This window comes from Ruditapes philippinarum, unplaced genomic scaffold, assembly GCF_026571515.1.
Source record: "Ruditapes philippinarum isolate M1 unplaced genomic scaffold, ASM2657151v2 ctg366_1_1_1_1, whole genome shotgun sequence".
NCBI lineage: Eukaryota > Metazoa > Mollusca > Bivalvia > Venerida > Veneridae > Ruditapes > Ruditapes philippinarum.
Window position 1 is genome coordinate 309,352 of NW_026862893.1, and position 72,089 is coordinate 381,440.

Sequence of the window (72,089 nt, forward strand, 5' to 3'; positions counted from 1 at the left end):
TACTGTACTAAATACTTCATGTACTGACATGCTTACAGTGTTTGTTTTTTCCCTGTATTAATTTAAGGCTGTTTCCCCTAGCCCAAAATAGGTATATTTTCCCCTAAAAATGCTAATATTGTCTCCTACAATGCTCTGTGCACATCTTCACCAAAACCACTGAACAACAGCTGAAATATCAGCTAGAAGACAGAAAGCTGTCCCTTTTATAAAATGTGCCAGTAAAGTCCATTCTCAGTTATTGAATTTAATTTCCCCGATTCTGTTTATTGTGTTCATTTTCCCAAAGTGACAAGTAGTTTTGAAAATTAAATAAAAATCACTGACTAAAAAGTTTCAAAATAATAGAAATACACTTTGCTTAAATAAAAACTTACCAATTACAGAAATGAGTGGCGGCATGGCCGAGCGGTTAACGTGCCGGACTAAAATCTAATGATCACTCAAACCCCATCAGGGGCAAGTCATTGTTTCCTTGAGCAAGAAACTTTACACACATTGGTCAGCACTGGTTGGTTACAGGAACGGATTCGAAAGTGTGTTTATAAGCTTATAGACTCATACACAATCAAACTAAAATAAATTTTGTATAAACCAATAACATAAAATTTCATCTAAGAATTATACATTTGTAGGGAATTAATACATGTCATATTAGGATAAACCCCAAGTAAAGCATTAGCATTTTTATGCTTTTGTAATTTTAAGCCGTTGCAGCATTTTATTTTGTAAACACATCATGTGTATTGATTTAAGTTATTTACACACTCATTTATTGCGAAAAGTAAACGTAAACAACCTACATGAATTTAGCAATCATATTACCTCATGCCTTTCTGTCTGGTCAATCAATCAAGTATATAATATATATATATTCTTCTAATTAATAAATTTATGTTACTTTCAGTTTGTATATTTCTTCTAAGCTCTGCACAATGTTTGATTATGAAATCATAATGACTTTGCTGGTTGAAAGAAAATGCCAAACTTCTTATAAAATAGTATGAGATGAAAACAATCATAGACATGGTTAATATTTTAACGTTCTTAAATGCATTCGGAACTGCCTCGGCTATTATCTATAATAACCTCGGAAACAATACGGACTGAAAGAAGTTCTACCACGTGGTTTCAGATGTAAACTGAAACAGAGATAATGTAAAGCGAATGTATATATTTGACATCTAATGTCTGTTCCGGTACTCTTATGCTTGAAAATATGTCTGACAACAATTTGTAATTTAAATATGCCCTCTGATGTTCAATTTTAAACAAATCCGACTAAATGTCAACAGGTTGGTTTCTTGTTCTTTCGGTTTCTACAGCCATAATTATAAATATATAAATAATGTATTGTTTGCTTTTGTACCTATGAATTCACTTATTTTAGGTGGACTTTTACTACATATTCTGGAAAAAAAACTTGTCAAGAACTCCGAGCATTAAATTACTATTTGTTTACATGTTTAGTTTCTTAGCGTAGGTTAGACCGAAATACCGCATCCGTTCTGTGTATTCATACTATTGTGTTCGAGATCCTTATCCGAAGACTGACGGAAAAAGCCGAGTAGTTGCGATTGTCTTAAATGTTTGCCTCACCCACAATTTTCCAGAAGGTTCAAGATCATGAAAATAAAATGTATCCTGAATTTCTCTCTGTTAAGTACATATTTTTAAAATCCATTTATATGAATTATGCAAAGTGTGTAGTAACTGCGAAGTCTGCAATATTCTTCACTTAGTAATTAAATTGGCTGGATGAAATTATTCAAGACACAATGAAAAAAAAATGCAGGTGTAAATTTTAGGGGTGAACATCACTAACCGCAACATTATCTGATTATGTGGCTAAATATAGATCTGTACGTGGCAACATAAATAAATAAAACAAGTACAAATGTTGCTGCAATGCAGCAATTGAGAAGGTTCGCGCAAAAAAAAATGCGCTCAATACAGATACCTTACCAAATTATTCCTACGCACAGGTCATGTTATATTCAGATTAAGTACTATTGTAGATTTTTTCCGAATGTTTTGTAAACAATTTTTTGCATAATTATACTTATCTTATGCACTGTCCATAATTAAAAAGAGGGGAAAGATATTTAATACAAAAATGCTTTCACTGATGCCTACCTGGTAAGGAAAGTAATTCAATTGAATACAAACAAGACTTACAAGACTTGTAAATGTTATGTGACATGACTCTACTGTGTTCTGTTTGTGTCACTACTCAATTATGCAAATAAAACAATTTTCAAACATCGGAAAATATATAAATTGTGTACTGCAAATATTTGTGCACATTATATTTAATCAATAAATTACATGCATTCATTTCTTATTGGTAAATTTATAGAAACTAAATTTCTAATTACCTCCCTTTATTTACATGAAATGTTAAATTGGGTAATATTTTTATAAATATTACTTATTTGAACTTACAATATTGACAAATCTTAGTTTGAGCATCATACTTATGAAATAAAACCATGAAAAAATTGTGTTACGGGATCTTTCATGGTGTACTTACAGGACTTACAAAAGTATACTGGTGCCTCATATTTCCGAGGTACTGGACTGTTTTACACAGACAACACAAGTTAGAAAAATAATGTTGAATATGTTGAATAAATAGAGGATATTCAAGTTTTGTCGATAAATACATGATTTATTTTCATCGAGTGGTATGAAAATAAATATTTCACGAGTGGCGGTAGCCACGAGTGAAATATGGTAATTTTCATGCCACAAGATGAAAATAAATCATGTACTTATAGAAAAAGCTTGAATTTTCTGTTTATTATATACATTTTCCTCTTTTTTGACATTAAAATTTGAAAGACTTTCCCTTAAATTTTGTGCACTGGCAGAATTTAAAAGAAAGTAGTCCGGCAAGACACCAGTGAAAATACGGAAAATATGTTTCACTGCAGTGAAAAATACATTTTTACAGTGAAAATACGGAAAATGAAAATACGCATTTTATTTCATCAATATTTTTCAATATTTCATTTCTAAGTATATAATAATATCAGTTACATCATAGTTTATTCTTTTTAATGTTTGCATGTAAGAAATTATGTACACAGCATGGCAATTGACACCCATCTGCTACCTAGTGAGTGAAGTTCAGTTCTCATATTTCCAAGGCAATTACATTTTAACAGTTTCAAAAGCAAAACCAATAGTAATCTTTATTTTTTAGTACATCTATACCTAGCCTTGTCTGAATGTGGTGATATTCTCTTTGGCATTTATTACTGTAGTCAGTAACATAAGATGATAAAAATATCAAAGTCTGTTTTTTTATTATAATTGTAACAAATATACATTTTATTCTAAGCCACGGAATGAGGTATATATTCGAAAATCGGGAGGTATTGGTTTTCTAGTTAAAAAACTCAGTTACTGACTATATCGAAATTGAGAAGTCTGAATGCGAATATATTTTTTGACTAAAAATTTGTAAATCTCTGTTTACTGATGTAGACGAAGATTTGTTTATCGGTGCTATATATATCCCTCCCCAACAGTCGCGTTTTTACAATGATGACGAATTTTTTCAAATTCGAAAACGAGGTTTCTACTACATGTAGTAACAACAAATATTGTATTATCCTTGGCAATGCAAACGCACACACTGCCGATTTACCTGATTACGTGATTTGTGATGAATTTCTTCAAACACATTTTGATTTTAGTGAGGACTTTTTAGGCGAATTTAGCTCTATAGAGATCCTAACCAATAATGATATCCCATTGAATAGGACATCTAAAGATAAAAAACAAATGCTTTAGGGTTTAAATTCTTAGAGCTATGCAAATGCAGTAACATTTTTATTTTAAATGGGCGTATAGGCAATGATTATAGAGTTGGTGAATTTACTTTAGAGATACTTCTACCATAGACTACGTAGTGTCAACAATTACCTGTTTTAAATTTGTTTGCAAATTTTGAAATAATAAGCACTCATCCCCTATTTTCTGACGGCCATTCCCTCCTTTCAGTCACTGTTAATTGTTCTTTAAATTTTCCAAACAATTTTCCCCAACCGCAAGTTACTATTAACCAAATGGCGACATCGAAACCACCAAAATGGCAGAATAAGTTAACAAATAAATTCGTAGAAAACTTACGTGACGAAAAAATCAACGATGTTAAAAATATGGTTAAAAATATATCACCTAATGCCTCTAAACACGAAATAAATTTGGTCTCGGAGCATATTGCAGAACTTTTCCATGATTCGGCTTCATCGACATGTCCTAACAATGACTCATCTTTTTCAATAAACTAAAATAATTCTAAACCGTGGTTCGGGCCTCTCTGCGCTAAATATAGGCGGCGATACCACGCGGCGAGAAAGAGATTTACACACCTCCTCTATTGTTTGTGACAGGTCTATATTTTTCGGATAGACCTGTTTAAACAAAAGAAAGTCCGTTATGAGGTCTATCTTTTGCACGTGCACAGGTCTGTTCTAGTCAGACAGACCCGGTCATGAAATACACGTGAAAAAATAGACCTGCCTATGCGCAGACAAAGAAAACATGAAAAGCAATCAAAAATTAAAACCCTTTTAACTAAGCAATTATTCCAGCATCCCTATATTAAATCTTTCAGTAAAAATAATGGATAGCATGTCAAAGTTAGGATACATTTAACATTTATTTAATCGCGTCATTTTTTAAAGTAATAGTAATTCTGTAGTTCATAATATAACAAAATGGACGCTTTAAGTTCATATCTATGAAACTATATAGCAGAAATCACAGCATACTCATTACGATTTTAAAATGTAAATAAAGTTATTAGTGATTTAGTTTAAAACATTTTATGATGAACGATCATATTTTATTCTAGAACACTTTATAATCTGCTATATAAAATATAGTTTCGGTTCATATATTTCACACTTGCCAACAATATGCTTGGTCTTCTTGGTATCCACACATTGCCCTTCGGACAGTTGCCCCCTCGGAAGTTTGCCCCTTTCTTGTAATGGCGGTCATTTGCCCCCTCATATCTTTGGTAGGACATTTGTCCCCCCCCCCCGCTCCCTGTTTTAAAAAATATTTTATTGTTGAATTGTTTGCTACCATAATTCATCGCCTATTGTCGAAATTCCATTGTACTTAAATACACAAAAACTCTCGCGCAAATTTGTGAAAGTCAAAATAGCATCCATAAATAAATAAACCTAAAATGTTTCCATTGGCATACATAAAATCTATACACGAGATGACAAGTCACAAGTCACAACGGCAAAAAGGGGACATATGTCCGGGGTAAAATGTCCGGGGGTAAAATGTCCGGGGGCAAATGTCCTAGAATCTGCATTGTCTGATACGACATACTATGAACATAATTATTCATTCTTTAACATACCTTCTATGACAGATCTATTCACTTTATTATTGACAAATTGCACATTTAGCTTTTTTGATTTTTTATTTTAAAGGGGAAAGCAAAAGATATATTGTATTTAAGCAGAACGTTGATAAAAGCTTACCTGTATATGCGTTGTGTTAAAAATAATATTTGTGCAATTCATCGAATGCTTCGGATCAGCCAATATAGTTTTAACGGTGTGTAAGTTGGATATCGGCCTCGTACATCGATCTTTCTGTTAAGGAAAAACCTGGTCACGAATTTCATGAAACACCTCGAGCGCTACGCGCTCTCGGTGTCACATGAAATTCGTGACCAGGTCTTTCCTAAACAGAAAGACCTCTTACTCGGTCGATATCCTATACATAATTTGCATAAGTCTGACCTATATAGGCGCGAATTAAATAGGACGAGTAAAGTTTATAAACAAACGATGAATACCTTTATACAAAAACACAGATCGAAAAACGAACGAAAACTCCGTCATATGCATTCAAACCGGCCTAAGGATTTCTGGAAAATTTTGAATAGTTTTAATACTGAATCTAAACAAAATAAAATGCCAGACATCCAGAATTTTTACGAATACTATAAAAATACTAATGTCGATACGGAATATGATGACAACTTTAATTTTGACTTTGACATTAATTCACAAGAAAACAATAATATTCTTAATGGTAAAATCTCTTGTGCAGAAATAAGTAAAGCGATTCGGAAATGTATTAACTCAAAAGCTGCATCGCCACAAGACTATATATATAACGAATATTTAAAGAGTACTGAACATATAATGACACCAATTTACTGCGACTTTTTTAACAAAATATTTGATTCCGGTATTCTACCTGACAGCTGGTTAATAGGAAATATAACCCCAATTTTTAAAAAGAAAGGGTCCCCACTCGCAGTGGAAAATTATAGACCAATAACAATATTAAGCTGTTTAGGAAAATTGTTTACTGCAATTTTAAATGAAAGAATAAATAAGTTTCTTTTAATCAATAACGCATTGAACGAAAATCAAGCAGGTTTTAGATCTTACTATTCAACGTCAGACCACGTTTTTACGTTAAAATTTCTTATAGATAAGTTAAGAGCCAAAAAGAAAAAACTTTTTTGTTCGTTCATTGATTTTTCTGCAGCTTTCGACAAAATTTGGAGGGTGGGTTTATGGAGCAAGTTGCTACAAACCGGTATCAATGGGAAACTCTTCAGGTCATTTTTAACATGTATGCAGATATTAAGTCATGTGTCACATTAAATTATAATATTTCTCCGTTTTTTAAAAGCCAGTGTGGCGTCAGGCAAGGTGAAAATATGTCTCCGATCCTGTTTTCTATCTATCTTAACGATCTAGAATCAAATCTTGCAATAAACAACAACGGAATTTTAATTGAACGTCCAAATACTGATATTGACCTATATTTAAAATTGTTTATCCTGCTCTATGCAGACGACACTGTTATCATCAGCGAAAATTCAGATACATTTCAAAACTTATTAAACGATTTTCATAAATATTGTCAAGTTTTACGTGGAAATTAACTATAAACATGAATAAAACAAAAATAATCGTATTTGGAACTAACAAACCGGAAAGATTTAACTTTTTTCTTAATGGAGAACAAATTGAAATCGTTAAAGAATATAAATACCTAGGAGTTTTATTTTCATCTTCAGGAAACTTTCTCAGTGCTAGAAAATTAATTTCCAGTCAAGCAAACAAAGCAATGCATGTATTATATACAAAAATATTTAACCTTGATCTTCCTATAGATATTCAACTTAAATTATTCGATCAGACTATACTACCAATACTCACGTATAATTGCGAGGTCTGGGGGTTTTGAGAATATTGATATTATTGAAAAAGTACATAACGACTTCCTCAGAAAAATTACGAAAAGTACGCCCCTCTATATGCTTTACGGAGAATTAGGCAGATATCCTTTAGAAATTATAATTAAATCAAGAATAATTAAATTCTGGAGTAAATTAGTCTCCGGAAATCAAAATAAAATATCTAAAATATGTTACGATAATATGTAAAACTCTAATATTAATAACAAATGGTTGAATTTTGTCAGAGATATTCTTAAATCCACGGGAACACCTTTTTTGGATACACCAAAATACCAATAACCTTAAAAATGTTGATAAAATTATTAAACGTACTCTTATTGATAAGTTTTTACAGAAATGGGATAGCCAGCTGACCAATTCGTCAAAAGGCACCAACTATAGAATTTATAAAACTGACGTAAAACTTGAACCATATCTAAAAATCTTACCAAGCCATTTGAGACTGACTTTATTTCATTTTAGAACGGGTAATCATAAACTACCTGTTGAAACGGGGCGATGGTACAACTCCCACGTCCAATATGAAAAGAGAAAATGCGTTTTGTGCCCACTTAACGAAATCGGTGATGAATTCCACTATTTATTTAAATGTCCCTTTTTTAGACAAGCGAGAATAAAATTTATCCCGAAAACTTATTATAATAGACCGAACATCCCGAAGTTCGCGGAACTGTTTTCCTCCGATTCACCAAGCCTATTAATAAACATAACGCACATGTCGCGACAAATAATGAACCATTTTCGTAATTAAATAACAAAGGTTAACCGTGAAAATATAACGCGTGTAAATATTGAACATAATTATTAACACTTATGTCTTGCTTACCTTTCGTTAATCCAAAGAGCCCGAATTGATATTAATATTCATATGAACAATAAATCCATTTATTATTTTTCACACTGACTAGTACGCGAGCACTTTTGATTTGTACTTCGATTTTCGGCCGGTTACGCCGAAAGATCTTCAGTCTTGGCCACGCCTTCTTTAGACAATCTATGAATGAAAAATCATGCTTCCCGTGCGCCAAGCACATTGATAGTAAAAGTTGTAATAATTATTTCTCAACGGTGTATTGATTTCAGTTTGTCCCGTTAGATTTGAATTTACCTATTTAATTTGTTTTTATATACGAAGATACTTTATTTATCTAAAAAAAAAAAACAACCTTACTACTACCTTACACATTGTATCTTGTTAAATTGTTACATACGAAAACTACTGTCCCCACCTGTTCCATATATTACTTTCATTATAGCTATAGTCATTCTATGTTATTGGATATAGTTTGAAAATATAATTAAAATGCCCACAATTAGAAAAAAATCTTTTTGATCATGTTGTTGCATTTATGTGACCTGATTCTAAATAAAAGTATTTGTTGTTGTTGTTGTACTAAAAGGGACTAATATTATAATACAGTAATATTACTTCTTTCAATACTGAAAGTATTATTATTATCTTTATTACCTCCATCACTGAAGAGCATTTACATTATACATATTACAGATAGTACAAAAGATCATATATACAGTAGATATAAATACAAGATTGTTCTAGAATTATATAAATTAGTAAAGAAAAGGCATAATTATAATATGTACAAACATACTAAAAGAAAAATAATGCAATTAATCTGTGATATCTATCAACAAATGTTAATTGAATGAATATATATATATATAGGGAATAAGCTACTTAGTTGCATAGATATCAGGTTCATATGTATATATCAAGAGCATCAGACCTGAGCTTGTTTAGTGTAACAAAATTACTTAGGTGAAGGCAGAGGTAAAATTCAATTCAATTAAGTAAAGTTTAAAGTTACAATAATTTTAATTTTGAGGAAAGACGATGAATAATTATTGGAAAACAAAAAACAAAAAACAAATTTTATACTATTTAAATGATTGCCAAAAACACATTAAGTAATTAGCCTTAACCGAAACGAAATTATCAAGGCGATTAAGATGTGTTTAAGCTAGGCCAGTTGTTGTTTTATATATGAATAAGGACACTTACGCAAACTATCAATTATTGACTATCTAAAATCTACATCGTCTATGATTTAAATTGAGCAATAGTGGAAAAAAAAGATAAAAATGGATTCTTAATGAAAACAACACTTGTACGTTAACCTTAAACCGAAAACGAAACATTAAGGCGTGTAAGTTGTGTTGTGAACAAAGAGTAATGATATCACAAAAATGTACATTTATAATAAGAAAATTCATAAATCAAACATAAATAATTGAAAATATATAACATTCAGTATTAAATCTTTATGTACACGTTCATAACTCAATATAACTTAATGCAATGAAGTTATTCGCCATCTGCTTATATCACAGTTTATACATTGCTTAGGTAGTCATGTTATAGACACTTGCTAGAAACACCTTAAAACATGATACTCTCAGGCTATCGTTCATGTCAAAAGAATCAAAACCACTGAACATTTCTAAAAGTTGTGATTCTGGTGAAAAGGAACAAAAGATTTCGAATTGTTGTATGCCTAACATATGTGACAGGTTAGACCATAATGTAGATCTGATACTCTCCATTTTCTCACAGAAGAAAATAAGATGTAACACAATATAGTCAGTGGGTAATTCACATTTATCACACGTTACTTCATAGCTTCTTGAGAAAAATTTAGAAAGAAGTCTGAATGCATAGACACATTGAATCTGATATGTTTTATACTGGCGACTGAATCTCCATAACATACAATGTTCATACTTTGAGTGCAAGCGGGAGAAACTAGATAGACTGGCATCGCATAATATTCTATTGCGCCATTCGAATTCAACAGTTTTGTGAATGGCTGATTTGATCGTGTTTTTCCATGCGTATGAGGATTGTATAGTTCCAGTGCTCATGTAAATTCGTAAGAACGAAGTTAGTCCATACCGACCTAATATTTTGTATAAATCTGGGATAAATCCAGACACTTTTCTCGGTTCCAGCATGTACGACGTAAGTCTATTTGAAAATACTTGTTTAATTTTAAATTTTGTATTCAAACGACACAGTAAACCGAAGAAGATGAGTTTCCTTTTGTCAATGATGACGCCTATCGGATACATGCCTAGGCTGCTTAACACGAAGTCTGTTCTTGAATTTGTCGGAACGCTTTGTATATGTTTTATGCATTGACGGTGAGCTCGTTCAAGGGGAGCTAACTGTGCGTCCGTAATGTCATTCCACAGTTCACTCCCATAAAGCGCTCGCGGTAAAACTACTGATTCATATATTTTCTTAGACGTGAGCGGGTTAAACCCATATTTTTTTATTCCACAATCTGCACAGCTATAAAATGTTTTGCGGAGTTTAGTACAGCTTTCCTCTATATTTTGTGATAAGGATAAAGACTTATTACAAGGAACCCCTAGGTGCAAATAACTGTCCGTTTCTTCGATTTCTCTGCTTCCAAGTTTCCATTTACGAGGAACATTAGATTTGTCATTGAAAACAACTACTTTACACTTATCTGGATTGTACAAAATTCGTTCGTTTGAGCATTTGCATAACATATGTCAAGAAGGTTGTCAAGACCGTGTTTAACATGTGATATAAGCACCATATCATCCGCCGACGTTGGACAACCACATCGTATATCATGAAGTTTGAAGCAATATTCATTATTTTCTATTTCATTCATCAGCTGATTAATGAATACGATATATAGGTAAGGACTTAGGCACTGCCCTTGTCTGGTACCTTGCAGAATCGGGAACCAGTCCGATGTATAGCCTTGTGATTTAACACAGCTAAGGCATTCTGTGAAGAATGATAATATTGCCTTGAATATTGTAATGTCAATTCCGGTATTGTATAATTTGATTAATAGAAGAGATGTCCATGTTCTGTCGAACGCTTGCTTGGCGTCTAGGAAACACGTATATACCGGGGAATTATTTTCTTTTTGCGTAGTTGATACATGCACGTAACATATACGTTGTCATCAGGCAGTTCACATTTTTTTGAAAACCTCCCTGTGATGAGTTAAACTCTAATTTCCCGTCATCTTCAATTAACTGCATGAGGACTTTTTCATAAAGTTTAAGCACACAAGAACACAAAGATATTGCTCGGTAACTGTTAGGATCAGTTTTCTTTTTATTGCCTCCCTTGAAAAGTGTTGAAATAATCCCCTTTTTTTAAATCGGTCGGGGTGTGGGATAAGGTTAACATTCCATTGAATAACTTTATTAATACACATTGAAGTAAGGACCCACCGTGAATAATGTTTTCATAATAAATTTTGTCATTTCCACACGCCTTACCATTTTTACATGATTTAAGTGCTTTCAAAAGCATTTCTTCGTCAATTATATGGTGTTTTCCTTTCCGCTGTGGTAATGCCTCTTTTAATGCTTGAAAGTCATTCTCAATTTTAATCCTATAGTCCGGGTTGAATGATGCTTCTTCATTTGGTGAGTAAAGCTCACTAAAATAATGCTTCCAAGCGGAATTAATTTCTTTCGGGTCATTCAAGACACAACCATTAAAGTTCATTTCAGACCCGGCAGTGAATGGTTTCTTATTTCGACGCTTATTAATTAATTTCCAAAATTCATTGTTATCGTATTCAGCAGCGGAGTCTATATCCTCCTCTTCATTCTGTAGATAACGAAAAACCGTATCTCTGTGAAAACTCCTAAATGCTCGTTTCGCAGCTTTGTAGTTTTCGTGGGTGGGCGTGCCTTTCAATTGATTTTCACTTGACCATGATTGTCTTTTTTTCTTCATTTCATTATGTAGTGTTGTCAGCGTTTCGTTCCAATATGGTTTAATGTAAGGCTTAAAGCGAACTTTTGGGATGTATAAGTCTGTCGCTAGGTTGACAATAAGAACGATAGCCGAGTATAATTCGTCAATAACTGAAGTTTCACTAATCTCGAGACTTAAAGCGCATTTTAGAACGTCACTATTGTCTAAGAATGATCTATAAGCACATAAATCTTCCTGTTTAACATTTCGCCAGTTAATTATATTTTGTGTACTTTTTCTGAAAATTTCTTTCGCTACATGTACATGATAACAACATACAATAGGCCGGTGTGTAGAAACACTAAGAGCATCGTCATCTAAAATTTGACAATTAATTACATTTTGTACACAAGTATCCTGTACAATTATATGATCAATGAGTGTCTGTCTATCACTATTGTACGGTACATTGCTGAACTTTGATCCTTTACATATAGGAAGAGTGTTTAATGATTTCAGATCAAATTTTGCCATGAGATTTGATAACAGTTTGCTTCGAGAATCAATATGGATAGGAGTTGAAATGCGACTGGATTCAAGTTCAGCATTGTAGTCGCCAATTATAAATAATGTACCTTTATTTTACGGAATGCCGTTAGGGCCATTGCCTATGAATGTGTTGATCTGAAACGCGATAGTCGATAGTACGATGATGAAAACGCGAAATCACGAAACTACGATGGTGAAAATGCGAAAGCACGATGATGAAAACGCGAAAGTACGATGATGAAAACGCGACAGTACGATACTACGATGATGAAAGCGCGATAAACTATCGTGTTTTCACCATCGTACTGTCGCGTTTTCACCATCGTAGTTTCGTGATTTCGCGTTTTCATCATCGTACTGTCGTGTTTTCATCATCGTACTATCGCGTTTTCACCATCGTACTATCGCGTTTTCACCATCGTACTATCGCGTTTTCATCATCGTACTGTCGTGTTTTCATCATCGTACTATCGCGTTTTCACCATCGTACTGTCGTGATTTCATCATCGTACTATCGCGTTTTCACCATCGTAGTTTCGTGATTTCGTGTTTTCACCATCGTACTATCGACTTTCGCGTTTCAAATTAACACATTCATAGGTGATGGCCCTTACGGCATTCCGGAATGCCGTTAGGGCCATCGCCTATGAATGGTTTGATCTGAAACGCGATACTCGACAGTACGATGATGAAAACGCGAAATCACGAAACTACGATGGTGAAAACGCGACAGTACGATGGTGAAAACACGATAGTTTATCGCGCTTTCATCATCGTAGTATCGTACTGTCGCGATTTCATCATCGTACTATCGCGTTTTCATCATCGTGCTTTCGCGTTTTCACCATCGTAGTTTCGTGATTTCGCGTTTTCACCATCGTACTATCGACTATCGCGTTTTAGATCAACACATTCATAGGCGATGGCCCTAACGGCATTCCGTATTATTTTGATATGCACATATGATATTTTCTAAATCTTCAATGTATTGCTTATACAAGCGTATTGTGTGATTTTTACATGGAAAGTACACTTGCACTATAAATATATAACATCCAGGAGACGTCATAACTTGAACACCAATGAAGTTTTCACAGTTCAGTTCAAGTTTCGTTTTGTTTGTTATACACGCGTTACATGGTGATACAGTATTCATCAATATAATAGAAGACTGTTACCTGAATTTTAGGAAGGTATGAGGAAATTCACTAACATCATGTTCGTGCGAGTCAAAGATATAAAAGCTATTTGACATTGGTGATATATAAAAAAACCTATTGTCAATTGATTTATTGGGAGATCTATATACACTTAGCAAAATCTTATAAGTGTGCACCTTTTATGTCCTTATAACTTTTTCGTTTGTCAATATATTTTTACAAAATTTTGTGTTCTGACTATTGGCTGCATTTCCACACATTTCATGTGCTCAAGCATGTCAATTTTAATTATGAGGTGCGTTCAACCATGAACGAACGAAATCCACACAATGCACGAAAAAAATGTGAGAATGGGTGAAATAAAATTGCACATGATATTCTCGGATACGACAGAGATCGACATATCAGAAAAACACCACATGGGTATAGATAGATGTGTGAAGTTGGCGGCCTAACGGCCTGGCGGCCTGGCGGCGTGAAGTTGGCGGCCTGGCGGCCTAGCGGCCTGGCGGCGTGAAGTTGGCGGCCCAGCGGCCTGGCGGCCTAGCGGCGTGAAGTTGGCGGCCCAGCGGCCTGACGGCCTAGCGGCCAAAATTTTAATGTTGTAAAAATGTTTTTTTAACAATAAAACGGCATTTAATGAAGTTTTAAAGATAATTATTGTTATTTAAACGATATATCTAAAGAAAAAATCACTTTCAGAGATTTTTTTAATTTTGTCATTTTTGTGAAGTTGGCGGCCCAGCGGCCTGGCGGCCTAGCAGCCAAAAATTTTAATATTGTAAAAATGTTTTTTTAACAATAAAACGGCATTTAATGAAGTTTTAAAGATAATTATTGTTATTTAAACGATATATCTAAAGAAAAAATCACTTTCAGAGATTTTTTTAATTTTGTCATTTTTGTGAAGTTGGCGGCCCAGCGGCCTGGCGGCCTAGCAGCCAAAAATTTTAATGTTGTAAAAATGTTTTTTTAACAATAAAACGGCATTTAATGAAGTTTTAAAGATAATTATTGTTATTTAAACGATATATCTAAAGAAAAAATCACTTTCAGAGATTTTTTTAATTTTGTCATTTTTGTGAAGTTGGCGGCCCAGCGGCCTGGCGGCCTAGCAGCCAAAAATTTTAATGTTGTAAAAATGTTTTTTTTTTTACAATAAAACGGCATTTAATGAAGTTTTAAAGATAATTATTGTTATTTAAACGATATATCTAAAGAAAAAAATCACTTTCAGAGATTTTTTAATTTTGTCATTTTTGTGAAGTTGGCGGCCCAGCGGCCTGGCGGCCTAGCAGCCAAAAATTTTAATGTTGAAAAAATGTTTTTTTAACAATAAAACGGCATTTAATGAAGTTTTAAAGATAATTATTGTTATTTAAACGATATATCTAAAGAAAAAATCACTTTCAGAGATTTTTTTAATTTTGTCATTTTTGTGAAGTTGGCGGCCCAGCGGCCTGGCGGCCTAGCAGCCAAAAATTTTAATGTTGTAAAAATGTTTTTTTTACAATAAAACGGCATTTAATGAAGTTTTAAAGATAATTATTGTTATTTAAACGATATATCTAAAGAAAAAATCACTTTCAGAGATTTTTTTAATTTTGTCATTTTTGTGAAGTTGGCGGCCCAGCGGCCTGGCGGCCTAGCAGCCAAAAATTTTAATGTTGTAAAAATGTTTTTTTAACAATAAAACGGCATTTAATGAAGTTTTAAAGATAATTATTGTTATTTAAACGATATATCTAAAGAAAAAATCACTTTCAGAGATTTTTTTAATTTTGTCATTTTTGTGAAGTTGGCGGCCCAGCGGCCTGGCGGCCTACCAGCCAAAAATTTTAATGTTGTAAAAATGTTTTTTTAACAATAAAACGGCATTTAATGAAGTTTTAAAGATAATTAAATAATTCAATATGTGGAACCAAAGTTACAACGTATGGAACAAGGTGTTCTTATATGAAACCAAATTATCAATATATTTATTCATTTTTACAATATATGAAACCATTTTATCAATGTATGGAACCAAAGTATCAATGTATGAGTTGGTTATTACAATATATGATACAAATTATTCAATATATGGAACCAAAGTAACAATATATGGAACGAGGTGTCCTTATATGAAACCGAATTATCAATATATTAATTCATTTTTACAATATATGAAACCATTTTATCAATGTATGGAGCCGAAGTATCAATATATAAGTTGATTGTCACATTATATGATACCAGATATTCAATATGCCCTTATATGAAACCGAATTATCATTATATTAAGTCATTTTTACAACATATGGAACCATTTTATTAATGTATCGAACCAAAGTAGCAGCTAGTATATAAGTTGATGTTACATTCTATGATAGCAATTGTCATTATATGGAACCAAAATAGCCTATTTTCAAGTCAACAAGTCAAAGACCGAGGTCACTGGGTTCTGTTATTACAATGCATAAACTTTTTCATGAAATCAATTATTATTTGACAAGTTATTTTTTAACTTTGTCAGTAGATTAACCTTGATGTGTCCTTCTGGCACTGCCTATTTTTGATCAAAGGTAAAGGTCGAGATGAACTTATTTTTTAAATATGTTTTTGTTAATGGTCAGTACGACTCAATAGCTTAAATTATGACATACAACTCCTACATATATAACGATAAGTTTTGCCTGCCCAGCCCATTTTAAGTGAATGTGACGTTAATTTCAAATATTTTTTCTTGTAGTATGCAGTCAGTATGCAGTCAGTGAAGCACGATGTTCTTTAAACAAGGACTGTAATACCGGTGCAAGGATAGAATACAGCCTGTAAAAAAGTCCCGTCAATATAATGACATTTTGGTTCAATATATTGCTACTTTGGTATCATATATTGAAGAACTGGTATCATATAATGTGAAAATCAACTTTTATATTGCTACTTCGGTTACATATATTGATAAACTGGTTTCATTTATTGTAAAATTGATTTAATATATTGATAATTCGGTTTCATATAATAGCATCTGGTTCCATACATGACTTACTTGGATCCATATATTGAAGATCTGGTATTATATAAAATTACTACTTAAATGGTAAACGATTTATGTTGAAATATTCATAAAAGATGTACAGTATTTGTATGATACATGTATTACTAGTAATATCGACTTATAACAAATAAACCGGTTATTATATGAAACTACCGAATTCCCTCATTGATGCCTCAATGTTGTTGTTTTTTTGGACACGGCTTGATATGCACTTGTGTACAGTTAGACATCATCATAAATGTAAAAATATAATGAAGTTAAGTATGTTATATATTGATCCATATATTCAAGTTATAAATATTTCGTAATCGTAGTGCGTTTAAAATAGTTTTTAAATTGCTAAATTTAATTAATTAATTAATCACTTGACATGTAGCAGTTTCCTTTAAAACGAGGGGAACAAGAAACAAATAACAAAAAAAAATAGAAAAAGAAATTGGGAAGAACAAAGTATTTTCAAACGATCATACAAAAGACAGACAAAAGAAAAAGAAAAAAAACAAAACAAAATAACATCATCACTATGTCATGTATGAGCGTCGGTTTCGAACCTGTGAGTGCATTTCATAAGAAGTTACAGTGACCCTGATTTACCAATTTAACCACTACGATGGTACACATTTCTATTAGAAATTATACTATAATAGTCGTTGACACTTTCAATCTCCGATGATATGCAGACTTACCCTTTAATGCACTATATTATACCTCATTTGCATACGCCCTTCTATATTAAATATGACGTCATCCGGTCCATAAACCGCATACAGACCGGGTGCGGTCCATAATTCATACCGGTATATGGACTCGATGACGTCATATTAAATGTTAAAGTTCGGGAGTTATTTTTGCTTGACAAAAATTGAATAACAAAAGAAGAGCATGATTTGTTTCCTGTATCGCTTGAAAATAATAATAAACCCGGCTAAGGTTTGAGATATTTCACACACTGAACACATAAATTATTATTTGAAAGCAAATTATAGTAAAAATGTCAGCAACAAAAGGGATGAAAGGATTTTGATTCGGTATAATATAACAAATAAAACATGGCCTTTCGGGCAAAATGCAAGTTTACGGACTGGTTGGTCAGACCTCGGAAGGTATATGTCCCTCAGCTGCGCTTCGGGCCATATACCTTTCTCAGTCTGACCAATCAGTCCGTAAACTTGCATATTGCCCTCTAGGCCATGTATTATTTATTAAATATTTTTTCTTGTATACATTGAAAACAAAAGAAAAAGTGAAATGAGAAGTAAATAAAAAAAATAACACAACACAATAAAAATATTCTTCATACAGAAATAATTTTTGCGAATCGAACATGCCTTGCATTGATATTCAAATAAAAATTTAACTGATAGTCTTACCTACTGCGTTAAGTTGACAGTTGGCAAATTAGTAGTTTTTTTATTTATATACTTGAAAGATGATAAATACAATATGATATCTGTTTTACACCGTTATAGTAGACTTGACCATTATGTTACTAAATAATTATAATTAAAAAATGTTGTTTGAAAATTTTCGTAATATTTGCTGGAAATCACTGACCAGCGAATTGCTTAGCTCATCTACACAAACGTTATCACAGATAGATATCTGACTTTTATTAAATTTGCCATATTTTCAGACTATTTGTTGCCATAGCAACCAGAATTTTCAACATAGGAAGAAAAGAAAAAGACGTGCATAATCTCCATACTGCCATCTATCCATATATCAAGTTTTATAAAAATATTTTCAGTACTTTTTGCGTTATCGCGGGATCCAGTTTTGTGGACGGTACAACCGGTTTCAAACATATTAGAACAGAAAAGGCCCTATATCGGAAATGATAAATGGGGTTTATTTAAGAAATAAAAAATGGCCTTTCGGGGAAAATGCAAGCTTACGGACTGGTTGGTCTGGTCCGAAGCGCAGCTGAGGTCCATATACCTTCCGAAGTCTGACCAACTAGTCCCTAAACTTGCATTTTCCACGAAAGGCCATGTTTTATTTGTTCTATTATACCGAATCTAAATCCTTTCATCCCTTTGTTTTGTGCTGTCATTTTTACTATTATTTGCTTTCAAACAATAATTTTACTTGTTCAGTGTGTGAAATATCTCAAACCCTAAACGGATTTTGTGTATGCTCTTCTTTTAATATTCCGATTACCGATGATTTAAGAGTTGTGATTCCATTTTTGTTAATGAAATTCAATATTAATTTAATGTTACTAGGCAAAATAACCCGGACTTTAAGAATTTCAGAAACAGTATAAATAAAATTTATAACTAAATTAAAGAAAAATCATGACTTTTGATCAACATGTAGTCTGATAAGGAGACAAATCGCCTATCCATTTTGACAGTTATCGTCTGTTTGTGTCGTCGTAAAATTCGCACGTCGTGAAAGCTACGTTTAACCTGAGGTCTGGAGACCGCAGGGTATTGGTACGCGTTTAACTTTTGAGGCATGGAGGAGCACGTGACCTGTTTTCGGTACATGGAGGAGCACGGGATATGTAAACCTTACATGATTGGTTAATTGAACTTTCGAAAACCTGGCTGAATACCGTTTGCCGGTTCGTGACGGATTTACCTCTGGGGAATTAGGCAGAATTACATCTAATTAGAACAAAATAACTGTTACGTGATATTTGTAATTTTTGTTTAAATATTTTACCGTTTAAGGTTGAAAAACTTGAATGATGTGTTTGAAAATTATCAATGTTTCTTTAATATAAACAATTTATTGTCTGTAAAATTTGAGATACATACTAATTGAAATATTCGATCGTAGTGGCATATGCCATAATAAATAGAGATATTTTCTGCATAAACTTGTGTGTTTACTTATTTTTTTGTTCGGAATTATTCATAAAATGGTAGGCCTATTGAATCATTTTCTTAAAAAGAAATAATTGTTTTATGTTCGACCTTCTCCGGTCATCAACGGTCACCAGTTTCCAATGACCTTCTTCTATATTGATCGACTATATGTTGTCCCCCAAACAATGTTGAAAATAGTTAAATGAAATATCTTATATCATTTAAAATGTTCCCCGCAGGAAACCATTTTACTTGTAAGAATTATGGACCGCCCCCGGTCTGTATGCGGTTTTTGGACCGGATGACGTCATATTGAATATAGAAAACCGTATGCAAATGAGGTTTAATATAATTTATTATCTCTCAATAATAGACTCCAAAGAAAATAGAGACTGCAAGTGTCAACTATATATATTTGCTTTGGAATATTGCTCTTGAGGGATCTCCACGATGTCCCATTACAGCCATCACGACACACATATAACGCGAAACAGCGTTAAAACGAATTTATGATGGTTAAAAGTCGAAAAAATAAAGAAGAAAAAAAGAGAAAAAAAAAACAACAACAAAAACAAATGAAACCACGATGTTGAAAACTCGGCATAATATCGTATCATCGTCATCGTACTTTCGACCTCTCGCCATAGTAGTTCCGTTGTTTCGTGACCTGGTAGCCTTTGTTCATTAAGTGTTTAGTTTCTTGCTCAAGAAATAACGGCTTGCCCCTGTCTTGGTTTGTGCCCACACGGTGATCGATACATAGTTGACTATTTCGACGCGCTAACCACTCGCCATAACAATACTTTATTTATTATATACATGCATAATTTAGTATTATAACATAATGATATGGTTATAAAGATATTTATTTCGTGTACAAGTTATGTTTTTATTTTTATTTTCAAAAGATTTTAAAGAATAATATGACCGTTATAAAATAAGATTCTATTCCAAATATTGGCACCATTGTAACAAAATGTATTTTTTTACCATAATTTATGCGGTGTTGAGGTATAACAATTATGCGATGCAGATGGAAAATGGGAGCAAAACCTTACAAAGCAAAGGTACTGTACATTTATTCTGGGAATATCCATATATACAACACCATAAGAATGAAGTGTTAAAGTACAGCAATAGCAAAACGATATATTGACAAACATGTGATTCATGATAATAATGTAAACAACTACATACTTTTACAAGCAACATACAACATATACAAATGTTAAAACAAATCAATGTTTAAAAATTACAAGTTAACGTTTTGAACTTAAACAAAAAATAGCGTTAAAATGACAACATGGAAACATTCAATACATTTTTCACCCGAATAACTTGTGCTAGCAATCAGAATCCCAACCGTTCAACTTTTCAGTTTCATCCAATAACAAGGAGGTAATCATTTAGGGTATGACCATAGCCCTATCTGTAATCATGAGTTATTGTTAATAAATGTGTAAGCAAAAGTCATTTTGTAAAGTCAGTAAAGGATGACTTATACTCATGGATTGAACGGGGATAATAAATTGGATGGGACCAGAAAAAATGTTTTAAAACTTCATAAAGGACAATTCATATTTGTTACAGAAATTGTACACCATATATTAGCCTGCGATCCAGTCTGTCACTCTTATGTCCTGTTCGGCTGATCGATATTATCAAAAACACGAACAAGTATGAAATAAAGCGTATGTGTTTTATTGTTAAAAAATCATTTCTACAACATTAAAATTTTTGGCCGCCAGGCCGCTGGGCCGCTGGGCCGCCAACTTTACAAAAATGACAAAATTAAAAAAATCTCTGCAAGTGATTTTTCTTTAGATATATCATTTAAATAACAATAATTATCTTTAAAACTTCATTAAATGCCGTTTTATTGTTAAAAAAACATTTTTAAAACATCAAAATTTTTGGCCGCTAGGCCGCCAGGCCGCTGGGCCGCCAACTTCACAAAAATGACAAAATTAAAAAAAATCTCTGAAAGTGATTTTTTCTTTAGATATATCGTTTAAATAACAATAATTATCTTTAAAACTTCATTAAATGCCGTTTTATTGTTAAAAAAAAACATTTTTACAACATTAAAATTTTTGGCCGCTAGGCCGCCAGGCCGCTGGGCCGCCAACTTCACAAAAATGACAAAATTAAAATAATCTCTGAAAGTGATTTTTTCTTAAGATATATCGTTTAAATAACAATAATTATCTTTAAAACTTCATTAAATGCCGTTTTATTGTTAAAAAAACATTTTTACAACATTAAAATTTTTGGCCGCTGGGCCGCCAACTTCACAAAAATAACAAAATTAAAAAAAATCTCTTAAAGTGATTTTTTCTTTAGATATATCGTTTAAATAACAATAATTATCTTTAAAACTTCATTAAATGCCGTTTTATTGTTAAAAAAACATTTTTACAACATTAAAATTTTTGGCCGCTAGGCCGCCAGGCCGCTGGGCCGCCAACTTCACGCTGCTAGGCCGCCAGGCCGCTGGGCCGCCCAACTTCACGCCGCCAGGCCGCTAGGCCGCCAGGCCGCCAACTTCACACATCTTTTGCCACTATAAAGCTAAAAGTTTACTGAAATCAAAAAGTCCTTCTAAATATTTTAATTCCTTCAGAACTATTGCATAAAAACGTCTCACTATAATTGTGCCACACAACTTTTTGTTCAATTATCTACATCTTGATTGCCCAAGACTGAAAGATCAATTTTTTGTAAATGAATAGGTGAAAATAGCATACTCAGTGATCTTCAAATGTTTTTTTTTTGGATGAAAAGAGACATGGTACCTATGCCTTCCATAGTAAACTTTATAGTGGCAAATTTATATATTTGATATGATAAACGGAGGTTAGCAAGTCTTCATTTAGGCTTACAATTACAGTTTTAAGAAGAAAGGGAACTATTATACTTGTAATTTTTATTATAATTATTATTACTCGTAACTTTTTAACTCACTCACTTACTTACTCTCTCACATATCTTGTTTTCCCTGGCTTTAGCCATTCTTTTTTCTTTGGCACAAAAATGTACAAATTTATTGGAATCACGATTCCACAGGACGAGAAAGATATAAACACAATCATATGTGGAACACGGTCACTTTTTCAGCTGCCACAAAGCACTTAACACTTGTTAGTGAGAGTATAAAAATTCCGAAAAAAAGGAAGCTCCTTCGAGTAAACATGTCGGACACTCAACTAATACGCTGCTCTGGAGTTAACCTATCACAAGTGTAACAATAAGTTAAAACAATGCTTGAACAAAGCTTTTAACTTTATAACTGGAATTGTTTCCCATAATTTGACATTTTTACCGTTGGTCAAATAGGGTTTCAATGATTATATAGCCTACAAAATCGTCGCACATTGGCGAAAAAACAACTGTTTACTTCTTGGATTAGTCAGTTTGGTGGTTACTGTATTTATCTTATAAGCAAAAGTACCATTGATACCCGGACTAATTACATGATTAAACTTATCTCAGTGAGATAACTGATATCAATTTATTGGTTGTGTCAAATTAAAAATCAATGCTTTCTTTATTAACATAAAACATTTATAGCAATGGGTATAAATCTGCGTATTTGATAAATATTGGAAACTTTCCTATTGTCAGGCGAGCTGGATTATTTCTTCACAGATAGCAAGATTTTCCGAGGAAGACATTCATACATAACGTATCGGACGCAGTGAAAGTCATTTGGATAGCAGCATTATATCTTTATGGTGAATTTAATAATGGACTCTCAGATATGTTTGGAGTATATATGACAGGTGAGTTTATATATTTATTTCACGAGTCAGTGTAACTTTATCACGGACGCACATAGATTTTATATGTTTTTCAGATACAGTCGATACGATAAGCGAAAGCTTTCAAGTTGTAATTTAGGCTTACAATTATAAAGATATGATGAATAACAATAAAAAAGTTGGAAGAAAAAAAGGAAAAATATAACTTTCATTATTATTATCATTATTTTTATGATTGTCACCTACCCAACCCAACCCAAACCACCCATCCACCCAGCCACTCACTCACTCATTTTTTAAATTTTATTTATTCAAATTATTGTGAACATCAATCACTTCAGCGGCAAATATCGTTTTCAAATTAAAGTTCCGTAAAATATGTTGATGAATTCCCGATGCTCGACTGTAAGTCATTCGTATATACATGCGTTTTACTTTTTTTTTTAAAGCTTCTTATTCTTTAAAATTTTCTTTTATTTATCTGTATCGAAAATTTGAATTTTATTACACATGGACTATCAAATTATGATGCGTTGCCCTAGAATTGTATAAACTTTCTAATTACACAATACGGGGTCATTCAATTGATTGAAGACTGATCTTTCTCTAAAATAATTATTTCCTTGTTGTGTTATGGCAAGAAAACATATTTGACCACATATTTGTGTCATTTATCTGTTCGCTACTTCCGATCTTTGTTGTACAGAAACACATGTTTTTATTTGTGTTTTCTAATCAATTCTAAACTATAATCAGTTTAATGAGATAACCACCGGGCAGACGACTACTAGATACTTTGATCATGTTTTTACCCCAAATATTTGGTATGTGAGAAGTTAGCAGTGAACAGTGAGCTAGGCAAAAAGGCATTTCAATTTATATAGGGAAGGTAATGATCTGCTGTAATGCTCAGCTGTTTTTGGCATCTAGCAGGGCATTCCTAAATATAGTGTAAAAATGCTCTGCTGCAATACTCAGCTGTCTTGGCAATCTAGCAGAGCATTCCTAGCTTTAGTGAAAAATGCTCTGCTGGAACGCTCAGCTGGCTAGGCAATCTAGCAGGGCATTACTAAATATAGTGTTAAAATGCTCTGCTGGAATGCTCAGCTGGCTAGCTAAGATAGTAGGCAATCTAGCAGGGCATTCCTAAATATGGTGAGAAAATGTTCTGCTGGAATGCTCAGCTGGCTAGGCAATCTAGCAGGGCATTACTAAATATAGTGTAAAATGCTCTGCTGGAATGCTAAGCTGTCTAGGCAATCTAGCAGGACATTACTAAATATAGTGAGAAAATGCTCTGCTGGAATGCTAAGCTGGCTAAGCAATCAAGCAGGGCATTACTAAATATAGTGTAAAATGCTCTGCTGGAATGCTAAGCTGGTTAGGCAATCTAGCAGGACATTACTAAATATAGTGTACAAATGCTATTCTGGAATGCTAAGCTGGCTAGGCAACCCAGCAGGGCATTACTAAATAAAGCGTAAAAATGCTCTGCTGGAATGCTAAGCTGGCTAGGCAATCTAGCAGGGCATTCCTGAATATAGTGAAAAAATGCTCTGCTGGAATGCTAAGCTGGCTAGGCAATCTAGCAGAGCATTACTAAATATAGTGTAAAAATGCTCTGCTGGAATGCTAAGCTGGCTAGGCAATCTAGCAGGGCATTCCTAAATATAGTGTAAAAATGCTCTGGTGGAATGCTAAGCTGCTAGGCAATCTAGCAGAGCATTACGAAATATAGTGTAAAAATGCTCTGCTGGAATGCTAAGCTGGCTAGGCAATCTAGCAGGGCATTACTAAATATAGTGTAAAATGCTCTGCTGGAATGCTAAGCTGGTTAGGCAATCTAGCAGGACATTACTAAATATAGTGTACAAATGCTATTCTGGAATGCTAAGCTGGCTAGGCAATCTAGCAGGGCATTACTAAATAAAGCGTAAAAATGCTCTGCTGGAATGCTAAGCTGGCTAGCCAATCTAGCAGGGCATTCCTAAATATAGTGAAAAAATGCTCTGCTGGAATGCTAAGCTGGCTAGGCAATCTAGCAGAGCATTACTAAATATAGTGTAAAAATGCTCTGCTGGAATGCTAAGCTGGCTAGGCAATCTAGCAGGGCATTCCTAAATATAGTGTAAAAATGCTCTGGTGGAATGCTAAGCTGCTAGGCAATCTAGCAGAGCATTACGAAATATAGTGTAAAAATGCTCTGCTGGAATGCTAAGCTGGCTAGGCAATCTAGCAGGGCATTACTAAATAAAGTGTTAAAATGCTCTGCAGAAATGCTCAGCTGGCTAGGCACTATAGCAGAGCATTCCTTAATATAGTGAAAAAATGCTCTGGTGGAATGCTCAGCTCGCTAGGCAATCTAGCAGAGCATTACTAGATATAGTGTAAAAAATGCTCTGCTGGAATGCTCAGCTGGCTAGGCACTATAGCAGAGCATTCCGTAATATAGTGAAAAAATGCTCTGGTGGAATGCTCAGCTGGCTAGGCAATCTAGCAGGGCATTACTAAATATGGTGTAGAAATGCTCTGGTGGAATGCTAAGCTGGCTAGGCAATCTAGCAGGGCATTCCGAAATATAGTTAAAAAATGCTCTGGTGGAATGCTCAGTTGGCAGACTGATTCTGAGTTCTAGGATTTATTGTTGCCAATGTTTTATTGACATTTTCGACTTCTAGGCAATTCTGAGGCACTCGCAGACTTTCAGGAATTTTCGGTGCCAATAGCAATAATGATATTTTTTACTTCAAAGGACCTTTGAGAGACTATTTCATTGTCCTGCGACTTTTTAAAGGACACTCGCAACTTTCAGGAATTTTGGTGCCAATGCTGATATTGACAATTAAGACTTCTAGGGACCCACAAGAGTCCATTTTGGTCATCTGCGACTGATTCTTGGACACTCGCAGACTTTCAGGAATGTTTGGTGCCAATGGAAATAATCACATTTTTGACTTCTAGGGACCTTTAAGAGTCCATTTCATTGGCCTGCAGCGTATTGTTGGATACTCGCAGACTTTCAGGACAGTTTTGATGCCAATAGAGATGATGGCAATTTTTACTTCTAGGGACCCGCCAGAGTCCATTTTTATGGTCTGCGACTGATTCTGGGACATTCGCAGACTTTCAGGAATCTCTGGTGCCAATGGAGATAATGACATTTTTGACTTCTAGCGACCCACCAGAGTTCATTTCGCTGGTCTGCGACTGATTTTGAGACACTTGCAGACTTTCAGGAATATTGATGCCAATGGAGATAATAACATTTCTGACTTTAAGGGAACCGCCAGAGTATATTTCTTGGGTCTGCGACTGATTCCTTGATACTCGCAGACTTTCAGGATGTTTAGTGCCATTGCAGATCATGACTTTTTTACTTTTAAGGACCCCTTAGTCATAAGCAGAGCATTTTTACCCTAAAATGTCATTATCTGGCTTAGCACCAAACATTCCTGAAAGTCTGCAAGTGCCCAATAATCAGTCGCAGACCAACGAAATAGACTCTGGATGGTCAAAAATGTCATAAATTGTAATTATCTCTATTGGCACCAACAATTCCTGAAAGTCCGTGACTGTCCAAGATTAAGTCGCAGGCCAAAAAAATGGACAGTGAATGGTCCCTAGAAGTAAAAAATGTCATTATCTGCCTTGACATCAAAAATTCCTGAAAGTCTGTGAGTGCCTCAGAATCAGTCGCAGACCAAAAAAATGGATTCAGAAAGGTCCCAATAAGTCAGAAATATCATTTTCTGCATTGACACCAAAATTCCTGAAAGTCTGCGAGTGACTCAGAATCAGTCGCAGACCAATGAAATAGACTCAAGAGGGTCCTTTTGAAGTAAAATTGTAATTATCTCTATTGGCACCAACAATTCCTGAAAGTCTGTGACTGTCCAAGATTAAGTCGCAGACCAAAAAAATGGACCCTGGATGGTCCCTAGAGTAAAAAATGTCATTATCTGCCTTGACATAAAAAATTCCTGAAAGTCTGTGAGTGCCTCAGAATCAGTCGCAGACCAAAAAAATGGATTCAGAAAGGTCCCAATAAGTCAGAAATATCATTTTCTGCATTGACACCAAAATTCCTGAAAGTGTGCGAGTGACTCAGAATCAGTCGCAGACCAACGAAATAGACTCAGGAGGGTCCTTTTGAAGTAAAAATGTCACTATCTCCATTGGAACCGAAAATTTCTGAAAGTCTGCAAGTGTTCCAGAAACATTCGCAGACCAACGAAATGGACTCTGGATGGTCCTAAAATTTCACAAATGTCATTAACACCAAAAATTCCTGAAAGTCTGCGATCGTCCCAGAATCAGTCGGAGACCAAAGAAATAGACACTTGAGGGTCCTGTAGAAGTCAAAAATGTCATTATCTGCATTGGCACTAAATATTTCAGAAAGTCTACGAGTGCCAAATAATCAGTTGCAGACCAACGAAATTTATACTTTATTTAAGAATGCCCTGCTAGTTTGTCTAGACAGCTCAGCATTCCGGCAGAACATTTTTACACTAATTTTTAGAATGCTTTGCTAGATTGCCTAGCCAGCTGAGCATTTTTAATACTATATTTAGGAATGCCCTGCTAGATTGCTTAGCTAGCTGAGCATACCAGCAGAGCATTTTTCGCACTATATTTTGGAACGCTCTGCTAGATTGCTTACCCAGCTGAGCTTGCCAACAGAGCATTTTTACACTATATTTAGGAATGCTCTGCTGGATTGCCTAGACAGCTGAGCATTTTTAACACTATATTTAGGAATGCCCTTCTAGATTGCCTAGCCAGCTGAGCAATTCAGCAGAGCATTTTTACACACTATTCTGGAATGCCCCGCTAGATTGCTTAGCCAGCTGAGCATAACAGCTAAGCATTTTTACACTATATTTAGGAATGCCCTGCTAGATTGCCTAGCCAGCTGAGCATACCAGCAGATCATGATTACACTATATTTTGGAATGCCCCGCTAGATTGCTTAGCCAGCTGAGAATACCAGTAGAGTATTTTTACACTATATTTGGAGTGCGCCGCTAGATTGCTTAACCAGCTGAGCATACCAGCAGAACATTTTTACACTATATTTTGGAATGCCTCGCTAGATGCTTAGCCAGCTGAGCATAACAGCAGAGCTTTTTACACTATATTTTGGAATGCCCCGCTAGATTGCTTAGCCAGCTGAGTATAACAGTAGAGCATTTTTACACTATATTTTGGAATGTCCCGCTAGATTGCTTAGCCAGCTGAGCATAACAGCAGAGCTTTTTACACTATAATTTGGAATGCCCCGCTAGATTGCTTAGCCAGCTGAGTATAACAGCAGAGTATTTTTAGCACTATATTTAGGAATGCCCTGCTAGATTGCCTAGCCAGCTGAGCATACCAGCAGAGCATTTTTACACTTTATTTAGTAATGGCCTGCTACATTGCTTACCCAGCTGAGCATACGAGTAAAGCATTTCTACACTTTATTTTGGAATGCTCTGCTAGATTGCTTACCCAGCTGAGCATAACAGCAGATCACTGATTTCCCTATATAAATCGTAATGCCTTTTTGCTTAGCTCACTGTTAACTGCTAACATCTCACATACAAATATTTGAACAACATTTAAACAAAAGAGCACATGTTTAAATCTATTCTTGTTCAAATGAAAGGTCAGAGTAGGGACCTATCAATTGCCAGACATATTTTTTTAAAGATACTTTTTTGTTAAAAGTTTGATTGATGAATTATGTGAGATGAAAATATAAGCAGTGTTTTTTATTTTGCTAATGTAAAATGTATTATTGTGCTGAAACTTTGTAGGAGTGTCCTTACGGGTTTTGTAGTTAAATAGTGTTTTTTTTCCGGCGAAAATGGTTCAAGAATATAATGTTTTCATATGTTCATCACCATCAGCGAATTCTTAGTTAAATGTATGCAAAATATTTACTAACAGCTATATGATATAGCGGTTTTGTGAGCGTTTTCCGTGTACAGCCTCCTATGGTGTACTTATAAGTCAGTTTTCATTAGTTATCACGCAGGCATGATCCATGTCTCTGATGATCTTAAAAAGTAATAATTTAAGGACTATTTATGGTTTATAACAACAAAAGAACATTCAATCACATCAGCGGCAAATATCGTTTTCAAATGAAAGTTCCGTAAAATATGTTGATGAATTCCCGATGCTCGACTGTAAGTGATCTTACAATAATCAAAACGGCAACGTTCTAGTTAATGACCCGTCATGCACAGTTGGTCGTTGCGTAGTAATTGGAAAATTGTTTTCAAAATAAAAACAATATTTTGCCAAATAATTTAAACATTTATTCAGTACTTACAATAATGCGTTTTGTTTTTGTATACATTGCTTGCAATGTATACAGAGTTATAAGCTATATCTCAGAAATCGTTACAGGTTAAGGCATTACCGAACAACATCCACTCCCGGATAAAAACCGCTATAGAAACTAGTTCTTCATTCTGCAGTAGCGTTACATTCCGACTACACATCATAAAAATAGTGTTTGCAAAGTTGTTTAAATGCTTTGAAAGTTCCAAATCGTTCATTTTCATGAAATAATAGACTCTACATTCCTTTAAAGAAAACAAAAAATAACATTTCATTGATAAAATCGTAGTTTATACCTACGCGTTAAACTTCGCATATACGCATGCGCTTGCTAGCATGAATGAATACATCGTAAATATAGTAAAGTCGTCAGAATTATATAAATGGGACGAAACATCTCAGATAGATATTTAATCAAATAAAATTCCTGATTTACATTTATGCAATAAAATTGCCCTAAAATGTTTTACAAAATGAGTATGGAGCTCCGTAACATGTTGTTTTTTTTTTAAACCTGGCAATTATCGTGGCTTCGAAAAATAGAAATTTCGTAAGCTATTCTTTTGAATACCTTTTTTACACATGATTTTCCTTTCACTTTTGTATGCCTTAGATTTTTGAAAAGAAATATGTTTCGAAATTCAGCGAAGATTGTCTGATTCAGTACGGGTAAAAATAAAGATTCGGCCGCTCGACCGTTCGACCCATAACAATTCGTCGAACTTGGGATATTGACGATTAAGCCAGAGCATGGAGCTAAATATAGGCATATGTGGCCAGATTCGACGATAAGAAATAATCATTTGAAACTAACTGTAAATCAGTGTAAGCATTAAGAAATAAATACATTAAATTTATGTTCAGAAAATAGGAATTATTTTAATCTGCTTATATTAATGGGTGCATGGAATTGCCGAAAAACACCGAAAAAACGAAAAACACCAAAAAATACCGAAAAAACTTTAAATACAAAAAAATATTTAGGCTGTGATTAAATTCAGCAATATAAACAATTTTTGATGGTTATTTGATGAAATGGGTTCAATAATATCAGTTTTAAATCGATGATATATCATAAAATACGCTGATGAATGTATTCGCTGAGCCTGCGTCGCACATAGAAAAGCCGAAAAACACATGTCACAGGCAAAAAAAAAAATGCTAATTTCCATTTTAATCACTAGAGAAATTGTTTTTCACAATTCCGATCAATAAATTTATCAATTGTCAGCATTATATCGAAAAGAACACACTATAAAAATGTTTTTGGAAACTCAACGGGTAAGCTTAAAAAATATGGATAAGCCGAAAAACACTTTTTACGGCGATACAATTGGTATAATTCCAACAAAATTAGTTTTATCTACTTTTTTCTATCCTTTAAATGATTAAAATTTACTTTCTTTTTGCAACCAGTGTAAATTAGAGAATGATTCTATTCTGTATTTAATGCGATATGAAAGTGTTTTTCGGCAAAGTAACAGTCTAGCTTCAAAAAACATGGAAAAGCAAAAAAAAAACAACATTTTTACGGGCGTTAAAATAGTCGTAGTTAAAACAAGAGCCGCTATTTTTTTTTCAACCTTTTAAATGAATAACTATTTCTTTCTTTTGTTACCAATGGAAAATGTCAGTGATATTATTTTTAAAAATACAGTATGAAAGTGTTTTTCGTTTACGTAACGGTCTAGCGTCAAAAACATGGAAAAGCAAAAAAAAAAAAAAAAAAAAAAAACAACACATTTTACTGGCTATGAAATGGACATATTTAAAATAAGAACTATTAAATAAATTTTTCAACCGTCTAAATGAATGATTATAACATTATATTTGTAAGCAATATCAGTAATATTTTTGTAATAAACATGAAAGTGTTTTTCGGCTATGTTACTGCCTAGCGTCAAAAACGTAGAAAAGCAAAAAAAAAAAATAAAAAAATAAATAAACAAACACATTTTACTTGCGATAAAATAGATATATTTAAAAAAGTGCTGCTAAATACATTTTTCAACCGTTTAAATGAATAACTATTACATAAAATTTATTACCTTTGTAAAATGTCAGTTATTTTTTGTAATAAGTACAGTATGAAAAACTTGTGTTTTTTCGGCTATGTAACAGTCAGCGTTTAAAACATGGGAAAGCCGAAAACCACATTGGACTCGCGATAAGAAAGGTATATGAATAAAAACACCCATAAAATTAGACTTTTCAATCGTTTAAATAATTAACTTTTACTTTTTATTTGTCTATAGTAAAAACTAATCGAGCAGTCGTTTTATATTTATATGCTATATGAGCTTGCGTAGTTACAATAGAGTAAAGAACATATATAGAAAATCATTTCGCAGTATCTTATTATTTATTTCAGTGTTGAAACTTAGATTTTAGAGTGTTGAATGTCGGCCATCCATCTTATGTCAACTGTGGTCTGTCCACATTTAGCATCGTCGGATACCCACGGTCGAACCATTTACATTTATCAGTTATGTCATGTTAAATGTTAATCAACCATGTGTATCCGACGATGACATTACAGTTGTTAACAATCTGCTGGTCATTTAGTTTGTTAACACTTTACTGGTCACACTTTTGCCCCAATTGTCACACAACATCGTACGAATGTGGGTGACAGGTTTTGCTCGAGTTGAAAATCAGAAGTAAGTCACAGTAGACAAAAAATAGAAAAAATGTTTAGCTCAATGGTTCATCTAAAGTTAAGAAGTTGGTAACACAGCCTGATTATGGAAAAAACCCTTCTTAACGCTGTCCAATATAAATGAATTTCTTGGAAAGGTTGTATATGAAGACTATATGTAACAATTATTGAATAATGAAAATATTACAGTACATTTGAATTGTTTTGATTATAGATTTCATTTTTATTAATAAACGATAAAGTAATGCATTTGAAAATTAATGTGTAGAGATGAATACAATACACCAGAATATATGTATTAATGCATCAAAGTACAGTACATAGATGTACTATAATTTGGTAATTAAGTCTTGTAGGATGATTCAATTTATTGACTTTGTATAGAGTTCAAGCCAGATCATGTATTTTATTAGATAGCATCACTGGAAACTCAATATGACTGTTTCAATATTCTATACTGCAGTCCATTTAACGGGTGTTTCAAAAAATGATTTCTTTATTGCTCATCTATCAGCTTGCCCAGCAATACACATATGGAACATCACATCTTCCTTGTCTCATAAATAACTTTGGAAGAAAAAAGCCTTGGTGCATGTGAGTCACTTGTTAGGGACATTGACCTTGGTCAGAAGATGACCCCTATTGTTTTCGAGGTCAGTAGGTTAAAATCAACATGGCCTTGATGACATTAATGGATTATATTATCAAGCAATGTATACTTCAGTACTTTCAGTGCTTTGATTAATTTTCCCGTTATAGTAGTTAAAAGTATTAGGGTTAAAATATCAGAACTATTTATGACCGATGCATGAGCGATTTACCGCCGCAGTAAACGTGAATAGTTTAAACCAAGCATTACTCTGAGAATTATAAAATTTGCAAATAGCGAGTATGATGGTTAAGAACAAAACATGTTTTAACTTGTAAAGGGAAGTAACCGCTTCGATGAGTTTGGACTACTTTCGTTATTTGCAAATTATCACACCAGAGTCTGAAATTTCGCTACCATTATTTGTTTGGTCTGACGACTTAAACAAATGAAAACGGCTAGAATTTCTACTTGCGTTCAATAAACAAACAAACAAACAAACTCTTTTCCTATCGATCTGCGAAGTCTCAACTGAACGAAAACGCTCTACATACGTAATTCTTTTTGAAAAAATACACAAGGATCTAGCTTGTGATAGTATTTAAACGCCATGTATAGCGCATGTATACTGTTCCGCACTGAATATTACGGTATACAACGAGTTGATTGGTTAAGATAATAATCGGAATACTATTGACCAATCGTATAACACTATTCCTTCTCACTTGAAAATCAAGATGGCGAACTTTATTTGACCTCCGCTTCCACTACCGATATTTTCAAAATAATCACATACATAGGGGGCTTTTGCTCAGTTGAGACATCGCAGATCGTTTGTTTATGGAACGTATGTGGAAATTTTAGCTGTTTTCTGTTTATTTCGTAAGAATCGACCAGAAATCGTGTTTGTTTACATTAATAGAATGGACGGATTGAAAATATTGGCATTTTATGAAACTTTTACTCATTTCTTTGTTTTTTGAGGGATTTTAATGAAATAACGTTAACGTTTGGATTGATCCTTCCAAATGGCGACCAAAAAGATATAACCGTGATCTGGCCGTTTTTTTCAGCGATGTTCTTCTTTGTTCAGCATGATGTTCTGTTGGAGACCTTATATCTAATTATAGTACATAGCCCATATAGAAAATAAAAAAGTTTGTTTCAAGCACCTCTGGCTAGAACTATCACCAAATAGACATTTACAATGAGACATATCTTGAGAAATAAATTTGCTTATCGTGAAATAAATGTTGACCCACTTAAATGTGCATGTTTCATTATCCCAACTTCACATTCGGCTAAAAACACAACAAATTCCGTAAAGTGCAAAAATACTCCAGTTAGATCGCCGGCGACAATATAAAAAACCCATGATTCAATTAACAGTGTTCAGAAAGTGAAACGGTGATTTTTGTGTTTCATGAAACCGAAACCTTAACAAAGTTGTATTTTAGTCTGAGTGTAAATTGAAAAAAAGAGTTGCAATTTTTATATCTGGGTACAATCGCAATCTGCAATATCTGAAATTCGCTTTACTGTTTCGCGAGAAATAATTTACACGTGTTTTTGTTGCAATGAATCTAATTATAAAAATGTTTCCGACTTGACTCTCTCAAGTGAGTTCTGATTTTGACAGTTTCAACATTTCTGCAAAATAATCAGATTCATTAAACTAGCAAAGAATAAAAAAGTGTAATAGAAGCAACATAATCTGACAGCAACCTCTTGCTATTAACTTCCGAAAGAAATAACACCGTTGAAAGTGCTTTTAGAATAGCGGGGTATCCATATTATTTTAATTATAGAGACAAGATTTTGTTCTCAAAGATGACAGAATACACGTTCTGTCTTATAAAGAAGACTTGCATAATAACATAAGGATGGAGAATTGAGTTAATTGAACAAGCCCATTACAACTTGACTTAACTACAGAGAAGAAAATAGGAAACAAGACAGGATCACAGGAACTTATTTGGATATCTATTAAAACCCCTTGATAAAGTGGAAGTAATTTTAACAGGAGTGCTCCATGTGTTTCATAAAAAGTACAATAATATCAGATATTGGCTTTTGACATGGATGAATGGGCCGGAAATTAGAATGAACTATTAATTCCTAATAGTTATGTTTTTGCTATTGAATGTAAAAAGTATTTTATTCTCTTAAGGATTTCTTTTCATTTTAAAGTTATAGAAAACATTGGAATTATTTTTGCTTCATATACTTTATCAATTATACACTTTTTGTTTTTTTTTATAAATAGTAGACTAATCATTATAATCTTATATGAATTTAGAATAAATACTATAATACAGTAACGAAGGTTTTTGTTTTCTTCTCGTTTACGAAACGTCGGTGGCTCTACTGTGCCTGAAATAACGCAAAAGGGGGCATTTGATGTCTTCCACCACCACTAAAGCTGAAAGTAGCCATATGAGCTAAACTGTGTTTGTGCAACGTAAATCCCAGCCAAAAATGGAACGCAGTGTCACTTTAAAGATTCATAAACATCAATGAATAAGCACGTTATACACAATACATGTAGCTAACGATATGGTAATTTACATTATAACACATAACGCAGCTCTGTTTTAATTTGATTTTATGAATTTTCAAGGTATTTTGTAATTTACAGTTTTGATTCAAAATATAAAAAGTTTTTTGTTTTCAGTTCAGTCATAGTTTCTATATTTTTGATTGACCTCTTTACCATTGTTGAGTGAAAACATGTAAATGTTTTTTAGATTGAAAACATGTAAATGCTTTCTATGTATATAGACTTTGCATGTTTCTGTATTTATGTGAAGATATTATTTTTATTATTATTATCATAGAATGAATTGTATTAATAACATCTTTGAATTTGTCTCTCTCTTGCATTTCCCTAGCATGATATATTTCTTTAATAAGCAATTTGGACACGTTACTCTGACAAGTAGTTGTTTTTAAACAAAAGTAGACCGAAGAACTGACTTATCGATAAATAATGTATGGGTATACGACAACAAAATTATCACTATCATTCTTGGAAATGAGTCTTGTAACCACAGGGAAATGTCATTATGTTGTACAAAATGCCTCAAATATCTCTGATATATTGAATCAACAAGGTTTTTAGGATTTAATTGCACATACGTTGTTTATAATGATAATTATAAGCACAGGACATTTTGTCTCAAAGCTATTGTCAACATTGAAAACTTCTCATGGACTTTGTTAGTTGCAACTGAATCATGTTGAAAGAGGACCTCAGCATACATGTCAATCGCAACTACTCGGCCCTTTCCGTCAGTCTCCGGATAAGGCCCTCGAACACAATAGTATGAATACACAGAACGGATGCGGTATTTCGGTCTAACCTACGCTTAGAAACTAAACATCACTGTTGTACAGCGTCCACCGGATATAGCCCCTAAAAACACCGAAAACGAAAGTAGAAAGCTGCACATCGAGTACACCTAAGGTAATGTTTTAACTGATTTCTTCATCATAACTTCATAGATTTTTCAAAATTAAACAATTTTGTAAAGCTAAATGGTTCTTGTTTAAGAGCAATATTTGCTTTTGTCTGCAAATTAACTACTTTGTGTTAACTTGCCGATACAATGTAGCGTATTTGTTGATATGTGCGAACGATTTTGATATTTACCACTTAATCAAGCCCAAAACGCATTTGCTGTATCAAAATTCGCCATTTAACACAAACTATAGTCCTCCCTCTACTTAGATTTGAGTTTACACCCTTCAACTCGAACTGCTTTTAACAAAATTTGCAAAAAACGGCCTTGCCTTGTGTACAGAGTCTAGCAAAGAAAACAAATTTAAGTGAACGGGGTGTAGTAGTTTAATGTACAGGGTTAAGTAGATGTGTACGGTGTGTAGCAGTCAAATATTTTTAAAGTATAGTCTTTTATATTATTTTTAATTGGAAATAATCTCATTTCAGACTAAACATGGGTAGATTAGAGGACGATACAGAGGTATTTGGTAAAAAAAATAACTTTTTAGTGTTTTTGAGCCTAACAGTATAGCTGCGTTTATTTTTTATTGTCATGCCATCAGCTGAATAGTGTCTGTCGGTATTTATAAGACATGTTGAGGAGTCTTCTGACAAACTCGCTTAAATGGAAATGGTCTGGATGGGGATTTATATATATACATGTATAACTAGCCTACACATAAGACATGAGGTTGATAATTGATCAGACAATTAAAAGATTATGCACGAGTGTCATTTTCTACAAAACGGCATTAGCACTGTCTTCTATAAAACAGTTTAGCCGCCTTATATAAGCTATTAATCGACTCAAAAGATACCGGTAATAATATGCCGAATAGACTCTTTTAATGTTTCATATCACTCTGCACACTCTGTACATTGGTATGGCATTGTTGAACTGAAAACATAAAATACCATTATTATCATCATCGTCATCATCATCATTGAATAGTCATCATTATCATTATATTTTTTAGAAAAAGCAGCAACATAAGCGGCAGCATTGTATTTATTAAACAATATCGAAATCACAAGTGAGGCCACCCGAGTTTGACTGCAAAACAAATATGAAAGACTTTATAGCCACAAAAGATAAATCTAATGATTAACCTAACTAATCAAGGCAGATATTTTACCAAACCTCATTAAATATTAACATATTGTTTGTTTTTCAATGAAGTCTTAAGACCAGCTAAATATAGATCTGTACGTGGCAACATAAATAAAGTAAAACACTAGGATATTTGAGCGAGCGTTTGATATTTTCAAGTTTGCCATGCCCCTAGATTAGGAAATTTTCCAACCATACAGGGTAACGCCCACTGCAGTGACCCAATATAACAAGTTTAGATCAAGCATAACCAAAAAACATGGTTTGAAATTGTTTAAGACAAATTATAGAATTTGCTGTACGTACATAATGTTCTACCACTATGGAATGAAATTGTGGTCTTTTGAGTTTTACGATTTCCCTAAAATTAACTTTTAGTCACGATTAGCAGGACGGAAACTGTTTACTGCAATTAATATGTAAACATGTTGCGTAACATGTTTACAATTTAAACATTTTCATCTTTTATAAAATTAATATCATTCACTTCACAATCCCTGCTCCCGACATTAAACGTTATTTCTTCATCAGCGTACGTGTATATGCTCAGGTACTGAATTTATTTTGCAGAAAATGACATTCGTTTTCCTACTACACCCCGTACAATCGCTAACAGTTTGCCATCTACACCCCGTACACATCCGTGCTAGACTCTGTACACAAGGCAATGTCGTTTTTCGCAAATTTGGTTAAAAGCAGCCCAAGTTGAAGGGTGAAAACTCAAATATAAGTAGAGGGATGGCTGTAGTTTGTATTTACGGCGGAATTCGATACAGCAAATGCGTTTTGGGCTGGTTTTAGTGGTAAATATCAACATAGTTCGCAAATGTCAATAAATACGCTACAATTCATCACCAATTTAACAAAAAGTATTCAATTTGCAGACAAAAGCAAATATTGCTCTAAAACAAGAACCATTTAGCTTCACAAAATTGTTTAGTTTGAAAAAATCAATGAAGTTATGATGAAGAAATAAGTAAAAACATTATCTTGGGTGTACTCAGTGTGAAGGTTTCTACTTTCGTTTTCGTTGTTTTAGGGGCTATATCCGGTGGACGCTGTACAACAGTGAACATGTAAACAAATAGTAATTTAATGCTGGGAGTTGTTGACAAGTTTATTTCCAATATATGTAGTTAAAGTCCACCTAAAATAAGTGAATTCATAGGTACAAAAGCAAACAATAAATTATTTATATATTTACTAATATGGCTGTAGAAACCGAAAGTACAAAAAACCAACCTGTTGACATTTAGTCGGATTTGTTTAAAATTGAACATCAATGGGCATATTAAAATTACAAATTGTTGTCAGACATATTTTCAAGCAGAAGAGTACCGGAACAAACATTAGATGTCAAATATATACATTCGTTTTACATTATCTCTGTTTCTGTTTACATCTGTAAACCACGTGGTAGAACTACTTTCAATACGTATTGTTTCCGAGGTTATTATAGATAATAGCCGAGGCAGTTCCGAATGCATACATGTATTTGATGAAGAGTAAATAAAAAATAGACGGGTCTTTGAAAGTTTGTCTCAATATGAAGAAAACTTTCATGTCATCTGCGAGATGAAACTTTTTTATGCTTAGATGGCGCGGCGGTCGAGTACTATTTGAACTTTCTAAAACTTACATTGTATTTGCAAAGTAAGTGGTTGAGTCATACTCTAGATACATTTTTGTTGTTACTGTTTGGCATTGATTTTCAGATGGATTAAGTATTATCCTGTGCTATAACTATCAGATTAAAATACCGCAAGGTAATGAAAAAGGTTTTATCAACACTTCATTTTGTCACCATTATAACAGGGCTATTAAGCCTTATATGCTAACATTCTACCTTTCAAATGTTTTTTTTATGTTTTTTGTTTTTGTTTTTTTAGTGTCATATTAACTACAGTTTCCAAAACGTTTCTCATTGGCGACATAGCTGAGGCATTTTTAACGTGTGCGCTTTTGCAATAAGTGCAATTACAGTGATTAAGTATTATCATAATAATGTATAAAAATCATAATACAATTTCTTTGCATTTTCCTATCTTTATTACAAATTATTTCACTTCCAGCTCTTCTTCACTTAAGATGACAATCAATTGAATTCTCTAAATACCTTATTACAACATTATACAGAAAGAAATTATAAAATAATTATGATAAATAGAAATAAGAAAATATGTACAGAAAGAAAAAAAATCATTTCAAAGGCTAAATGTTTCTTTGAGCACCGCAAAGTAACGCAGTTTGCTGACAATATTACTTTATTTTTAAAGATATTTCTGAAGTTCAAAACTTTAAGGGTATATTTTCGTTTGAAATTAAATAAACTAATATACTTCTTTTGTAGATAGTGCTTTGAAAAACAATTCACTTATAAACAGGTAAAAGCTTTAGAATCAACGAATGAAATCAATTTGAACAAATAAATTAGGAAAGAAGATTTCGGAATGTCAAACTATTATTTTAGATCGGAGGAAAAGAATCTTGTGGTAAAATATTACATATTTTGTCAGAAAAGTATACATCTTGTGCAGAACATAGATACACCAAACACGTTTAAACACATTGTCTTTTAATTTTCACGAAACGGAAAGAATGTTTAATAAGAGAAGACAAAAAAAAAATGACAATAGATGAGATATTTAAGATGAATATAAACAAATTCCTAAAAATACAAAATTTACTTGAGTGAAGAATTTTAACGAAAATTAATGCTCAATGCGGTATTATTGCATATCTTTTAAGAACAATCATAGGAGCAATCTTATTTTTCAATATGACCCATGATTAAAATCATTACAATTTCTTTTTATATTTTCTTACACAAATATACGATTATGAAAACAAAAATATCGGAAAATGACTCACCAAGGATGCAACTGAGATCCTACTAGTGCTTTCCATGGCTCCCTAGCCATGTAACAATTATTCTTATGAAAACCAAGCACAATTTACTGCTGAATGACATCATTTACTTTACGAAACAAACGTACATGGTAAGATTCACATTCATCAGCCTTACACTTCAGGACCAATTTAAAGTTTCTTACTTAGTTTCATTCTATCTAGAAACCAGGAAATAAAATTGTTTTGGAAAAAAAATGTATATATATTTTAAAGTTTCCTAATTTTTCTTATTAGATGATTTTCATTGTGCTGTGGCTTCAAAAACTTTAATAGCTGCCTTTAATGTAGTATAACGAGGTCACGTGTGTGTGTGTGTGTGTGTGTGTGCGTGCGTGCGTGCGTGCGTGCGAGCGTGCGTGCGTGTGTGTTTTGATTAGAATTAGTTACGGATTTGATGACTTGAATATGGAATTGTTTATGATTACACCATTAATTTTGTTATAAATAATGTCTGATGCATGTATACAATATTTATGCTCAAATTTGATTTTTTACTGTTGATCATTTGCTTATTAAAAGTTTATATGCCGTTAAATTGGGATAAAATTAATTAATGTCCAAAACACACACATTAGGATAAACCAGTACGAGCGTGTCTGCTCTAAGATACATGGTGTCGGATTTTCTGGCATAATACGGCATTGACTAAACCATACCCGTATTGTCAACGTATAAAACAAATACTACTAGTACTACTAGTACGTCAAAAAAAAACCTTTTTACTACTAGTACGACGTAACGAAATATTCGTGTTGCTACCCCTTTAATTTCAACAACACTATGCAGTACACAGCTGACCATTCCTTCGTTGCCATTTTACGCGTGCGTAAAACCTCGCTTGTAGACTATTGACATACTAATTCAAGATATGTTAGCCAAAACGTGTCATGAATCGAATAAAAATGGACAGATCCAATCAATCTCTACAAACTTGGTTTCTTATAATGGATTACTAATAAAATTCTAACATGAATATTCAGTTGCTCAGTTAGGGTAACTTATAGAGCTACTCAATAAGCAGATGCTAAAACTTCTTCTTCGCGCAACCCTATTTCAAAGAGTTACTACCTTGTTAAAGTAAAACAGTAGGAACATATTTAACAGAACAAAACATGAATTGTATTTTATTTCGCTCAAAACAACTTTGTAATGACAGATCTATTAGTTTATTTACATAAAATACTTTAACATAACCGCATTTTCAAATTGGTGTTTTAAATTTTTATTATATAAATGAAATGTAATACTTGATTGCTCTCTAAAACGCTACTTCAATTTTGTGTGAATGTATCACTACAGAGATATAAAGTGGGTCACATTTGCTGTTAACGGAGTTTCAAATACGTATCCAAAACCATGTTTATACTTACACACCTCCTCTATTGTTTGTGACAGTTCTATGTTTTTCGGATAGACCTGTTTAAACAAAAGAAAGTCCGTAATGAGGTCTATATTTTGCACGTGCACAGGTCAGTTCTAGACAGACAGACCCGGTCATGAAATACACATGAAAAAATAGACCTGCCTATGCGACAAAGAAAACATGAAATGCAATCAAAAATTAAAACCCTTTTAACTAAGCAATTATTCCAGCATCCCTAATTCCATATATTAAATCTTTTCAATAAAAATAATGGATAGCATATCAGAGTTAGGACACATTTAACATTTATTTAATCGCGTAATTTTTTAAGTAATTGTAATTCTGTCATTAAGTTCATAATATAACAAAATGAACGCTTCAAGTTCATATGTATGAAACTATATAGCAGAAATCACATCATACTCATGACCATTTTAAAATGTTAATAAAGTTATAAGTGATTTAGTTTAAAACATTTTATGATGAACGATCATGTTTTATTCTAGAACACTTTATAATCTATAAAATATAGTTTCGGTTCATGTATCTCACACTTGCCAGCAATATACATATGTAAGTCTTTCGTGGTATGCTGGGTATCCACACATTGCCCTTCGTACAGTTGCCCCCTCGCTAGTTTGCCCCTTTTTGCAATGGCGGTCAACTACCCCCTCATATCTTTGGAAGGGGCAGACATTTGTCCCCCCCTCCCTGTTTTAAAAAATATTTTATTGTTGAATTGTTTGCTACCATAATTCATCGCCTATTGTCGAAATTTCATTGTGCTTAAATACACAAAAACTCTCGCGCAAATTTGTGAAAGTCAAAATAGCATCCATAACTAAAATGTTTTCATTGGCAAACATAAAATCTATACACGAGATGACAAGTCACAACGGGAAAAAAGGGGGCGTCCGGGGGAAAAAAGGTCCGGGAGCAAATGTCCTAGTAGAATCTGAATTGTCGGATACGAAATACTATCAACATAATTATTCATTCTTTAACATACTTTTTATAACAGATCTATTCACTTTATTATTGACAAATTGCACATTTAGCTTTTTTTTTTATTTTAAAGGGGAAAACAAAGTATATATTATATTTAAGCAGAACGTTAATAAAAGTTTACCTGTTTATGCGTTGTGTTAAAAATAATATTTGTGCATTTCATCAAATTTCAAGCAAATATAGGTCTAACGGTGTGTAAGTTGGATATCGGCCTCGTACATCGATCTCTCTGATTAGGAAAGACCTGGTCACGAATTTCATGAAACACCTCGAGCGCTACGAGCTCTCGGTGTTACATGAAATTCGTGACCAGGTCTTTCCTAATCAGAAAGACCTCGTACTCGGTCGATATCCTATACAAGAATTTGTAACAGAGTTACCAACGTCCCCCGCCTCGGGGGATTTTTATACTATGCATAAAATTGTGCTACAGTCTATAACTTGCCCATGCGACCACGTGTATTAGCGACTTTTGTCTTAAACGACCACTTTACATTCCCCCCGATTATTTTCTCTCTATATCTTTAATGTATTAAGCGACTTTTGCTCAACGCGACCAGCGACCGCTAATGAGTCACCTAAATGAGATCAATCATTTCATTAAACGACCAGTTTTACCTGTCAAGTAATTGCCATTTTAGAGAACGCCACCTCGTAATGTCACAAGTGTACACAACAAATAAACGTGTGAAAAACTCTATTTCCCAAACCGTTTTAGCGTATGCAAATGAAGTTAAGTATACCCGTGACGTGTATTATCCAATAATATCGGATAAACAATGCAACGCTCCGCCCCTACTGAGATGGTGTATACGCTTCGCTTGTTGACATTTAGACTGCATTGAATTGACCTTGAACTAGATCAGAAATTAAATTAATCGTAACAGTTAGATGTAGTTTGTTTATTTCAAATGAAAAAATGCAGAACAGAAAACATCTCCACTAATAGGGTTTTCGTGTTGGAGACATGGAAAAACAACGGAGAAGTTAAAAAATTCTGGAAAAAATGTCAAACATGTACGTAATTTGTCAATAAAGATCAGAAAGTTATTTTTACATTTGCATCCATTAAGATTATCGGAGCGTACTAATTATTCAACATTTATATAAAAATGAAGTTGAAAAACATTCCCACTTCATAAGAAAGATTTCATTTATAAATTTTGACTTTTATATCATGCTGACTGTCTTAAAGAACCGTTTCATTAAGCGACCGTTTTGGGTGTTTCCCTTGCGCGGTCGCTTAACACAAGTTTGACTGTATTTTAAAAAAATTGAGGTATGGATCTCAAGACTTTCAGTCTAAACTTATGTTCAATCCTTGATCTGCAAATGAAACCAGTTATGTGCTTTGGATACATTGGATACATTTTAATGAATGTAAATAAAATAATAAGTAAAAAAATGAAACACGGAATTAAAAAATTTATCATGAGGCTGAAATAATGATGTAACAAAACAATAATAATTTTATACATCATGAAAGAAAAACTTTTATCACTTAAGCATCAAACAAAGTATCGGCCGTCATCTCGAACTTCACCTCAAACATTTCAATGTCGCAGAACATAAGTAGGTCAGTATTTAAGCAGAACTCAGTTGACACCTCCAGAACTCTGGAACACAAAGTGCGTTGATATGTAGCATATTTACCCACTTTGGGGTCATTTTCTCGATTTACAGGGCTTCTTCTGTTTTCGTGTATTTTGGCATCATTTGAATATATTTAACACAGTATCTATTCTATGTGCTCTCTCTAGTAGCTGGATTTGTCTGTGATAGCACATTCCAAAGTTCACAGCCATATAGGGCCTTTGATAAAACAACAGTTTCATACAGATGTTTCGATGTTAGAGGATGTAAGCCGTCACTTTGTACACCGCAGTCAGATAACCTGAACAATGTTTTTCGTAATTTTGTGCAGCTCTCGCTCACTACTTTAGCAAAGTCTAATTACTTATACACAGAACTCCGGAATGTTAGAATGTGTGAAGTTGGCGGCCTGGCGGCCCAGCGGTGTGAAGTTGGCGGCTGGCGGCCCAGCGGCATAAAGAAGACATATCTTACCATTTAAAAGTTACATAAAAAAAACATTTAGACAGATTTTTTTTTATCTCTAGCGACCTGTCAGTTTTTTTTTATCTCTAGCCGGAAATTTTAATGTTGTAGAAATGTTATAAATATGATAAAAACGTTACTTTATGGGGTTCATTTAATGAAGTTTTAAGAACAATTCTTGTTATTTAAAGGATATATGAAAAGAAAAAATCACTTTCAGAGAACTTTTTTATTTTCTCATTTTTGTGAAGTTGGCGGCCCAGCGGCCTGACGACCAAACATTTTAATTTTGTAGAAATGTTATTTTAACAATAAAACGGCATTTAATGAAGTTTTAAAAACAATTCTTGTTATTTAAAAGATAAATAAAAAGAAAAAAATCCCTTTCAGAGAACTTTTTTATTTTATCATTTTTGTGACGGCCAAAAATTTTAATGTTGTAGACATGTTATTTTAACAATAAAACGGCATTTAATGAAGTTTTAAAGACAACTCTTGTTATTTAAAGGATATATAACAAGAAAAATATTACATACATTCGTATGTAATATAGGTACGATTGCATACTACTTTTTGTGAAGACTTTATGTTTGCTGAATTAAAGGTGTAATGTAAAATGAACAAACATGTCATGAGATATTTTATATCTTTAAACATTTTCATGGAATGTAATTAATGTATCACCATATTAAAGTTGCATGCCTTCAGATGAGAAAAATGATTTCAAGGAAATCAAAATATGAAAAGAAAATTCACGGTCAATTGACTGCTTTGAAGCATAATCACAAAATAAAATTACAGGAAATTAAAAACCTTTTTAATACACTTAAGGTAGAATTTCTTGTAAATCATAGTCGCAGGTTTGAGATATGATTAATTATTCATATTAACATCATTATTGGTTGTATATTGATAAAAAAACCCGAAAGACACAGTTTGTAAATATTTATTACAATAAAATATGAAAAAGGTATACGCGCCGAGGTTAGCTATAATTAAAATTCCCGCGCTAAGTCGCGGTGGTGCTTGGGATAATCACTTCATACTGTAAATGGCAGCCATTTTACGATACGAATCCTTGGACAGTTTATCCTGCCGAAAAGATATGAAAAAATACTTGCAATTCAAAGTTTGCTGGCTACATAAAGATTATCGATTTACTCTTTGCACACTTTTTGTCTGCCTGTGTATAATAATATTGACGTGTTTTCATTGGCTTAAACCATCACGTTACCAATACAAATGTAGGTGTGAACTAATTTCGTGTTCATTAAAATTATTCCGTTAATAGACATATAACAATCTTATTTACAAATGAATTGATAAAACAACAATCCCAGAAGCATTTAAGATAATAACAATCATTGGAAAAAAATAAATGCATATAAATTGTAAATTTGTGTATGACAACTCAACCCCCTAAACAAAACATAATAGACTCAACCAAAACAAGCGCCTGCTTCTTCACCTAACTATGTAGTTGCGTGACCATGATTAGCAATTTAGCAAACCAAATCTAAGAGATAAACCTATTGTAAAAATAATACTATGACCACAGCAGATTTCGTACAGAAAACATTGTGTTACTTGTTTTACACCTTATTACAATTATGAATTGATTTCTGATATTACTAGAATATTATTTTTTTTAATACTTAAAGAAGGGAGATGTAGTATGTTTACGGGATACGGACAAAAGCCCCCCCCCCCCACGGACAAAAGCCCCCCCCCCATCTAAAAATGACAAGGTGGACAAAAGCCCCCCCCTGAAATTTACACATAGGACAAAAGCCCCCCCCCCCATAAAAAAGTAAAGGTAGGACAAAAGCCCCCCCCCATGGTTAATCAAATTTACATAAAGTGTATTAAAGTTGTGTTTTTTTATGTGTTTAAAAGATATGTATGGACATCACATGTAGGTGACATAGTGCTAAGGATATTAATTTGATCCCTTTACAAAAGTGAGTAAACATTACTACTCTTCTGACCCTTGTTGTGTATATGAAAAGCAATGAATTCGGTATCGCATGCATGCATTATTTCATGGTATCATATACTTTGTTAACACTTCAATATATACATTATAAGTAAACATAAAAACAAATTCTTTTCATCTTTATTTAAAAGTTTGTGTGAAATTTGATGAATTTGAGCACCTGTGCGTGTGGAAAAAGATGGGGGGCTTTTGTCCTACCTGTATTTTTGATGGGGGGGGGGGCTTTTGTCCTATGTGTAAATTTCATGGGGGGGCTTTTGTCCACCTTGTCATTTTTAGACGGGGGGGGGGGGCTTTCGTCCGGGGGGCTTTTGTCCTACACTCTATGTTTACCATACTGTTATCTTGGAACAGACTATTGCTAGTCTATACATGTAACCTGGCTGGAATTATCCGGCAGTCGTTGACCAGCTACACTTGTAGTAAGATCGCTTGATCATATCTTTATATTACTAGTCTTGTAAATAAACTGTATATATATGTATATCTGACTTTGTTATTATACTTGACTTTATTATATAGTTACAACGATACAACATGTAATATCTGTGTTGTATCTTTATAGCGTGTATGCGCTAAAGTATATACGATTGCATAATGTCAAAAAGAGAAACGTTGAAAGATACTATAATAAAATAAAAATATATGACTGTGTTAAAACACCACTTAAAATGTATTATAAAACCAGTTTTAGTAAACCGATTTCAAATTAATTCTTGCAAATAATTAAAAAAAAAATTCATAACTTGGTGTTGGTAAGGAATCGAACCAGTGACCTTCAGATCATTAGTCCGACATCTATACCAATACACCACGCCTCCCTGACGAGTGAAGTAAGCAAATATATCGACATATTCGATAGATACTGGTCAGTGTTTATTCAAATGACCTTTACAAAAGTTAATGAGGTGCCAGGTCAATATTGCTGGGCAATAACTAGATTATCAAGGGAGAAAGAAAAACAGCTGCATATACACATAGTCTCTAACCTATGTTTATTGGCAGTTTAATACCGTTTTTTCTTCTTTTTGTATAGTGACAAAATTACGAGGAGTATTAGAATTTTTTACATTTCAATCAAAAGATATTTTAAACACAGAAAGCACTTTAGGTTGCAAACAACTAAATTCTCTGGCTCTCACAGTCACTTCGTAGTAAACTGAAAGGCCAAATCGAGAAAAAAATATTTTTAGAAAATAAACCAAGTGACCAAATATTTAATGTTTAAATGCACTATAATAAAGGTATAACCCATATAATAGTACCAATGTCTTAATCACGTGGTACACTTGCATTGACTGTAAGAATATCTCCCATTTGGGAAATAATCATTACAAAAAAGTGAGCAGTAATAATAGGCATTGCCATGCGTCCATGTACAACGCAGCTGAATATCTTTATAGAAATAAAAGGTTTGAAGTTTCAACTATTGAAAACAGTCATTGGAGTATAAAATCTCTTTTTTCCTTTACTTTTCTTAACAGATTTAACACTTGACAATATAAAGATAAAACTATTTAAGTACAAACCTTATTTTTTCATAATATTATTTTGGCTGATCCAATATCCATCAATTTCATGCTGTTGAAATTTACGACAAATCGTTGGTTCGTCAAAGATATCCTTAATTTTAGGAGTATAATGTAATCGAGAATATTATTTATGTCTTGCCTATTTTTTTAATTTCGTCAGAAAGACAAGTATTTACAAACTAGCTATGGTGAAAGATCATGTGCAAACATTGACATTACTTGTATGTTTTCTGATTTACTTTTTTCAGACCTCTGACAGATAAGAATTGAAACGAAAGGAGAGGAACGCCAGTGGCAGAAGCAATCAGTTGATTATCCAAGAACGACATGGACTTGTTTATCTTTAAAAAAATGTCAACAGACTTTGCACGATGCCGCTTCTTTATAGCAATATATTGACCAGGCTTTTATATGGCTTGGATAGTAATTAAAAAATTATAATATTTGTCAAGTGAAATTGGATTAATGTTCTCTTTACAACATACAGTTTAAGAATTCAGATATTTTTTATCGTATTTGCAAAAAAAAAAATATAGAAAAAAAGAACTGGTGAACTAGTATTTGTTTACACCAAGCGAACCAGCAGACTCTTCTTTCTGATTTAGTACACACATTTTTTGGGAAGTAATTTTTCCCAAGACGGCATTACAAAAAGACAGTACATGGATATATTTTATTATGGTGTAAAAAGATGGCAATATGGATGATCTTCAATCAACAAGTAGAGATTTCCCGAAACAATCATGGTCACATGACCATTTTATTAGGGAAAATGGTTCTTTACAAAGAAACACGACGTTTTCTTTGGACAATTATACGCTTCATCATGCTCAATATAGCGATTCGATGAAATTTCTAGTGGATTTTATATATGTTTTAGATGAGTTTGGAGTACCTACGCTACTCACAGTTGGAGTTATTTTTAATTTGATACTCTCTATCACCATTCGGAACTCAGAACTCAAAAAGGTTGCGGCTTGCTGTTATTTCTTCTCAATTGGTATCGTCGATACGTTGTATCTTATTGCCATGGCGATTCCTTGGGTATCAATCCGTGTGGTAGATATTTATAATACAGAAGGATTTTGCCAGATTGTTTATTATCTAAACCTTTTAACAACATTTTTGTCTAGTTGGTTTATAGTAATGCTGCTAATTGAACGGCTTTGCTTTTGTTATAGACCAGACACGGCTGAAAAATATCTGAACGCTTTCAGAACGAAATGTTACATCACTGTCATTTCTGTTTTCTCTGTGGTTGGACACTTATATCATACATGGACAAGTGGAGTATATGATATCCAGGGAACAAATATTTGCATGTTAATATACGAACACACCAAGGACATTATGATAATGAGAAAAATTGATACTATCTTGGCATTTATTCTCCCTGTAGCATTGTGCTTATTTTTTATTTTGCCTTTACTAACGTTTCTCTGTGCCTCTAATATGAAATGTAACGATGGTACATTGACGGTAAAAACTCGAATGGTGACTCTAGAAGTAAAATTGAACTCGAAAAAGATGGCAAAGTATACAGAATGTCCCTCATGTTCAAGTGCGGCTAATTATGACAAACTGTTACGGAAAAGGTTGAGAATGGTATCTCAGAGCAAGCGGTTGACTCTGGTGTCTGTGATAGTAGCTTTGGTCTATGCGTTTTTGTTTATACCACACAGTGTCATAAAATCACGTGTAACTTTCCTAAATGGTGATTATCACGTAACATTTGAAGACGCACTTTTTCTCAAACTGTTTGAAGAATTGTTTAAAATCAACTTTGCATATAAGGCGCTTGTGTATTTTACACTGTTACCGGAAATGAGGAAAAATCTTATAAAAGCTTTTATTCCTAGTTGTAAAAAGAAAAAAACATTCGAATATGAGCAAAAAAGTTTAGAAACACAGTTGTGACGCTCATTGTTAACCTCTTCGACAATAGTTTCAACAGGATCCTATAAAATTGGACTGTTCCGTTTCTTTCCTTTTATATTGACGTTCGAACAGTTTATAAGATATCGAAAGTGGTAAATTAAAAGAGTCCATGAAATTTCAATAGAATACAGAACTTTATAGATTGTGTTGATTTTTTTACACAGCAGTATATCGTTTCTGGTGATACTATAGGTCAATTTGATTGTTTACTAGTTGTTCAAATACTCTTAAGAAATAATTATCAAAATTATGAATACTGAATTTTTTTAAGAAAATTGACCTATTTATTGTAAAGACAAAACGATTTGATGCTTCAATTTTTAAAGATATCTGCTTGCGAAAGCATCTTTTAAAAAAAAATATTAATGTGCCGTTTTCCTTTCAGTTTCACTTACAATTTGAAATTCTTCATTTAGTAATGGTAAATAAGTTTCAGTAAAAGCCCATTATACTAAAGGTTCAATGACACCACCGGAGACAATAATTAGCTATCTTGTTATTTTGTAGTATTTTGCAAATACAATTCGCGATTCTATTTGGCTGTTTTCTATGTTCATTTACAAACCAATTAAACTGGAGTGAGTAATATTTGTCCACTGAAGCTTTGTAGATAAGACAATCGTTGTTGTACAGGATATTCAAGCTTTTATATTACATGTATTTGCTGTAACAAGTAGACGTTACTCACCTATATTCACTAAAATGCTTGTATTGAAAGATATATCCTTTGGATGATGTTTAGTGTTCGTTTTTAAATCGATTAAAGTATAATTGTGTGACAATTAACATATCGATGAATTTAATCATGTTTTGATGCCTGTACATGTTTTGATGCCTGTACGGAAACTAGATGCGTGAGTTAATTAAGTTTCCTGATTTTGGGATATCAGAAGAAACATTTTCTTTAAGACTGAACAAAGCAATAAAATGCAAACACATACATCACAAGTCGAGCTGATATAATGCGAAGAAATGTACTGGCAAAAAATAAATCGTTTATTTATATAGTAGTTACGTGCTTGTTGTATAGGGATTACTTCTCACTGTCTGTCTGTCTGTCTGTCCGTCTGTCTGTCCGTCTGTCTGTAAATCATGAATATTTATAAGGTCAAATTTAAACCCACAATTCAGGAAATTAATTAATAAAGCGGACTGGTAGTGTCGTAATAAAATGAATATTAATGAGGCCAAAAAAAGTTTGATAAGTATTCATCCGTAGCTGTTTTGCAGAAATTAGAAACATTCTCCGGTCGCTATCGCTCCCGTCGAAGTTTCTAATTTCTGTATGAACACGAACATATACATAGCGACCGCAAACATTTAATAGACAATGCTGAAAGCTCAATGTTTTGGGCTGAGGTTACTATAATTCTATAAGATCCGAAGTATAAGGTGCTATTTCCTATACTTTACTTGCATTAATAAGAACATTATGGAAAAAAATAAAGGAGGAAGGAAATTATATTTTTGAATAAGAAAGTTTTAAGTAAAAACTGTTTTGTAGAATATTCCTCGCGGCCACACGCTGCTAAATGTAAGCTGTCCGATAAAAGCATAATTGATAATGCCCGCTCAAGTGGTCACTATACCCTTTGCTGGACCGCTTACGTCATCGTGAATAATATACTATATAAAAGCCCGCTGACACTTCTTATTTCTTTAATTAAAGTTATGATGCTTTGTCCAATACATTAGAATATTCAATTACCTTCATAGAGGTTTCACTTGTGTTTAATTACATATATTTGCAGCGTGTCTTTAAATGTGACCTTGGTCTTGTCTAGGTAAAGCATGTGCTCTCTTATAGTGACGTTAGTAGATACTAGACATTTGTGATTTAAGACGGTGACTTCAGTCAAAGGAAATGGGTCGTCTCACAATAATAAAGAAAATGAACTACAGTTTCGTATTTGTCGTATTATTTTATTATCATTAGACATTCATAGTATTAATCCGATTTGTTTTTTCCTACAGACATGACCCGTGCATATCGTTACAACACGTGGTAAAACTTTCCGACGATGTCTGACTTGTAACTCTTAATTTCAGCAATGGCATGCTTAACACATACACGATACTGTCGAATAGATTCTATTCCTGTTTAATTTTCGACATTTTAATTGTTGTCGTGCGTTCATCAGTCGTAACTGAACTTCGGAATACGGAGTTACAATCGGATGTCTATTTGGATATATTTTATCACCAAGTAGAACACAGTCGTCTGGGAAAGGTAAATCAGTTCCAATGTGAACTACTGTGCATCATTGAGATGCCCTCAATATATCTTATTCTGCCTGCATTATAACCTGGGAATGAATTGCGTGAAAGCTTCTGTGTCCAGAATAATATTGCTGCTGTTGTGCATAATAAGGTCTGTAGATTTCATCTATAGCTGCTACGGCGGAAAATAATTTACCCATGTGTATTTCATACACTACAGACGGCCAAATGATGAAAGATTTCAGTTTTAAATAAAATACTGGAATAAGAGTTCTAATTTCTTCTTTTACTGTTGGCACACTGATATTAAAATTGGTACCGATGCTGTGAAAGGAACACCATATATATCATCATCATCTGATCCGAACAAGCGTTGCCTTATGTCTAAAAGAGGGTCAGGTGGGCATTCGTGTCAGGTGGCAATCGTAAGAGAATGAAAATGATACGTAATAAGTCAACAAATTTACTCGTATCCGGGGGGGGGGGGGGTCTGCACTAATGCTGGTAAAAACGCAGTATGCTCCTTACTTGTTTATCCATCATTGCTGCAAAAAGTAAAAAAATAAAAGTAATTTTAATGAACAAAAGTAGACAAAACCGAATCCCGCGAACAAATACTGATTTGACGTGCAGAAATATTGTAGTGGCTTATGTGTCACAAGTATGCTGGCTGATTTGGTACAATTTGCGCGTTGCGTTGTCGATATAGAAATAGCCAATCCTTCGATTTGAGCCTAGGGACAATGTGACATCGCGACAACACGTCGCACGACAACGTGCCGTTTGGTGTGCTATGTTAACGACAAGACGACAGTGCGATAACGCGCCGTTTGGCGCTTTGCCGTGCTGTCGCTACCACAAAGTGTTCCAAATCAGCCACCATACAAAAAAGACTTCAAATATGAAATAATACATAATGAAAATGTTTGACTTAAAATTTTAAGCTACTAAAGCAAAGCAATTACCAAAACTAGGTCCGCCCCTGCATATATCATGGTAAAATAATTATTGAACATGAGTTTTTCGTGCAATGTTCGTACATTACACGTATAGAATAGAAAACGAGTGGGGTTGTCTATACGATGTAGACACGAGCGTTAGCGAGTGTCTGTATCGTATAGACAACCCCACGATATTTTCTATCTGACTTAGACCACGTGACAAAATCAGAACATATGGTGCTTACAGACCAGTTTATGCATAGGGATTTGCATGTAAGACTCTTATTTGTACTCTTTTTTAATAGATTTAAAACACATTTCGCTATCAGTTTCTGAATGTTTCTGTCATACCAACGTTGTATCCTTAGCTATGTTTGACAACTATTAAGTATACATGACGGATGGTCCAATAATTAATCTTTTTGGCGTCCGCGCCGAAGCGCGGCGCCTCTTATGGAATGAAATCAGATTTTGTGAAAGCGCGAGCCTTTTAGTCGGTCATAATAAAAGCCGATCATTCCGATCGGTATGAGGGTGTTTGATAAATTAAAAATGAAATGTCGCGATATGTACAATAAATAGCGAACTGGAGAATTTCGCAATGCAAACATTTTCAAATCCGTCAATAAATCGCGCTCTTCGGGGTATTTTTATTTATCATTTTGTAGTACACAGTGGGTTATTATGGTATGTTATTGTTGTTCTGTGTATATGTATCCGAAAGCTGTAAATAGAATGATGAGTTGATGACCTAAATATTCCGAAAATCTATTTATAGAGGGATGTACTCCTATCGGTAATTCCCGGTCCCTCCTGGTCTATTTTGACCGGGATGTACTAGTGACCGGCGAATCGTTTATTGTCCGGTCTCTCCCGGTTTTGGAGTAGATGTTTGATATCGTTACAGAACAGAACACATATTTTACAGATAAATAAGCTTTTTTTCAAAATGAATGTTTGTCACTTAGTTTGGTTACAATAATTAATAAACACAGATCAACTCTCAAATTTATTATTATACATAAACATACAATTCGAAAAAACAACAACAACAATAGCATGTTTTGTTTTATCTATATGAGATAAAAACAATAAATATGTACAATAATTGAGAAAAAAGGTACATTTTTATGGTATTAATATGACATTATGAACTTTGAAACATTTTATTTAATTTGTTATTCGTGTTTAGTAAAGATGCCGAGGAATTATTCAAAGTTACAAATTAGATTTTATGAATTATTAAATTGATTGATAATTTAAAAAATGATAAAGAAAAATACAAATGTACATGTATATGGTTTATAATAAACGATATTATATATTGAAAGATAAACCATAATTTACTGACTTTTTCCAGTTAAGTTTTGACTTATAATCGTCGGTCAATATGACAATTGAATTCTTAAAATAGTAGTAAACGTAAAAACTCAGTATTAAAATAGCACATAAAACACAAAAAAGAAAAGAAAACAATATTCATAAAATCTGTAATTTTTTTTTATTAAAATAGATATTACAATTATTGTATAATAAACAATTATGCTCAACATGATCAACATGGTAATATAACCAGTGTCATATTGTTACTAAGTGTGAACAGATACCTTAAGAGGGGGTCTTCGCTAATAGCGATAACATAATAAGGGACAATTACACAAGTGTGGTGTTGATCATGCGTTACACATATGGATTATAAATGATTGTATACATGTATATCCGTTGCTATTAATAACCACGATCATAAAGAAATAACAAGTAATATTCTAATCTCTAGCATGCCAATCAAAGTTAATAATGAACAATGTCTTTCGTCCGTTCATTCATAAGTGATATACAATTCTGGTAAAAACCAATTAACCATTGAAAAGTTTATAAGAATATCTTGTCATCATATATCTACTAGTTCATCTTCACCTGTTGCATTTCTTGCTTGGACGCCCTTTGATGCTTTGCATCAATGCTTTTCTTGTTGATAAATTGTAACAAAAATGTCAAACTGACCGGTGGTTATTATTGTCTGTATTCTTTGCCAGATGAACTGGCACTCATGAATATTCCGTGGGAATCGCCAGACAATAATCGGTTATTCCGACCTTATAACGGGTATATTTTGACGGCCACTCGTATATTTGCGGAACATAAATACTTACATGTGAGGGTATGCGCTATTAAACACCAGTAATTGGTAGTTAAGGTTTTGTATGTCCCTACAGTGTGGCACTTTCAAGATCAACCTACATGGTTATACATGAATATAATGTATATATAATCAAGTAAATGTTCAACTAAATAAGGGGAAGTAACTGCTATATTACCATTTTACAGCTTCTGATTGGCTATAATTATTTCGTGGGAACAAGATATTATCTCGTGGGAACAAGATAATTATTTCGTGGGAACAAGATAATATCTCGTGGGAACAAGATAATAACTTGTGGGAACAAGATAATTTCTCGTGTGAACAAGATAAATAAAGACATCCATGTGTCACATCTGTGCCACCGTAATAGACACTTGACGTAATAGTATGTTTTCTTGCTGTGCTTGTTGGATACAAACATGTACATTTAAAAATACTTATATGTCAAATATTAACTTAACAATATTATATAAGTAACACATGGCTGTCATTTTGCATTATGCTAACTGGTTACTAAAGCAATTATCGTTTTTATCAATACAGAGTTATGTAAGAGTTATGTACCCCAGGGTGATATAAGAAATATTCCCCGGGTAATATATTCTAGGAGGGTGATATTCGATCAGAACACATTGAAGGCCTATGGGAGTTTTACATTGAAGGATATATTGAGGTATAATAATATAAATAGCATATTGCTGTCGGGGTGATAGAGGATATTGTCAACCCGAGAAGTTGTATATTACCCCGAGGCGCAGCCGAGGGTAATATGCCAGTTCAAGGGTTGGCAATATCCTCTATCACCCCGACAGCCATATGTTATTTATTTTATTATACCGAAAAAAACCTTAGGTTCCAAAACATTCATAAGAGAAAATACAGATCAACACTTCAAAATTACAGCGATTTTGATCTGTAAACACAAAAATGTATTGATAAAAACAAGACAAACAGACAGACAGACATATCGTTATTTCTTCATTAGAAAATAAATAACAACAACAAAATCAAATTATTATAATTATTATTAATGGATGCAAAATTACAATTATTTTTAATCATCTATCTATAAAATTTTCATATGTAGTAATTTTTATACACGTGAACATGTACAAGCTTGTAACGGTTTCGCACGAACTTTTCGCTTTCCACGTGGGATTCTTTGCTAAATAAAGATTTTTTTATAAACTATTTAAATTGTATTAGTATGTATATTTTTGCATTATGTTAACTGGTTACTAAGGCATTATCGCTATTATGAATACAGAGTTATGTAAGAGTTATGTGCCCCAGGGTGATATAAGAAATATTCCCCGGGGAATATATTCTAGGAGGGTGATATTCGATCAGAACACATTGTAGGCCTATGGGAGTTTTACATTGAAGGATATATTGAGGTATAATAATATATAATTAACACATGATTGTCGGGGTGATAGACGAGAACTGGTATATTACACCGAGGCGCAGCCGAGGGTAATATGCCAGTTCAAGGGTTGGCAATATCCTCTATCACCCCAACAGCCATGTGTTATTTATTTTATCATACCGAAATAAACTCTTAGGTCAGCAGTCTTTGCCTGAAAGAAAATACAGATCATCACTTCACAATTATAGCGATTTTGATCTGTAAATGTTCGATATACACAAAAATAGTATAATGTATATAGATAAAAACAAGAGACAGACAGACAGACTAGGAAATCAATAATTTTATGCTTACAGGGTACTAAGGCATTATCGCTTTATGAATGAGTTATGTAAGAGTTTTGTGCTGCAAGGTGATATAAGAAATATTCCCCTGGGAATATATTCTAGGAGGGTGATATTCGATCAGAACACATTGTAGCCCTATGGGAGTTTTACATTGAAGGATATATTGAGGTATAATAATATAAATGTTTAAATGACACCATCATATAGCAATTTTAATGTTACTATTCGAATGCTGTGTAATATTTATTTTAATCTGTTGACAAAAACCTTTAACATTTCTTCTCCATTCGACAAACGTTATTTTGAAATAATCACAATTTGTCAATGAATAATAGGTGTTTGTGTGTAACGTATGGGATATATAATCGATATAATATGTACCCCTGTGCATCCAAGTGTCGTTGACGTTTAGCATCATCAGATGAGATTTCAAGACACAATTATATGAATATTCAAGTACCAATCTAATAGTAACAACCATTTTTGTACGTAAAGACAAATTCATCAACTGTTAAGAAAATTATTAGTTTATGTGCATCAACTGAATGAATGAATATGGTAGAAATAAGCATACCTCTTTTTCTGTCCAAAATGTTTCACATTTTCAAGTTATATTAGTGTTCACTATTAATCAAACTGCGCTTTAGTCGCGAAAACAACTCAAAACATTCTCAAAAAACGTACAATAAATTAATTCTGTCGATAGACTTCAGCAATTTGATGGTAGAAGCAAGAATATAATTTAAATATAGATGAATTATTATTGTACACAGACCACTTGCTCATTAGTCAACGTTTTATTCTACAAATCATAAAAAAATCAAATCAAAAGTACATGTACAAATGATGTCTGTACCAAACTCATATTTATGATACTTTCAAATCAATACTTATCTTGAAATCCAATTGATATACATAATGAATTATGTAATTATTGTATATTTTATTGAACAGATCACCTATAACAGTGATTTTACGGGTGATTTGCTACTCAAACCTTTCTCGGGTAAGTCGAGGAAGACTTTCAAATATGAAAACCAATTCTACACTTGAGTTCACCTTGACCAAGGTGTCCTCAATTCGTCCTTAAGGAAACCTTTCCCGAGTTTGAGTGGAGGTTGAGTTCGAGTGACGACACTGAATATAGCTATAAGTGTAGAGTAGCGCAATGCAGATGTTAACAAGATATGTTTGTAAAACATGTATGCCCCCTTAAACACAGCCAAATTAATATTATAACATTAGATTTTTAAATGTGTATAAAAAATGCATAGTAATTTGTTATGGAATACATGTATATCATTGCCATGGGGCAGAACCAATATGACCCATGGGTCCATGAATTTTAAGTGTCCGATGTAAAGCACCAGTACAATGCACCTCGGTTTAACTTATTTTTTTCCCTTTTAATAGTAAGGGAGATAGACTGTATCCAACAATCAACTTATTTTCAAATACATTTTTTAAACTTTTTTAACAATCTCACAAGCATCCCGCTAGAGTCCCGGTGGTCGGTCGGGTGATCCAGGAACGACCGGGGTACGTCCGTAACTCTGTCGGCAACGTCCGGGATGATCAAGGGCTCTGCCGGGGCTCTACCGGTGATTGTCGGCACTCTATCTGACCGTACCGGGGCTCTGCCGGGATCATCCGGGACTCTGCCGACATCATCCGGGGCTGTGCTAGCATGGATCTCAGCTTTTATGATCTCTTTGATCGAAGACTTAACAGCGTTTGAATATCGTGTTAGGTCATCCGTCGTCCACTTACTATCTGCATTATCCGTAGTTTCAACTGGACTCTGCATGGATGGCCCGGAGTTCATCCTGGTTGTTATAAGTATGGAAATTGGGTATCGCCGTAGTGCTACCGGGGTTATTGAGACTGCAACAATATTTTCATCCCGGATCGTCTGGGGTGGTCCTGGGCTTTGCCGGGATGCTGGTGAGAACGCTACTTAAATCGGTACTTTTAATCCCTATGGAAACCTTTATAACTGGCTGATGCATTACTGTTGATCATAGTTTGTTTGTTTCATTTTACGCCTTTTCCCAACAGTATTTCAGTCATATAGGCGGGTGTTGATCATAGAAAAGATCATAGAAATAAGTGCAATTAACATATGAAAAGTTGAGACATTTATCGTTAACCGATTTGGACATTTATGAGCACCTAATTTGTTGCGACATTTTTCGTTAATTTTTGGACATTTATCGGCGATTGAGACATTTATCGTCAATTTTTGGACATTTATCGTCGTTTGGACATTTTTCGACGTTTGGACATATATCGGCGCTACAATATATGCAGGGGCGGACCTAGTTTTGGTAATTGCTTTGCTTTAGTAGCTTAAAATTTTATGTCAAACATTTTCATTATGAATTATTTCATATTTGAAGTCTTTTTTGTATGGTGGCTGATTTGGAACACTTTGTGGTAGCGACAGCACGGCAAAGCGCCACACGGCGCGTTATCGCACTGTCGTCTTGTCGTTAACATAGCACACCAAACGGCGCGTTGTCGTGCGACGTGTTGTCGCGATGTCACATTGTCCCTAGGCTCAAATCGAAGGATTGGCTATTTCTATATCGACAACGCAACGCGCAAAGTGTGCATACTTGTGACACATAAGCCACTACAATATTTCTGCACGTCAAATCAGTATTTGTTCGCGGGATTCGGTTTTTTCTACTTTTGTTCATCAAAATTACTTTTCTTTTTTTCTTTTTGCAGCAATGATGGATATACAAGTAAGATTCATACTGTTTTTTTACCAGCATTAGTGCAGCCACCCCCGGGTACGAGAAAATTTGTTGACTTATAACGTATCATTTTCATTCTCTTACGATTGCCACCTGACACGAATGCCACCTGACCCTCTTTTAGACATTAGGCAACGCTTGTTCGGATCAAATGATGATGATATATATGGTGTTCCTTTCACAGCATCGGTACCAATTTTAATATCAGTGTGCCAACAGTAAAAGAAGAAATAAGAACTCTTATTCCAGTATTTTATTTAAAACTGAAATCTTTCATCATTTGGCCGTCTGTAGTGTATGAAATACACCTTGGGTAAATTATTTTCCGCCGTAGGAGCTATAGATGAAATCTACAGACCTTATTATGCACAACAGCAGCAATATTATTCTGGACACAGAAGCTTTCACGCAATTCATTCCCAGGTTATAATGCAGGCAGAATAAGATATATTGAGGGGATCTCAATGATGCACAGTAGTTCACATTGGAACTGATTTACCTTTCCCAGACGACTGTGTTCTGCTTGGTGATAAAATATACTTCAGTTCTAAGGCTGTAAACATGCAAACTATAATTAGATATATTTAATTTGCTGGCTTTCAAATATTTTTTCCTTTATTTGAATTTGCTTTCTAAAATTAATTTGACTCCAGCGGTCACATTTTTGCCTCTATCATCATCAAACTTTGTCAGGATGCTTGTCTAGGGGGTTCGAACAAGGGTCATTTCGGATAAAAAAACAGGTCACAGGAACTAAAAATAGAAAAAATCTTGTTAACACTCTAGTGGCTACTGTTTTGATCCAAATATACTGGAAATTAGTCTGAAACTTTGTTTTGATGATTTCTAAGTCATGTTCGAATATGGGTCATGAAACTTGGTCAGGTTGTTAACATGCAAACTATAATTAGATATTTAATTTGCTGGCTTTCAAATATTTTTCCTTTATTTGAATTTGCTTTCTAAAATTAATTTGACACACATTTTATTCTTACAGTGTTTCAGTATTCATTTTACAAAAATCATGGTAATTTTAGTCCCATGCTGACATTGTGTATTATGTATTCGAAACAGCAGTTTGCATAGCACACTAAGAGTTTCGAAGTATAATTCAAAATTAATTAGGTTTTTGCGCTAGAATTGGCCCTTTTAATGTAAAAAATAATAACCGCTCCTTGACCGGTGTTCACAAATCTGATACTACGAAAACTAATCCGATCATGTGGAGGTTAAGGTGGAGGTTAATGACTACCAAATATTTCCCCCTATATATAACGTATAGTAAAAAGGCCAAGTTTGAGGCAAAATATCTCAAAACCCGCCGCATACAGTATAAAATATCTCAAAACCCGCCGCATACAGTATGCCACATGCATACCTTTTCTGAAAGATCTTCAAAAATGCGTTGATTTAAAGAAAAAAATGATATGTTGCGCATTATGCAAGAGAGAACATGTTCGTTGGTGTTGTATATAGAGCTAGTAACAGCTTTTTTCAAGGCAGGGTATCACGATGTTTGATCGGATCTTTTCCATGAGGTTATATTTACGTCCGCACCGAAAGGGATCAGTTAGTATTAAACAGCTACCTCTGTCGTAAGAAAACGCAATTACAAAAATTGGTTCCCCGCTTCGTTTTTGATAACGTCAACATTGTTATGAAGACGATTTTGTTTTAATGAGTCAATGTTAAACAGCATTTTATACTGCGAATGATGTTTCGATTGTTTTGATTAAATGTTGAACATTTTATTACAAATGAATTAACACATATTCGGTAGCGTCCATACACTGAATACCTAATGTTGATTTTAATGTGTGATTTTGAATTAAAATGTATTAAATATATTTTAAGGGAAATCATACCAATTTTCAGAATGAAACAAGAAAAACGTGTATAAAAATAAAATTAACGTATAACAAAGATATATTTCAAAATACCTTTATAATTATAAAGATACGAAATACACTAAGTCTTGAAAATAACCAAAATCTAACATCAAATTCACTATCGCAAATGTAAAAACGGAAATTGGAATATCATAAAGCATAATATGTGAACTGGCGGATAATCCCATCCATATTCCTTTCCAAACCTTTTTTTTAAATTTCATAATCAATTTTGATATTTTTGGATTGATTTAAAAGAGTGATTCATAAGTTTTATAGTCTATAGTTATATAATACCTTAAAGAGGCACGCCTCCAGATTCACGCTTATTCTCATGAAAAATTTGAAAATGTATATGAATGTATAATATTATGAACTAACCAAAAGGAAGCAATTTACGTATTATCAATGGCATTTACAACCCACGTAAATTATCAAAAAGTGGTCAAAATATGCATAAATAGCCCTTACTGCGTTAGTAACGCAGTAGAAATATAGTTGTAAATAATGAAAATCAGTCGTTAACCGCACAGAACATTTAAAATATTACTTGAATCTTGAATCATTTTGTTTTTTCTAAAATCATAATACAGATTTCTCAAGTTTGATTTTATTGAAATTATTTTGACTCATCTGGAGGCATGCAGCTTTAAAGATTAAAACGAATTTCGGAGAAGTATTAAAATTCCCTTATCAAAGTTTATCATGTTACTTTCTGAATACCTCAGTAAGAAAAACACGGCGCCCCAACTTAGTTTTTTCTTTAATTTCTAGATAAATTTTGGTGTCAAATGAAAGAATCCTTCATGAACTTGCTAGTGATTCCTAAAAAAATAAAACATAATAACGTAGAAGTATTAAAAAATTTGTTTCAAATTTATCGTTGTAAAATTTTTCTCTCTCTTAAAACCACACTAATATATTTTGCAAGAAAATCACGGCGCTCCCTTTATGTACTTTATAAATTAATCAATTTTCAAAATAGAAAATGAAGATAGAACGAAAGTTAAGACCATAAGCTTCAAGTATATCAACACTATTTATTTATACTGAAAATACCTTATTAAAGATTGCACATATGTGACACGGATAAGTACTTTCTTGATTTCGGAAAGGAAATCTCGGTAACTTAAAGACAATCTCGGTGGCCGCTTTAAAATTCTATTTTTCAAATACTCGCATAGCTTTTATTTGAAATGAAATTTGTTCAAATACATCTTTAGCTCACCTAAGCTAGCTCAGGATGAGCTTTTAGGATCGTTGAATGTCCGTCGTTTGTCGTCCGTCGTCCGTCCACATTTGTTCGTTAACACTCCAGCGGTCACATTTTTGCCTCTATCATCATCAAACTTTGTCAGGATGCTTGTCTAGGGAGTTCGAACAAGGGTCATTTCGGATAAAAAACCAGGTCACAGGAACTAAAAATAGAAAAAATCTTGTTAACACTCTAGTGGCTACTGTTTTGATCCAAATATACTGGAAATTAGTCTGAAACTTTGTTTTGATGATTTCTAAGTCATGTTCGAATATGGGTCATGAAACTTGGTCAGGATGATTGTCTAGGTAATTGCTCGGGTGAGTTCGAACATGTGTTATCTCGGATTAAAAACTAGGTCACAGGAGCTGAAAATAGAAAAATCTTGTTAACACTCTAGTGGCTACTGTTTTGATCCAAATATTCTGGGTTATGTCGTAGGGTAAAAATACCATAAATGTATTCCGTTGTTTTTGTTTATTTGTAAATCATTACCCGACTTGTACTCCGTAGTTTTTCCCGATATTTTCAATATCTTATAATTGTCAGCAGGCCTTTTTTCCTCTATTTTGGGAAAACGCCACATGGCAAATTTGGGAAATTTGTGTCGTAAAATTTTCCAATTTGTAAAAAGAAAGTATCGTGAAATTTGCCAATTTGGAAAAATATGCTAGCATTCAATGTGGTACAATTGTTAAAATAAATCTAAATAAAGCTTAGTACTTAAATTGTTCAGCTTTTTCTGTCATATCAAAAATACAAGGACATGCTAAAATGTGTACAAATGTAAAATTGATATCAATTAAAAATCATGTTTTTATTCGCAAAACATGAATATATTCCGTAATGCTATTTCGCGAAACCAAAATTGAAAACGCGGTACTTTTTCTTTCAAATTGCCAACTTCTAGATTGGGAATATTTTTTTTGGATTGGGAAAAAACAAACAAAATTTGGATGGGGAATGGGGCCCATATTCGGACCCGTGGGATAGAGGGGAAATGGCTTTGTCGTCAAACTTGGTCAGGATGCTGGTCTAGATAATTCCTCGGATGAGTTCGAACAAGGGTCATCTCGGATGAAAAACTAGGTCACAGGAGCTAAAAATAAAAAAATCTTGTTAACACTCCAGTGGTTACTGTTTAGATCCAAGTATCATGGAAATTGGTTTTGATTTTGATGATTTCTTAGTCAAGTTCGAATATGGGTCACCTGGGGTCAAAAACTAGGTCACACCGCCAAAATATGAAAAAACCTTGGTCACCTCTTTGACTCAATTGTCATCAAACTTGGTCAGGATGCTTGTCTATGTTATTGCTTACATGAGTTGAAACATGGATCATCTCGGATGAATAACTAGCTCACAGGAAAACGGGAAACGGACAAAAGCCCTCCCGGACAAAAGCCCTCCCGTCCAAAAATGACAAGGCGGACAAAAGCCCTCCCGTGAATTCATAATTTTTAATGCATTTATTAATACGATAAAAAATGAACACTTTTCTTGAACTCGTAAAAAATATATTATATGGCAAATAATGTAAGATCATATATGAAATATAACATTTACAAAGTTATTTTTATGTTTTATTGGTAGAGGAAAAAGAGAAGTCTAATTGCACCATTTTAAGAAGTGTATAATGGCACGTACAGAAAATATTTCCTTCCTTCCGGAGCTTACTCGATATCTTACTGCCGTTCGGAGACATGAGGTCTAGGTAGAGTGTGAAAGTTAAAGCAATCCAAATCGATTTCAATATTGGCAATGTAGATTACGGAATGTCGTTAGGGCCATCGCAAACAGTGTGATACTCTGAAACGCGATACTCGACAGTATGATAACAACAATGCAAAAATATATAAAAGATAACGCGACGATACAAAGTGATACAGTGTCGTGATATCGTTATCTTATTGTCGCATTATCGAAATACTTGATGTGGCATTATCGTACTGGTGCGTTTTCACTAGCTACTCGCTTTGTCGTATTATCGCACTTTTGTGTTGTCATACTTTCCTACATGTGCATTATCGTTATCGTATTATCCCGTTTTCACTATTGTTCTGTCATTATGCTTATCGTATTGTCGCGTTTTCGAATTAACCTGTCGCAATTTAGTGTTTGTCGAGTATTGCGTTTCAGAGCAACACACGCTTTATTAGATCACAACGGTATTCAGTAGAAACAGGAAGATTATTATTTTATCTGTATATTCGAATTGATGAACATGTTTATAATCAGACAGTCATACATTAGATTTCATGTTCATTAATTATAAGGGATCATTTCTTTTCTTCCAAAAATTATTTCAATTTAAACGTAAACACTGGCTAATACATACGGCTTATACGGTTGGCTACCCGTGTAAACCGTAATAACAACCGAACTAACCGTGAGTTTAACCAAGTTACACTCGGGCCATTCGAGTGTATCCGTGCAAGCCGTGTGAGATTTTTAAAAACTGGTACGGATGTAATGTCCGTGTATGAGCGTATAAACGACCGTACAAGACCGTGTGAGACCATAAATACAACCGTATTTGAAGTGCACTCCACGAGTGAGTTTAACCGTGCCAAGATCGCATATAAATCGTATGGAATCGTTCGAGACCGTCCCCAAGTCCTACATACAACACCTGATTAACATCCGAATGTTACACGATCACGGTACGATTCACTCGAGTGTACAAACGGTTTCAGACGATCGCCATATGACCAATACGGTTCAAGTACGAAATATACATTGCAGACACGGTATAGTACGGGTATACACGGTCTCACACGGCCTCGTACGGTCTTACACGACCTCTACATCAGCATAAACTTTACAACGAAAACCACAACTACCTGCTGCCATCCTCAATTGCTAGATCTACCCAGAGTTCTTGCTGCAACCTACTAGAATGCATCTAAAGAAGAAGGTTCCCACGCATAGAAGGAATGCAAGAAGGGCCATCCAGGCCCGCCGACCACTCCAACCTTCTGACCCTGCCCAGCCTGATGAGCATGGGGATCCACCAATGTCATAAGTTTTATCATGATTTCTAATTCCCTTATCCTGTCATCTTTTGCATCTTGTTTTATATAACCAATATTCACATATATAGGTGTCCTTCGATGAGAGTTCGAAAATTTATGAAGCCAAGTCATCAGAATGGGTCAATTTATATCAAAACATACACGAATATGTGACTATCGAGCATAACTCGAACAAGAGTCAGCAGGACCCTGTGTAAACCCTGTGAAAGTCGAGTAAATCGAGTAAAAGTCGTGTTTAATCGTACCAGGCGGTACTAGACCGTACTTGGAACCGTGCAACAATCGTATGTATTCGTATGCAAATCGTGTTCAAACCTTGCTTGACCGAGTATATCCGTCTTTAATTCGTACATACTCGTGCTTCATTCAAGTCTAACTCGTGCCAACTAATCCACGGTTGGAGCTCCTACTAGTCAATCCGTGTATAACCTAGCATACCGTATGAGAACCGTGTGCCCAACCGTGTTTTGTGTGAGACGGGCTTAAATGAGCATTTATGATAGCGACAAGATGGTTAATTAATGTCATAGACTTAATTATAAATTATCGCCTCGGGATAAATTATGAAAGCGGTAATGAAATAATCAGTTGTCTAAATACATGTAACACTACAGTACGTTTGACAAAACAAACGATTAAATTACGACACAAAAGATCGTACACAAGTTAAAAGGTTATTCATTGAAATGTTCCTATTTTCCTTGTTCCTATTTACCTTTTTTTATGAGACTTTTCAAATTTAACAGCATCGCATTATGGTCAGCTTCTATTGTTTGTCATCAAGTTTATAATATTATAACTGCAAATCGGCTCTTACTCGGCAGTAATTAGTGTAGTCGCTTTTTCATGAAGAAACTAGTGCTGATAGTGAAAATTGTGATTGGCATATTTTAATTAGCCAGGTCAGGTGTTACTAAAAAGGCTGATAGCACTGTAGCAATGTGAGGATACATTCAAATTTATTACATAGATAATACACGCAGAGACAAATGAGTACACAGTAACTTTTTGATGTCCTTTTAACTCTTAGAAAAATGTCAATTATTCATTGCTGACTGTTTATATTTTCTAGAAAAAGTAAGCAAAACATTAAATTGTTTCATATGAAAGGAATAAATTGCATTTACAATCCTAGGTATTCTTGAAAACTCATTGTTTTACATGCCAGATTAAGTAATTTGACCCCATCCTTGTTTTACGTGACTGCTGGGGAAAAACAATGTTATGCTTAATTAAAGAGGTGACACTTTCTATATTTTTATCTGATATCGAGTTGTAAGAGCCGATTTGCAGTTATATGGGTAAGAGTTTGATAAGACTCCTTACGGTCGTCTTAATACAAACTCTTACCCATACTTAACATATATCTAAATATCCAAAACAAAAAGACTTTAAAATGAAAAATAGAATCTTTATCATCTGGAAAGTCCGCGTATCAGTGTAAATTATTTCAGGTAATAATTTTATTAATTAACTTACTTTGAAAAAATAACACAAACGCATGCACGCACATATGCGCATGCATACTTGCACAAGCACATACATGTTATTTTTGGCATTTTCAAGAATGAAGTTTTCGTAAAACTATCCAAATAGACAATCCGACAAAGCAATTTCAATCAGGCTCTTGTGTAGATCTTATAATCTACAATCCTAGGTATTCTTGAAAACTCATTGTTTTACATGCCAGATTAAGTAATTTGACCCCATCCTTGTTTTACGTGACTGCTGGGGAAAAACAATGTTATGCTTAATTAAAGAGGTGACACTTTCTATATTTTTATCTGATATCGAGTTGTAAGAGCCGATTTGCAGTTATATGGGTAAGAGTTTGATAAGACTCCTTACGGTCGTCTTAATACAAACTCTTACCCATACTTAACATATATCTAAATATCCAAAACAAAAAGACTTTAAAATGAAAAATAGAATCTTTATCATCTGGAAAGTCCGCGTATCAGTGTAAATTATTTCAGGTAATAATTTTATTAATTAACTTACCTTTGAAAAAATAACACAAACGCATGCACGCACATATGCGCATGCATACTTGCACAAGCACATACATGTTATTTTTGGCATTTTCAAGAATGAAGTTTTACCTAGTATATATGGCACTTACTTAAGACTACCGTTTCTAATGACCTTGGGAAAAATTATAATGAATTTTCGATCGTTCCGTCTGCCAAATATGTTATATACTTAAAGGCTGTCCCTTTCTTAAAAAATTATTTTAACTAATTTTCCCGTCGTTTTCCCGTTAAAAATTCCCCCATTTTATGTCAAATTTTTTGCCACTTTTTTGACCTTAGGGAAAAAGATTAAACTAAATTTTTGGGCGTTTCCGTTTTGCCAAATATGTAATTTTAGCCATTTTATGACCTTAAAGGAAAAGTTTTAAAATTAAAATTTTTTGGTCCCTTTTTCCCCCTTTTTCTTTTCCCTTTTAAATTTTAAATTTCTAGCCCCTTCTTATGACCTTAGGAAAGTTAAATATAATTTTCGGTCGTTTCCAATATGGCCCAAATTTTATGTAACTTTAAATAGCCACTTTTTAAGACCCAAAAAAAAAATGATTAAATAAGTTTTAGTCGTTTCCCTACACTTTAAATTCAGGGGTACCCTTTTTTAAAAAAAGACCTTTTGGAAGTAAATTTTAATGAATTTTTATAGTTTTTTCCCTATGCCTAGAACATTATGTCATTAAAATTAGGGTGACAAAACTCTAACAGCCAAAATACAGGCCCGCTGGGTTTCTACGAAGCTAAAGGGTAAAATGTTTTTCTAATGTCGGTTTTGGTCGGGCATTTTTGTCCCGCGATTGACCACAAGGTTTTTCCCTAAAAAAATCTTTTATAACTATTTTTTAAAAAAGTTTTTCATATTTTATAAAATAATTGGTTTATAACAGTGGGCACCCATAAGATTTTGGGGGTCACAAGTTAAAGGTCAAGGTAAAAGGGAAAAAATTTAAAAAACTTGAAAAAATACATCACCCCCCCCCCCAAATCTTCATATTTCACCTTTGAAAAAAGGTTATAATTTTAAGTAAACCCCAAAATTTTATTTTTTGGGGGCATAAAAACAATGGTTGGCAAGGTCAAGGGGTTAAAAAGTCAGAATGGTTTTCCCCGGGTTATCTTTAAAAATAAAAGGGTTTTTTTTTTTTTTTTTTTTAACAAAAGTTAAAAAATTTCACTTGTATTGGGCATAATTTGTAAACCCCATTTTATTTTGAGCCATTGGGGTTCCAAAAAGGGCTAGGGCACGGGCCATAAATGTAATTATTTCCCTTTTATTGGTTTTTAAAAATATTTTTCTTTAAAATTTTTCATAATTTTACATATTATCAGTCCCTTGCCAAGTAAAAAAATTTCCCCCATTGATATTGGATCAAAATATGTCACTATGCAAAGGTCAAGGGCCAAAGGGGGGAATTTTAAAAAAATGTAAATGGGTTTTGCCTAAATTATCTATCACAAAGTTTTTCATATTTCACATATTAAATAAATGGATTTTAGAAGATGCCCCTTTATTGATTTGAGTTTCACTAGGTCAAAGGTCTGGGTCACAAGGCCCTTAAAATGTAAAAAAATTGGGTTTTCCGCTTATTACCCTTTGAAAACTTTTTAAAAAAACTCTTCATATTTCACATTTTTATTAGTCATTTGGGGTCACGGAAAAAATGTGAAGGGTTTTTTATTTTTCCCACTTTATTGATTGGTTATAAAAATTATTTATTATTTTTTTTTTCCATAACTGAACACTTCCTTGAAACCCCCATTTATTTTTAAGTTTCTAAAACCCAAAATTATTTACCAATAATGTGGTAAAAGGGGCTAGTGGGGGGGGTTTTGTGTCGTTCCAAACATTTCTTGTTTTTTCCAGAAAATTATTTTTTTTTCTTTCCCAAATGAAAATTGCCCCTCGGGAAAGTAAACTGTAATGAATTTTTGGGCCCGGGGTTTATTGCCTATTTATATATCATTTTTTGACTGCTAGGTTACTGGCCCCAAACTTCATAAATTTTTTCACAAAAACCCGTGAAAAATTTTAACATTTATAGGGAAAATAGGAACAATTTTTTTTTCTTTTAAAATTTTAAAAAGAAAAGGGTTTATAAAAATAACTTTTTTCCCCGCAAAAATTTTCCGAAACTCTTTGGGAAACATAAGGATGACTATTTCTATAAAATAATTTTCTCTGTTATTTGGGAAAAACCCTTATCCCCTTCCCCTTGGTTGTGCCCGTGGGGGTACTGTAGCTACGTCATACCCTTTTAACGTTTGGGGGGTTCAAATGTTTTTAACAATGGAAGAAATGATTTTTGGGAAAAAAAATGGAAAAAATCGCTATAAAAAGAGCAATCGGTAGAAATTTTAAAATATGAATCAAAAAGACGTGGGTGTTTTCTGTGTCCCCTTATAAGCAGAAAATTTTTTTTTTGATTTTTTCCCCACGATTGAAGGGGGATTTTTTTGAGTTTTTTGGGGGGGAACTTTGGGAACACGAATAAAGCGGGTTTATTTTGGACAGAAAAAGTTTTTTTGGGTTAAATTCGGGATTTAGATCTTAAAAAGATTGTTTGTCGAGAACATTTTAAATTTTTTAAATTTTAAAATCTAATATTGTTTTTTGTGAAAGAACTTTAAAGGTTTACTTTGTCTAGCTTTTTTGTGCAGCGGGGCCTTTAAATTTTGCCCAATTTTTACTTTTCCCACCAGGGATTTTCTCTCCCCCAAAGGGGCTATTCTTTTTAACCTATGTTTTGTATTCGTTTAATCTTAAATCTTTCGCGGTGTTTAAGTTATGAGGGTTTAACAAGATGATTTTAATAAAACCCTTTAAAAAAAATGATGGGGGGTTCTTGATAACGATAATCTAGCAGGTCTGACGTAGGGCATTTTGCTTTTTTCAATGGCTTTAAGAATGGGGGGGAAAGCAAAAAATTTTTTGTTAATTTTGTGCTAATTTTTCCGGGAATTACAAAAAAAAATGTGTTTTACTATTTAAAGGTTCTTTTAATAAATCAGTTTTTTTTTAAAATCGGGTTTTTAAAAATTATTTTATTTGCTTTTGAATCTTAAAAATAGATTTTAAAATTTTTTTTTTGCGGGAAAGGGGAAGAAAATGTGTTTTAAAGGGACTTTACACAAACGGGGGTTTTTTGTAGGGGAAAATTTTGGAAAAAAATTGCGATGGTGATCAGCACCCGGTCTTGTATGACTCCTGAAATTTGATAAATTTTGTTGTTTTAAACTGATGTTTAAAGTTAGAAAGAGCTAGTAGTTTGGGTTCCTTTACAGTATTGGGGTGGGGGGATTTCCTTTTTTAAATGTTTATGTTATAAATCTTTTTACAATGGTGGAAGCTAAGTTTAGATTACATGTTGAACAAAATTGAATTATTCAGTTATATTTCAGTATTTGTTAATCATAGATGCTGTAAATACAGGTGCCTTATTTAGGGCCTGTTGTTTTATGGTAAAATTAAGTAATGCATGATAATTAACAAATTTATTTGGATAAAAAGGGGGTTTAAAATGCAAATAAATAGAGAAATTGATAAAATAAATAATGCACAAATAATTAAAAGATACAGGACTTTTCAATGCAACATCAAGTCACATTGATTAAGATATTAGATAAATAAATAATTATAGTAAATTAAATAAAACATTATATAAAAATAAAATGATAACAAAAATTAATAGACTTATTAGATAATAAATAATAATAATAATAATAATGAAGTGGATAAGTAATAATAATAAATTATTAATAGTGATGAAAAATTTTAATAAATTAATAATAATAATAATGAATTGA

At 33.4% G+C, this 72,089-nt stretch overlaps 1 protein-coding gene across 1 annotated transcript; it reads left to right on the forward strand.

Annotated features, from left to right (window-relative positions):
* The first annotated feature begins 23,170 nt into the window (after window positions 1–23,170).
* LOC132720563 (uncharacterized) lies at window positions 23,171–52,106 on the forward strand. The gene is made up of 2 exons (XM_060704720.1): window positions 23,171–23,322; window positions 48,611–52,106. Exon 2 carries the CDS (start codon window positions 49,062–49,064, stop codon window positions 50,277–50,279), a length of 1,218 nt encoding a protein of 405 aa, XP_060560703.1. The 5' UTR covers window positions 23,171–23,322; window positions 48,611–49,061; the 3' UTR covers window positions 50,280–52,106.
* The last annotated feature ends 19,983 nt before the right edge of the window (window positions 52,107–72,089 follow it).

Excerpts from the sequence above, each read along its gene's own strand:
- LOC132720563 (XM_060704720.1), top strand. The coding sequence starts at position 49,062 with ATGGATGATCTTCAATCAACAAGTAGAGATTTCCCGAAACAATCATGG.